General features: G+C 42.6%; 1 protein-coding gene across 11 annotated transcripts; it reads left to right on the plus strand.

The window, feature by feature from the left end:
- Positions 1–1,979: 1,979 nt before the first annotated feature.
- Positions 1,980–43,736, plus strand: GPATCH2L (G-patch domain containing 2 like). Of its 11 annotated transcripts, none has more exons than XR_009818882.1 (11): positions 1,987–2,057; positions 2,519–2,839; positions 2,949–3,619; positions 9,699–9,763; positions 12,987–13,163; positions 13,560–13,639; positions 15,662–15,729; positions 16,538–16,577; positions 18,619–18,704; positions 19,890–20,006; positions 27,800–27,861. XR_009818882.1 is itself a non-coding variant. In XM_061997669.1 (11 exons), exons 3-11 carry the CDS (start codon positions 2,961–2,963, stop codon positions 32,956–32,958), a joined length of 1,440 nt encoding a protein of 479 aa, XP_061853653.1. In that variant the 5' UTR covers positions 1,987–2,057; positions 2,519–2,839; positions 2,949–2,960; the 3' UTR covers positions 32,959–43,736. The 11 variants fall into 11 exon arrangements, 10 of the variants coding, with proteins under 10 accessions (XP_061853656.1, XP_061853653.1, XP_061853655.1 ...); XM_061997669.1 differs by lacking the exon at positions 19,890–20,006 and adding an exon at positions 32,786–43,736 and having other exon boundaries at positions 27,800–27,891; XM_061997671.1 differs by lacking the exon at positions 19,890–20,006 and adding an exon at positions 32,786–43,736 and having other exon boundaries at positions 2,952–3,619; positions 27,800–27,891.
- The last annotated feature ends 27,628 nt before the right edge of the window (positions 43,737–71,364 follow it).

Genomic DNA, 71,364 nt, shown 5'->3' on the forward strand with positions numbered 1-71,364 from the left:
CCAAGGACATGGGATGAAGCTGCATGCAGGCAAGGATTCAAAATTTACGGTCATTGGCCCATGTCAGAGTGAACCTTGTAAGAGAGGACAGAAATACTCTAAACTTCTCAAAACCAGATTACATAATTCTCCAACTCCTATTCAGTTTTTTTATTTTTCCCTGGACACATCAATGTTACTTTGCTGCACTATTTTAGTTCTTGAGAGTTTTGCTATTGCAAAAGCAGCTTGACTCTGTCTTTTGCTTTTGCCCTATCCCTCTCCCAGAACTGTTTTCTTTACTCCGGCCAAATGTTGCCAATGTCTGTTGAAATCTCAAGTACTGAAAATGGCAAAAAACTTGGATGGGTGAAGTACAATTTATTTGTTTCACCAGTTGTGAAACACTTTGTTGACCAACAGAAAAGGCAGAGAACTAGTTAGGAAAACAAAGGGAAAAGAAGATAAAATCAGAGTGGGCATCTGCTGCCATTTCCCCAGGACATCTGAACATGGGATTTCTTGTACACAATTGTTCATCTGGTTTGTTATCCTGCCTGGATAGCCAGCCAGTACTGAATGCTTGAAATTAAGGGGTAAGCAGCTCTGAAGCGAATGTTTACAAAATAACCTTTCTATCAGGGGAGCTTCTCTCTAACCCAGACATTTTGTAGTTGTTTTATATCCTGAAGCATGAAAAAGGATTGCAGCGGTGAAATGGGATTAGATTTTAGGAGGGATTGACTCGAAGATCTGAGAATAAAAAGAAAATTCCGGTATTGGAAATTGGAAACTGTCAGGGAAAACAAAATACTGAAGGCAAGTAGGCTGAGTTACTACCACAGAAAGAGTTAAAAAGATAAAAAGAATTTTACAGAGAAACTGATGCACAGAAAATAACTTAAATGAAGTCAGCTATTTAAATGGGATAAAAGTGATCTGTCTAATGACTCTTTTTCTTCTTTTAATGTTTCTTTTCCAAGGAAATTTCTCAGAGAAGTAAAAGGTAATGAAAATGTTAACATGACAGCTCAGACCGACATAAAGGACTAGTTAGAGAAACAGCGTGTAGAAAGCTCAGTGAAGTGAAACAACGACTGTCCTGCTGGGGTGTAGGAATCAACTGTGAACACAAGATTTGGTTAGTTTTGAAGTATCTTGACAAACTAGGGAGGGTGCCAGAGGACTGAAGAAAAAGCAAGCACTGTACCAGTCTTCTGGGGGACAGCAGGGAGGAGACAGTAATCTTGGCAATTATCTCCCTTTCAGAGTAACTTCTGTTCCCGGTGACATGATGGAATAAATAGAGGCAAAAAAAGTAGAAATACAAAGGAAAAGAGATCTGTGAGCAATAAGCAGCAGCATGTAGAGCTCACGTCACACAAACCTGATTAGATTGAATTTACAAAATTAGTGATGATAATGCCATGAGCGTTAATGTAACTGCACTTCAGCAAAGCCTTTGGTATGCTGTCTCATAAAATGTCACTTGAAAAATGATGTAGTGTTGGGTTGCATATGAACGCAGCTACCCGCGTTAAAACCACCACCAACAGCATGAAAGATAAGAAATCAAAGGGAACACGAAGCACAATTAGACAGCGTCGGTGTCACACCTGGCTGTACCCAGGTGGCAGGAAAAGAGGTGCATGGCTTAAGGAGAGTAACGCTGTGAGGTTTAATTTAGGAGACGCCTACTTTCCATCCCGATACACACAATTAGCGTGCCAGCAGTGAAATGGAGGAGTTCGGGTATCGAGTTTGCTGGCTGCCTGTCAAATAAAAAACAACAACCAAGAGTGAGCATATGGCAAGGGCTGCGCCGGCAGCTGGGAAATGATCTGTAATGGCGTAAACCGACGGAGAAGCCGTCAACGGGCCCACAAGCCCTCCGCTCGGAGCGAGGGGCGGGGCTGGCGGCGGAGGGCGGCGGCGCAGCGGCCCCACGGCCGCGCCATCCCCGCTCCCCCCCGCTCCCCGCCGCCAGCCCCGCCCCTCAGGCGCGGGGGCGGGAAGGAAGTGGCCCGGGAAGGCCGGAAGCGCCGGTGACGAGGGGTTGGAGGAGCGGGCGCTGGCCGGTGAGTGGAGTCGGGGTGAGGGCCCGTGAGGGGGGCGGTGAGGGGCAGGGCTTCCCGGTGGGTTGTCCGTAAGTAGCCACTGTTGTTTTCTCTTAGAGGAGGGGGAGGTGGTGTGGCCTGGTGTCTTGAGAGAGCTGGGACTAAGAGAAGCGGCCTGCGGCAGCAGGTGCTTTGCCGGTATGGAGGTGCGGGTGGTTTTGAGCCCGGGAGAAGGTGTGGGGAGAGAAATCCCACATCTGTAAGGCAAGGCTTGAGGTTGGGAGGAAGGTGGTGCGGTGAGGGCTTTGGGATTGGCGCACTGACAGCCCTGAGGTGGAAGGGATGGGATTTTTTTGGCAGTGGGAGTTGAGGCTCGGTCTCATATACCCTGTTCTAAAGCGCAGAGTCCTGCGTGCCTTGTTTTGCTGTTGACGTGATGCTGGCTTGCAAACTGTCTGTTTCACTGTCTGTTTTCCTCTCAGCTTTGCTGCTTGTCTACTTTTTGGAAGACTCGATCTGTTTGCTGAGCAGACTGACCCTTCTCTATGGCTTACCGACACCAGGTAGCGAACTGGTTGCCGGCTGTCCTGCCCTTAAGATGTATAACAAAGCAGGTTGCTTCAACGAAGAAGGTGCAGCCTTAAGGCCTTTTCTGACACAGAGCACTTGACACAACAGCTGTGTTAGCAAGTTCTCTGCTACCATGGGTAGAAGAGGAATTTAACCCTTGCAAAAGGAAAAAGCGAGTAGTAGCCCAAGGAGCAGCAGTTGTCCTGCATTTGGTTCTCCTAGGCAACTCCAAAGTAAGTGTGTAACTTGATTCATGCTATGAAGGCCATAGCACATTGTAGTCTAATGAAGTGTTAGTAGCAGCATTTACATCTGATGCTAATTGTTTGTTGTAATTTTTAGTAGCCACTGCCAATGGATGAACTGGTGCATGACTTGGCCTCAGCCTTAGAACAGACTTCAGAACAAACCAAGCTGGATGAGCTATGGGAAGAGATGGCCCTAAGCCCCCGGCAGCAGCGGCGTCAGCTTCGCAAGAGACGAGGTCGTAAGCGACGCTCAGACTTCACGCACCAGGCAGAGCATGCCTGCTGCTACAGTGAGGCCTCAGAGTCAAGCTTGGACGAAGCTGTCAAGGATTGTCGCGAGGTGCTGACAGCCAATTTCAGTGACTCTGATGACACGGCAGTGGTCAAACGACATCCAGCTCTCAGTGCCACTCTGAGGAGTAAGCAACACTCGTGGCATGAGTCAGACTCCTTTACAGAGAATGCGCCCTGTCGACCTCTCAGGCGCCGACGGAAAGTCAAACGTGTGACATCAGAGGTAGCTGCCAGTCTGCAGCAAAAGCTCAGGGTGTCAGAGTGGAACTGTGAGAAGGGATGCAGGTTCAAGTTAGCCAAGAAACAACGTCTTTCACGTTGGAAAGAAAATGCCCCTTGGACATCATCCAGTCATGGCCTTCGTGAGTCAGGAGAGAACAGGCCCTTCCTCAGCAAAGGAGGAAGGAAGGAGCGGATGGAATGTGAAGCCGATGAACAGAAACAGGGCTCAGATGAAAACATGTCGGAATGGTGAGATCTTGGTTTCTTCCCTGTGCTAGTCGGATGCCTGACTTGCTTGCGGCTGCTTGTGTATCCTGTGCCTTCCTTTCAGAAGCTCTTATCAAAATTGTGCAGTGCTGTTCTCTTTTTGAAGACAAGAAATATCTCGACTACTTGTAAACTGTAGATTTTTCCAAAGTCACTCCTGTCAATGCTGTATTGATGACCCAAAATGCTTCCTTGAGAAGTTGGCAAGCTGATATGTTTCTGGTTTCTGTTACACAAGGGGCCCTCTGAAATGTCCGTGGCCCTGCAGCTATGAAGTGACATGCCTGTGGTTTGGAGAGTAAATCCACAGATTGCACTTGTGTGATTGATATGAACCGATACCAATTTCTTGTTTTCAGAATTTACCATAAGTAGTAGTAGAGAGTAGGTCTGTGGTCATGACCACTAGCCCTCTGTGCAGGTACTGCGTGAACCTCAGTCAAAACATCTTTCTTCTTTCCTGTTCTGCATCTCTGCTCTGGCTCAGGAATAAGGTCCTGAAAGGCTAGCTATGGGGAAAATGTAATGAGATGAATTAAGAAGTTTGGGGAAAACATACATTACTGACAGGATAAGCCTGTGCAAACAGTGAAATCTGTCATGTCTTCACATCCAGTTGTGGAGAACTTTGATGAGCTTGTGGCAGAATCTTATTCAAGAGGTGAAAATGAGAAGTGTAAATGTTACGGCCTGAGTTTGTGTGTCGTTCTTGGGAAGTTCTCCCCTTGAATGTAATTTTTTTTTCCTCTCCATAGAAGGTTTGGGATTATAAAACTGCTTCTATACAAAGAGATTTCTTTAGATTAGAAAAGAAACAACTGCTGAGAATCGAATGAGAATCTTAATGAATAACATACAGAAAGTGAATACTGTTGTTTACTCGCTAATTATTGTGTAAGAAGAAGACATTGAGGAAACATTTAAACCAAAAAGTGTTCTTTTTTCACAAAATATGAGGTTTGGAGGTCTACTGTGAGAGATTTTGGAGGTAAAAAAATTTAAGTATACCCAAAAGGAGGATGTGGAGCATAGATCTGTCAAGCACTGTTAAGCATTACAGCCCAGGTAGAAGATCTGGCTCAGAAAGTCCTTAAGCTGCTGACTGCTAGAAGCTGGAGGAGTTATACAGAGGAAACACTTGATCTATATTTGTCACATTCTTGTATTCTTTCCTCAAGCACCTACTGTAATAGGCACTATTGGAATACAGTGGATTTAGAAAGTATAATTGTTTGACCAGGTATAATTGATCGTATGTTAAGGTTTGTTTAAGTGTTCTGGCTGTCAAACTCCTGCAGTTTGTCAGACTGGACAGGTGGCACTTGGTTATTGAGGGCTTTGTGTGGATCATTGCTGGAAGTGCAAACTTCTCAGTAGTATTTTCAGGGAAGGCTCTGCAAAGTACAGGTTGTAATATGTCCTTGCTGTCCTGATACAGGGGACCACTATTGCATTTTTACAGTCAGTGTGGTTTCTAACTGTTAAAGGGTGGAAGTAGCGAAAAAGTGTCTGCTGAAAGAGTGGGTCGCAAAGTGGGCCTTTTGAAGAGGTTAGTGGATGCTTTTTTGCTGCTAGTTGTTAAAAGTACTTGTGTCTTTTCAGAGCTGGTAGTCTGGGAAGGTGAATGTGCTGAGTAGCCCTTGAATATTGCATGTCAGTGGTGATGGACTGAGGGATACCTTTACGTGATGTGGCAGTGATGGACAATGTTCCTTGAGGGTTTTTTTTCCACCAGTCAGAGCCTGTTCCATCATGTCAGTCTGAACTTAAACCAGCAGACTTTCATCCAGCCTTGATTTGTGCCAGCCTTTGAAAGAGTAATAAACAGCTTTGTCTGGGCTATTACTTGAGGACCGTGCTGGGAGATCGCTTTGTTCTGTTCTGATTGTCTCTTGCTCTCAAACTAATTATTGTGCAAGTATCTGCATCAAATGACATTTACCATCTGTTGCTAAATCCTTGGGATTCTCTTTGGAAAGCCAGCGGTTGGAATATTTGACCTCTGGCACCACATGTGTGATCTATGCTATGACTCACTAGGGAGAGACAAAGTTGGAGAGAGAAATCCATACAACCCTCTTCACTGCAATTGAAGATCATGCTTTGGTCTCTGCTGCTCTAAATATAGCACTCTGCTGCTGGCAGAGTGAAACTGTCTGTGCTTACCTTGCTTTCACTGTGCTCTAGCTGTTTTTTTCTGGTACTGTAAGAGTACTTTGTACAGATGTGTAGCAAGGGCATATCCTGAGTAAGGGAGAAGTAAATTGGATGCCTAGGAGAGAGGGAATGGTATGGTTGTCATCACAAACCGATGGGAGGGACAGGAACTGATAATGGCTATGGGGAACTGAAAGCAGTTCGTAGTGATCTCGTGGTTTACAAAACACTTTGACAAGGGATTAGTTCCATGGCTGTTCAGTCCTCTAGCAGTCGGGAGCATCACAAAACTAATGTGTTTTTAGGTAAACTAAACTGTGTGTTCAAAAGTGATTTAGGTTTGTTTTCACCTTCTTTTTCCTCCCACTGACACATGTTTTTATTTTTTTATGTGGCAATGAGTCTCTGTAAATGCTAAAATACCCAGCATTTTCTCTGCTTTATAGAAGACTTCTTATCAGTAGGTAAACTCTCATTCACTGAGAAAGCTATGGATATGGATCCTTAGTGAGGAGGTAGTTTTTATGGTTTGCTTGTGGGACTGTGCCCAGTCTTTTTCCTGGAGGAAGATGTGCTGTAGGGTTGTGATTCAAAGTGTGCATGAAATTAAGCCTTGGAAATTGTTTGCCAAACATGGGAAGAGATGAACACAAACTGACGGAAGGATGTACAGGAACATGATGAGGGAATGATGATGGTTCTAAATTGGGTAATGACATAATTCAAAGCCTGATGTAGAAATGATTGTGGAAACAACAGAGGAAGCAAGTGGTCTTAGTTTAAGTACTCATTTGTATATTTGTGCAAAGGTGACAATTAACTGCTAAGACTGTTAGAAGTCACATGCTACTCTGTCCATTAATGTTTTGAGATTCCCCACAGCTATAATAAAGCAAAGGCAAATTATATATTGAGTGCTGAAGTTCCTTCTCTTGTTGGCCTAAGCTGGGTACTCCCAGAATGATCTGGGTTTGACTTGAGGCCAGCACAAACCAGAGTACCAGAGCTGTCTGAAAAGTCACTGAATGATGTGCTTACTAGTGAGAGATGTGCATTTTGTCTAATCTCTTCTCTGAATGTGACTTTTTCAAACCGGGGATTGTACTGACCCATGAATGCCATGTGACTTCACTGATTGATGCTGATATATTTGTTGTGGTTTAACTGGGATAGGCAGCTAAGCCCCACACAACTGCTTGCTCACTCACCTGCTGTGGAATAAGGGAGAGAATTGGAAGAGTAAAAGTGAGAAAACTTGTGGGTTGAGAGATAAAATCACTTCAATAGGTAATGCAAAAGCTACATGTGCGAGCAAAGCAAACCAAGGAAATCGTTCCCAATGGGCATGCAGGTGTTCAGCCATCTCCAGCAAAGCTGGGCTCCATCATGTGTAATGGTTCTTTGGAACAAATGCCATAACTCTACATGTTCCCCCTTCCTCCTTTTTGCCCAAGCTTTCATTGCTGAATTGGACTCCTATGGAATATCACTCTGGTCAGCTGGGGTCAACTCTCCTGACTGTGTCTCCTCCCAGCTCGTTGTGCCCCTCCAACCCACTCGCTGGAAGGGCAGGATGAGAAGCAGAAAAGGTGTTGGTGCTGTGTAAGCACTGCTCAGCAGAAACTAAAACACTTCTGTGTTTTGGTCACAAATCTAAAATGTAGCAGCAGAGGAAAAATTAACTCTATCCCAGCCAAAACCAGTACAGTATTTTGAGGTGGGAGTGTAACCAGTGCTCATTCTGAGTGCACAATACAGTCACTTTACCTTTGGAAGAGAGCTGTTTTGATGGCAGCCTGCAGTGGCAGTCAAGAACCTGGATAAGCTGATGAATTGGAAGCCAGTCTCTCTGTAAAGAAAAAAATTCCTCTCTTGGAAGGCAAGTGACAAAGACAGAGTGTTCAGCTTCCCCTCCTTCTCCAGCCCAGCCTGACCTTCTGCAGCCCCTCGGTGCCTCTTGTTTTCTTATTTTTATAGAAAATCAATATCCCTCTTGACACAAACAATAGCTCAGGCGGAAGAATAAATGGGGGAAACCTGAGATCTCTGTCCATCACCTCTCACTTTAACTCCTCCAAACTATTTAATTATAAGCATGCTTTGCTCCAGGTGTTTGCGACAGTGAAATTGCTAAATGAGGACCATTTTAACCAAAGATTGGGTGATCAATAACACTCTATAGCAGTAGCTTGTCGGATCAATAGCATTCATTATTTCATGGTTAAGGTAAGTAGCCTCCTTTGCAAGTGGAGGTCATTAATCAGTGGTTACTGGACCTGCAGAAAGGCTTGTGTAGGAGTCTAGTGTGTACAGCCCTGAAGTGTAAAACGGATGGTGAAGAGGGTGAGATCTGTGAACATTTGTTCTGGTAAAGCACTGGCAGTGGTATGTATCTATTAAGGAACTGAAGAGCTCTCAGTGCAGCAGAGTGCTTCAAGTACAGTTAATATGATCTGGAATCTTGACAATGCTTTTTCCTTTCTGAGGCACCTTTCCTCTGAACGTGCTAAAACCATTATGAAGCAGTTGCTCAGTCCTTGCATCTCCAGCTTGTGATGACTATTAATCCAGGCTTTCAAAAGGGAAAGCAGACATGCTAAGAGATTTGCCCAGGGTCATATAATGAGCTGGTAGGAGAGCTAGGGATGAAATGAATGACTCCTGGTTCTCAGTCCTTGGCCTTAATTGCTGTGTTGTATATGTGGGAGGGTGAATGGATGGCCAAACTTTGTAATGGGTTGATTTGAAATTTGATATTAATTTGCATACTGAAATGTGTACAGATTGTTCATCCTTTAAGTTTAAATGACCTTTATAAATGAAGATGCAGAGTTTGTAGATATCCAGCATGATGAGTTGATTTGGCTATGCTTTAGAGTACGTGTTCTAAGATCAATAATATGCTTACAAAATGAGATTTTATTATGTGCTTGCAGTTCTTTGAGGTGACACACCTTATGGTCCCTCATCTTTCAGCCTTTTGAATTGAGAAGTCTCCAGTTGATCACTGGTGTCTAGTATGATCCAGTTTTCCTGGAAAAGAGTGACCCAGCGTGCCCTGATCAGAGATTGATTCTAGTGCTGGGGTGGGCAGTAAGTAGTTTCTGCTTGTTCTGATATCTCTTGACTAAATCAGAGGAAATATTGCCTGAAGTGTCCAAGGATTGATTAAGTATAAGCATTAAAGCCATCAGATGCAAGGGACTGACCTGAGCATATATTTCTGCTACAAATATTAATCCAGCGTTACAGTCAATTAACAGCTTTCTACACATTAATTTGTAGTTTAATTCTTTGATTCAAGAATGAAGTCTCCTGTAACTGCTTCAGCGTATGCAAAGTGTGCTATAATGAGGTTGCATTCAGCAGCAGCAAGTCATGCTGTGCTATTTAGCTAAAGAGTTGTGAATGTACCTGCTGCTCTTCCCACCAGGAGAAATAAATGTTTCCTTAGATTGAAGGCTGGTTTTATGCAACTGTGCGTTTCTGAGAAAAAAGAATCCCAAGTAGAAAACTTTAGAGGATTTTCAGCAGCTGAAAACCCTGACCTGAGGACAGAGTTTTAACTGCATTTAATTTCCTAGTTAGTGTTCCAGACAATATAATAGCTAGGTTATTAACTCTAGTACAGGAGGCAAATGCCATGGTATTAATTACTTTTTGATAACTTAGAACTCGACTAGATACAGGATTCTATTCTTTCTCAAGCGATGCACCATTGCTAGGTTTTAACAGAAAGCAATTATGTCCTATGCTAGAGCCTGCCATGTACCTGAAATGCAATTTTTGTGAGAGATGTAAAGCATATGGGGCTCAGAGAAGCTAGTAAAATGTAATAAAGTGGCTTTTGGTTTGTGTCTGCTGCAACTGAAACCACGGGGTTTTTTGTTTGTTTTTGTTCCAGTGAAACCAGCAGTGTATGCAGTAGCAGTGATACTGGCCTGTTTACCAATGATGAAGGTCGCCAAGGTAACAAGTGTCTTGTGATTTTCCTCATGTATTGCTGGCAAATTTCTATGACTTCCTTTACAAACAGAAAGGAAAGATCTGTACTTGGAGACACACAGGGAAGTATGGGAGAAAGACCAGTGGCTGGGAGGAACTAGAAGTTAAGAAATGAGCTAAAAAAATACTAAGAAATGGCTACAAAGATGTGATAACAGGACACTTTTTCTGCTGAAATATTTTCTATGTCAGATCCATAATATTTGGAATATAAGAAGCTATTATGCAAAGGCACAGAAATGTTAGAGGGATTTTAGACCTCTCCAGTAGACCTTATGTTTTGTTTCTGTAGGTGTTTTAATTCTTGCCTACATACCATTAGTCTCTGAGTCTGGTAGTTCTTTTCTCTATAGGCAGGAAGGGATGATATGAAAAAAAAAGCAGTTAGTACTGACATGTCACCTCATGGACAGCGCTGAGAAGAGAATAGTAATATGTGATAGATTTAGTTTCTTTGAATTTATAGTCCTCAGTAACTCTTGTGTGTTGAGCCTTTAATTTTCAACTTCTGTTGTAGAAATAGTTTCTTAGGGGGTTTGAGTGTAGAGTGTAATCTGCTTTTATTTATTGGTTACAGCACAGGTCTGTTTTTTGGGGGATATGGCAGAAGTAAGTGTGAAAGAGCTTGTAGTAGGCACGTAGGCACTCAAGACTATTATATTTGGAGCAGGTGGAATGTGATCCTAGAGACCTGTAATTCCACGCAGCTTCTGCTGGTGTATACTCTGAATCTGTCATATTACAGAAGCCGATTTGGATGAGATCTCTTCTGGGAATATATGAGTGCTAAAGGAAGTAGTGTCAGTAACTGAGCAGGAAATGGTGCTTCTACTAGCTTGTTACTGACCCAGGTATTGGTGTGTGAAGCAGCACAGTGACAGCAAATATGCTTACATGTTTTCTGATTAGACGTTAGGCTATGGGGCCAAACTGTTTTAGGTGACTATAATACTTTGTTTAAGAGTAGGATTTCAAATATCAGCTTTGACCTTTGCTACAAATACCTGTTTCCAACCTCCCAACATCAGAGTCAAATCTTTGGTCCTTTCTTTTTACTGATGACTGTTTTGGGAGAGCTGAAGTTAGTTAGCACTTGCATATCAGATGACGAAGGAGAGTGGTGACTGAAGTGTTGAATTTTTACTTTATCACCCGAGGCAAGATTGATGTAGACTGGATTGTGTATGTGTGTGTCTGTATGCCACCAGGATTCCTAAAATCCAAAAGCATGTAGAATACACTACTTCAATTAATTAAACTCAATTACAGCCATTCCTGTCTAGGTACTGGAAGAGATTTGACATCCAAGTCATCAAGCCTCTGTTTGTTCAAACAGTTGATACTAAAATACCTTTCTGGCCAAGAAATTTTAGCTTACAATTACATTAAAAAGAGTTAAAAAATGATGTTGCACTTTTGGGTTAAATAATAAACATCACCCTTTCCCTTTTTTGGAGCAATTTTTAGTCATAAAGCAAATAATAAACAGCTCTCCAGTGAGGTAGAGAGGGTACAGAACTTTTTTTTTTTTTGGTCACATCATCTTAGAAGTAGTTTTCAAGAACAATTCCAAACAGAATAATAGGAAACTGAAAATAGCAGTGTACTTAAATGTTTATGTGATGCAGTATTTGTATTGTTGTTAATTTAATAGGTTATCTTTGCATTTCCAACTACCAGTGCACTTTTGTGAGCAGAGAAAGGTCCTACTTTATAACTTTATCATAAGGCTTTTTTTTCCTTTAAATGCATTAAGATCTCTTAAGGTGCAAGTTACTGTGGTATTAGCATATGCTCCTGATTGATAAAGTTTGTCTTGTGAAAGTAGTGATTTGAGTTATGACAGTGCATTATGCTTATAGATCCTAAACTGCAGGGATATTTTTGTACAATGTATGATCACCTAGAAGAATTATCCAACATTAGTTAGTTTTAATTTACTATAAGAGATGTAGGGATATTTGTATTTTCAAATGTTTTTGTCACAAGCATGCAAGGTGAACTGATGTATCACAGGCATAAAAAGTGATGCTGGAGCTTCAGGATGAAGTGCTCTTGCTGTCCTACTTGTTGCTGATTGGGCTTGGTTTTGGCTGTTACTTCTGTTGTGTGCAAGATTGCAGCATTCTTACTAGGCTGAGGTGGTTTTCTTGGCTTTTTTATTTGTTTGTTTTTTGGTCTGGCAAGATGTATGGGAAGGCATAAAGGGTTTCAGTCAGGAGTAGTGCAGCTTGGTGAGTAGAGTAAGTGGGAATACTTGAGTTGGGACATACAGTAGGCAAATGAGAGTTTTCCCTAAGTCAAATGTGGTAGTTTTTACTTTGAAATACCTTGAATTACATGGGACTGTTCTTTATCTGAGCTCCTAAGAACCTAAGTGTGTCAAGTTCTTTGCCCTCTTCCTGTTTTTTCTTACGCTGCTCACATGCTCTCAGGGAATTTCTGGCCAGACAATTTTACTATGAATGGTATCTGATGCAGTTCAGTTTTAGATTGCAGCTACATTAATTGCAGTGACCCTGCTTTATGGAGACTTTGGTCATGACTTTTGTTGCTGCTGCTCTAGTTTTGCAGAGGGTTTGTAGTTCTGACAGATTCTAATAAATATTGATTGAGACAGACTCACAGCACGGTTAGTACTTACACTCAGAGTGACCATTTCTAGTAGTTGTGTGCTTTTCCCTTACGTGCTCTACTAGGAGACACTAGGGATCTTTCTCATCAGTGAGCATGCTCTGTTGCTTACTGTATGAGCCTGGTCTTCTCCTGTTGTGAAGTCTGTCCTATGACAGCCTCCAATGTGTGCCAAATGATTGGCCTCTGCCTCTGTCACAGTAATTACTCCAGAGAAAGTGTTCTGCATAAGACATCACAAAACATTAAACTAAAGTTGATGAGATGCAATCGCAACAGAGTGCTAAATCTGCCCTAGGCAGGTCTATAAAGAGAGCTTTGTTCTATGGGGAAATTCTGTAGACTGAGGAGCTGGATACTTTAAAGCATTTATCGAGGCCCCATAGTTACTGCAGATCATTGAAACAGAATACAAATACAAGGCTGTTAAGGAAGCAATTCTTAATGAGTCTTCAGCTGTTTCACATCCAGAAATGCCTACCTGTAGTGTTTTGTGGGACTGTCACGAGGCACATTAATGTTAATTGTGGCTAATTCCATCCTAATTCTTTAGGAGATGATGAGCAAAGTGATTGGTTTTACGAAGGAGAATGTGTTCCAGGATTCACTGTCCCCAACCTTCTTCCCAAGTGGGGAGCTGACCACCGATCTGAAGTGGAGCGGATTGACTCAGGCCTGGACAAGTTCTCAGATACCACGTTCCTTCTGCCTTCACGGCCGGCTCAGAGAGGTGAGGTCCACATGGAATGCCATGTGTTTGAAAGCTTTTGATGTAATGGCAAGAGCAGATTTTGCTTGTAGGTGCTGCAGTGTACTCTGATAGTGGTGACTTGTGTTTTTTTGTGGTCCAGTTAAAAATAGCTGCACTACTGGAGGGGATACTAAAATACTCATACTAGCTGCCCATATTCTTAAGTCTTCTGGTTTTATACTAGGATTTTTGTTTGATTTGTGAATAAATTGGCCTTTTGCAAATTAATAAGATGAATAAATCTACCTTTTGCAGATTGAGAAACCTGACACAAAGGATCTGGTCTGACCATTGAACTAATTGTTTTTCCTGGTGGTTTTGTCAGGAAGAATCTTCTGTATTTATTGCTCATGTTTTTCTGTGTTTGATTTTCAGGGTTTCATGCTCGCTTGAATCGCCTTCCAGGAGCTGCTGCCCGTTGTCTCCGAAAAGGTCGAAGGAAGCTTGTTGGCAAGGTATTCCCTTTTGCGAGGTAACAGTGTTGTATTTCCAGTGCTTACCAGTCCTGAAGGTCTGTTCTAAAATATTACCTGAATTGTTTTCTGTAGAAAGAGACCCTGTATGGTTTTTGTTTCATGTATTGTTTGATTTGTTTTAACTGCATTGACTGTCAGAAGTTGATTGACTAAGTGGATTTTAAGGCAGGTTTGGAGAGGCCAAGGCAGATGATCAGTGCTAAAAGCAGTATGAAAGGAGGTCTGAAGACGAATGACAGGTGGCACAAATACCAAGAAGATTTAGGCAGGATGTAGGGGAAGATGATTATGGCATGGGACCTATGCATGCTCATAATCTGAGACTACAAAGGCAGAGAGGTGACCCAAAGGTGAAGGAAGGCCAAATCTTAGATAGGGAAGCAGATTCATATGAATAACAGCAAAGGAAGGTGACTTTAGCAGTTGCATTTTTAGCAGGGAGACAGAATAATATAAGGTTATATGGTGTAATGCAAAATTACCCAAAGCCATTTGACTAGGTTATTACATGTAGGACAAACAACAAACAAAGTATTATTCCATTTTCTGAAGGAGTGAGAAACACTTTGCAGATACCTGTCTAAAAGAGGAAGGGGTACATCTCACTGGGTCTGGATCTTGAAGTATTGAGTACTGCTGTCTGTCATTAAAAGGTATTTCTGAGCAGGAAGGTGTTGGTAGTGTTTGACTTTTATGGGGTCGTGCTCTGTGCTTTTAAAAATAATAGCGTATGTTCTGAGCTGACTGGCTTTACAGAGTCTGTTTGAAAGGTGTGTTAGAGGGGTCTGGAGTCTAGAAGAGTGTGACTACTCCTGTTGGTTCAGTCACACTTGAAAGACCTTTGTTTACCCCCTCTTTCTTCCACTCACCTTTCTTGGTTGTACCAGTGTTTAAAATGCGAATCCTCAGCTGGAAAGAGAAGGGCTTTGGGTAGGGTTCCTCAGGCCACCTGCAAGTGGCTGAGCCTGTTGGCAGCACCTCTAATGATCCAAATGAGAAGGATAATATTTACTTGTTTAATTCATCTTCATCACCTTAAAGGGATCTTTGTCATTTGCAGCGGAGGTCACTGCTCCCCCTTCCCCATCTCTCTCTAAATTGTAATCATAAATAATGAGTTTCATTCAGAGCTCCCCGCCAGCGAGCTGCTAATTACCAAAAGTACGGCTTGTAATTTACACAGTAATAAACCGTAAATTTAAACATTACGGCACTTTAAGTTAATAATTTTGCTGCTGTAACAAATAGCCCATCTTTCACCCCTGCTGCTACAACTCCCCCCAAACTTGGAGTGCGTTTTGCCTGTGTACCTAGCACAAACAAATCTTACCCGTGAAAGCATTTTTACCCGCCTCTTCAGATGCTTACTGCAAAGTATATTTCTTTCTTGGAGGTAGTTGTTATGCAGATATGAACAGCTGGTGCTTCAGGCTGTGTGGTGCCACCATCAAGCACATACATACGGCAGTGTCTTGCAGGGAGAAACATGGTCCCAGAGCAAGTCTTTTCTCCTAGCATCTATCTTTTCTTTAGCTGCTAGAGGTCCTGCTCTTGAATTGCTGCTTTCAAAAAAGGCAGAAACTTCATGCATACTCCTTGTTTCATTCACCTGTGCTTGGTGAATCCCCATTGTTAAGGAGACAAGTGTCGTGTCCTGTCCTGTCATGTTCCTGGCCCAACTGACCCTAGCAACCTGGAAATAAGCCCTTCTGTGCCATTTCCCCTGTTCTTAACTGCATCTTTTTGCTGCATACTGTTGTGGTTTAACCCCAGCTAACAACTAAACACCACATAGCTGAATGATTTTCTGCCACTCTGATTAGTTAAATCAGCTCAATTGAGATTCTAAAAGGAAAGGGTGAATATGTTTAGCTGAGAGTGGGCTGGGAAGGAAAGTATGTGGACCAGGGGAGTATGATCTGTTCTTACTGGCAGCAGCAAAGTTTTATGTCCACTCACTGTGTGAGAGTCTGCAACCTTTTACCTGTCTTTGTGTTTCAGGAGACCTCCATGAGCACTCTGGGCACCGAGAGGCTAGGTCATATTGTTAGTGATCCATGCCAGAAAGAGTAAGGCCCTTAACAGCTGTTGTGTAGAATTGTGGGAGGGAAGAACTATAGGGTCTGCTTCCTTACTGGGACTGAAGGGAATGAAGAACTGGGTGGTAACTGAAGCAGGAAGCAACCTGTGGAATGGGTGACAGCCATATACCAATGGCTTCTTGGTTTTCTTATTTGCCATTTGTAGTTACTGACATCCTTTTTGTTCATAAGGCTGCCTTAGTGTGTGAGCACTGCTCAAGTGCCCTGTTGGTTAGAGTCAGCTTACTTTTTTTCTCCCCTCCCTGACAACATGCCGTTGCAATAACGTCTGATGAACTACAACACTATGAGAAGGCTGCATCCTATATGTTAGTTTTTTGAAAAGCTTCTCTGTGGAGCCATGTTATGGGCACGTACCCAGACTCCAGAAATGATGCTGACACAGCAGCTGTGATATTGCTTTCTCTTGCTTTGTTTTATCTCCTGCCCCAACTACTGTATTTGCATTGTGGTCAGCACCTGAAATAGTCATGATGCCTATCCTTTAACATCCCATGCCATTCTAGTTGGGCAATGGATAGGTAAGGATGGCACCTCTTGACTGTAGTGCAGCGGGTCCAGCCTTCACCAACTGTTGGTGTCCATTTTTCTCCTTGTATCTGAAGTCTGTTGTTTTTAATATGAGTCTTGCTGATGTTTAATCTTTCTCCTTCTTCCATCTCTGTTCTTCCCTTTCCCTTGTCTCCTTACCCCCAACCCTCCTTTTTTTTACCGCCGTGTTCATTCCTTCTTTGGCGTTGCTCCCACCTGTCCTTCCAACACTGCCTCCTTCCAGTTTTTGGTTGCCATCCATGGGGAAGAGAGATCGCAACCAGGTAAGCTGACTCTGCTCTACCTTTTTTATTGGTTTCCGTCTCTCTAGAAAGAATAAAGTGCCAGCTTCTGATTTCTCACACACTGTGACCTGTGCACATGAGGTAAGGCAGCCCTGTCCCTTTCCATTTTATTAACTGACATCATCTGGGCTTTGAACACAACCCATGTCTCAGGCATTGTATTCTGTATTTAAACTGAATCGCTCAGGAGCTTCTTTTGTTTATATCCCTGTTTCCAGTTAGTGTAGACCTTCCTTTCTGACAGTGAGTGGGAGGGAAAATGCCTCTTGTCAGGAGGAGCTTTGACCTCTCAAAATTCCATAAGAACTGGAACATTTTTCTCTTCTTAAATGCTTTGTTTTTCCTTCTTTAGCTTGTCTACCTGGTAGTCTTATTAACAGGAGAAGGGGAAAAAATGGTGAGCTGGTTGTATTGAAATAGCAGCTGAAATATATAAGAGTTGATAAGCAGAAGAAATAGGCATTCTTGGAACTAAAACTCTTATATGTTACTTTTATATTTCCAGTAAGTCTTTCATAGCTTCAGTACTAGGAGACTCTTTTACTTAAGATGCAAGAGCTTGGATTCTTAATAGCAGAAAGCAAAAAGAATCTTCTATTTGAGCAGTTGTGTTGTACCAGTGCTCCTAGCCATGCACACTCCCTTCTGTTCCTTTATGAGTTGGTATTTGATTGGTGAGCAGTAGGACTGAAATTTGTTCTACTCTTCAGGTGACTAAAAATAGGTACATGGCAAGAAATAATTTGCAGGCCTTTCTGCAGTTGTGTATGACTCATTAGTGAGAACATTTCACATACTTCTTTTATATTACTAAAGATAAGAATGGTAACTACATAAACTTTAAAATGACCGAAATAAATGAACTTGAATCAGCTGCAGAGGATTACTGGTGATAGTCCTGTGCTGTGCAGCGACAGGGTTACTTCACTGACAGGAAACTAACAGTCCAGCTTAAGGAGGAGCTTGCTGGTAGCAGCTGCTTTGATGTACATTGTCCGTTTTATTTCTCAGAAAGGTTGAAGGCAAAGGCCTAGGACTGTGTTTTAGAGTTGCAGGTAGCTTTTGTAACGTGTCATGCTACAACTGTGGATTATGAATTTGTCTGTATTTAAAAATACGTCAGTAATCCTAGTAATACAAGAAAATATTCTGGAGATCGGTGTAGCACTTTGCAAAGCAGATGGAAATGAATTTCCTGCTTGTGGTGAGAATTATAAATAAAGAGGAGTTTGTGAATGGAAGTGTAATGCAAATACCCCAGAAAATCTACCAGTCTAAACCTTAAAACAGAAGTTTGCATATTAAGCGAAGATTACTGCACACATTGATTGACTAGATTATTCCATTTCTGTCTTTACCTTAAGAGTTGTGTCTTCTACAAACAAGCTGTCTTGCACAGGTTTCATGCTTTCAAGATTTTTCTAGTGTATGTCTCACATTAAGTTGGTCTGACCATGAAGTGTTTTAAACAGTCTACAAAAGCTTGTGAAGTGAGTTGGGAGTGGGAAGAGCAGCTCACTTGCTGTGGAATGAATTGGGAGCTCATTGTGAACTGAACCTGGTGGACCCAATTCTTCTAGAGTCCATTTCAGTTATACAGATGGCCACACAGAGTGTTGGAACTACTCTATGGGAAGTTTTGTGCTTGCACCTTTCATGACTGACTTTTCTCTCTACAACATGAAGGTGAACAGGAGGCTTCCCAAAAGGGAGGCAGACTTTTTGCTCATGGTATGCAGCAGTAAAGCACTTGGAGTATGCTCTTTAGTCAACTAGCATTTTGGATAATGTGAGTTGAAAGAAGAGTGTGATTACAAGGCTGGCTGTTGTGAGAAGATGGTTATGAGATTTGCTGCTGCACCCTGTGCTAGCCTTTTTTCTGAAATGAGTCTCAGCCCTTCCTATGTCAGAAAGGACTCTGTACAGTAAATAAACAACTACAGGGAATAGGTCTGAGCAGCTGTATCTGGAGTCTATTTCTGTTAACGCTTTGCTTAAATAGAATCTCTTGACTTTCCAGTTCAATCCATTATCTCCTCTGTACTCTCTGGATGTGCTTGCTGATGCTTCCCACCGAAGATGCTCACCAGCACACTGCACTGCCAGGTAACTCCCTTGCTCTACTCTGTTGGGGTTGTCTCATTTCCCTCCCCTGGTTATCTTCAGTAGTACTGCGTGGTCTGAACAATGACCACAGACCTGGAAGTTAACATACTTTTCACTATGAGGCTTGTGTTCAAATGTAGCATAAAACACAGTGATACAGATTATTTGAGTCTCAATACAAGAAAGCTGGAGAGGGACTTTTTTATAATGGCCTATGCTGATAGGATAAGGGGTACTGGCTTCAAACTGAAGGTGGCTAGATTTAGATGAGATAATAGGAAGAAGTTTTTCTCTGTGAGGATGGTGAGGCACTAGACCAGGTCACCCAACAGGTTGTGGGTGCTCCATCCCTGGAAGTGTTCAAGGCCAGGTTGAATGGGGCTTGGAGCAACCTGGTCTAGTGGAAAGTGTCCCTGCCCATGGCAGAGGAGGTGGAACTGAATGATCTTTAAGGTCTCTTCCAACCCAAACCATTCTATGAAGGCACTAAGTGCTTAGAATATATGAATCAGTGTATGACAGACAGGTAGAACATACTGTGCTATTTAGAAATAAATGTGATCTGTTCTGGATTACGTAGTGAATTGTGACAAGTCTGTCGTATAGGTACAAATGGGCATAGTATTGTTGCCCACAATTAACATCAGAACAAGATGAGAGGGAAGATGCTGACAAAGTCATGTGGGTGACATACTGAGGCATTTTGATATCCTGAGTGCCTAAAATAGACTTGAGAACTCACCTGAGATGACCTCTAATGGCTTACTATCTCTTTATCCAATGCTGTAGCTGAAATGTAGATCTAGTCTAGCCAAATGTTGAGGTATATTTGAGTTTGCATAGTTGGGGTTAATATGCTATTCGGGCATCTTCTGCTGACTAATCCTAAGTTGAATTCAAGTATTGGCCTTGGAGATGACTCCTGTTTTTGTGCTGCAGGTGACTATCTAAAGATAAGTTGCCCTTGATCACTTTCCCAGTGCGAGGAGACAAAGCCTTGCTTGGGACACAGTTCCATGTGTGTGTTTGTACAAAGGACCAAATCTGAAGGAAAAGTCTGGTCTTTCAGCTTCATGGCTTTCTTTCCCTTGTTAATTAGCAAATAGAGCATGAAAAATGTACTGAGGTTGTGTATGTCTGAAAGAAAGCTTGGCACCAATCCAGCAAAACCTCTCCTCCCTCTAGCTTCTGCAGGGAATTTTGTGATGTCGTACCATGACCTCATGCTGCTGTAGCCAGCATACTAAAGCTGGAAAGGCGGAGGGAGGAAGAGAGCAGCTCCTAAACATTCAACTGGATGAAGTAAGAAGAATTAGTAAGATTGGGCATCAATAAATTGGGTCCTTTCAGTGCTTTTCTCCTATTCTGGGGATATTTTGTGCCCATGAAGCAAGAAGATTGATTGATCTCTCCATTTACAACTAGGATAACCTTTCTGGTGACTCAAGTATGTTATACATAATGCTCTACAAAAGTTTGTCTTCCAGAAGGGAAAGCTAGACAGATCATGGTCACAAATTCAAACAGGGCAAAGTATCTACCTTTGTGATAACCAGTGAAGGCCTTTTCCTAAGCCACTGGTTATGGCAAGGGATTTCTAAACTTGGAGGGATCATGTGGTCTTGTTTTTTGCTGAATATGTAGTCTAGTTAACCAATTAATATCTGCTTGGTTCCTTCCTTTAAGAAACAGGTAGCTGATGTCGTGACAAAACATAATTGCCTATGAATTGTTACTGAATGCTGTCAGTTTTCCCATCCCAGAGACAGCTATGTTTTCAAATGCCTGTGTTTTGAGGAAGTAGTTTCTATTTTAGTGTGAAATGTACTCAAGAATCTTTATAGGAGAAATAAATATGGAAAGAATGAAAGTGTTACACAGCCCCAGGTACGTGGCAGGGATAGAACTCATTGGTGCAAGGTGTTTCCTTTACATAAAGATGCTGCCAAGAGCACAGAAGGAAATTGTTCCTTCACAAATATGTTTCCTTGACAATAACTATTCTTTACAGTGAAGAGCCAAGGCTGTATTTTCTTATGATAGGTTTGGATGATCTCTGTTAGCACTGTTCAGCCATTGCCCCAGTTACCATATTCTTTTGATGTGGGTGGAGTCAGTTCCAGTAGTTTGTGCTTCAGTAAGCTCCTAACAGCTTGCATCTCATCCTGGAGAAACTCTACTCATGAATTTGTGAGAATGGTGTATGTGTGAGAAGCTAATCACCTGAGAATTATATGAAATGTATTGCAGAACAAGCTGTCTTCATGGTGTGGATATCCAGCCTGGTGCCCACCGTGTCTCACAGAATTACCTCCCTCTGCCTAATTTCTGATATCATGAACATGTGCAATGGAATGTGGTTACCAGGTGGAGTCTTTTCTCTCCCATGGAAATGTTTCCTTTGATTCAGTGGTGGATTTTGATGCAGTTCATCTGGAAGACTAGTAACCCAGTGCTTCGCTTAAGCAGAGCTGAAGGCCAGAATACTGAGCACAGCTGAGGATGTTCAAGAAAGGCTTTTCAGTGTCAAGGAGGAGGTTCTATGTGAAGAGTTCCTTGGGAAGTCTTATTTCAAAAGCTGTATAAATTGTACACTACCAAGATTACCTTTCTTGGTCTGTGATGAGATTTCATTCAAAGCATATGCACAGCAGTGGGAATTTCACACCTATCGTTAGAAGCAGTTTTGTGTGTATGGTGACTGTTATCATTAGTGGTATAATTTTATTTTGTGAAGTGAGGAGAGTTTTCTGCTTTCTTGCAGTCCTCCCGAGGGATGGCTGGTGTATTAATTTGCTGTATTGCCTCCTGGCTGTTCCCAGGCTGTTTTTCCTCTTCATCATGGAATTTTTAATGGCCCTGCTGCCTCTCGGGAGGCATGCAAGGAAGAGTACCTCAGGGATCTCTTCCTTTTTTCACATGCCTATAATTACTCTCCTTTAAGAGCACAAAGCATTTGCTAATCATGTCTTGTCTGTTACAGTTTTGGCTTCATGATGCAGGCTGTTAAAAGCAAGCAAGTAGATACTTGCGTGGCCAAACCAAGTGATCTGTCCCCTCTATCCCTTCTGCCCATTTGCCTCTCTGGAAGAAACAAGTGATCTGAACAAAATTTTCTTTATGCACTCTTTCTACTAAAGAGGACTTTGTACAGGCTGAAGCAGAATATTGTAGTAAATTTTGGTTATTCAGTGGTTCTGTCAGCAGGAAGATGGTGGTTGGTTGGTGGACTGTTATCCCTTGAGGCAAGGTAAGAGTTTCAGAAGAGCCCAGAGCCAATGTTTCTGTCAATTTGAGTTTGAGTAGCAGGTAGAAGAGAGGAAGGTAGAAGATAAATTGCCTTTAATGCCATTTATTGTTTGCCTAGCTTTGAAAATAGGGTTATGGGTGAAAACTCAATTAAATATTCCCGCTGGAGGTCGTAGGAAAAGTGGACCTCAGATAGCAAGTAGAATTTTGAAGCTGGAGATTTGAAGAATTATGTTGGAGAGACCTCTGAACAGTTCAGATGAATCGAAGAAAATTGCTTTGCATGTATTCTCAGTTAATATTAACCATAAGCCTAGAGTTTAATTTGGTTTAGAAGCAAGTCTCTCATCTTGCCTGTAACACAGGATAAAAATCTAAAGGAGTGAGTGATCATCTCCTAGTAAACTGCCAGTTGCTCCATACCCTGGATTTGGTGATGCTGCTAGAGTGAAAAGGCTTGAATGTCTCTAATTCTAGTTTCAGCTCTAGAAATACGCTTATCAAAGTAAATTTTGCTCTTACTCTATGTATGCAAAGATGCTGACATTCCTGCCTCTTAACCAAGCACGTGGAAGTACAGGGATCACCCACAAAGTCAAGCCTTTCCTGAGGCAGCTGAAGGAGTCAGCCGGTGGACACAGTTTCATGCTTTCCCATTTGACCAGGACAGGATTCCACACAACCCAACCACACATATTTCTGGATTTGTCTTTATGAATCTTTACACAATTGTCTTTGTGTAGCTTTAGGCATCTTTCTCCTTACTTTTTTTTAAACTCTTTTTCCATTTAGCTAGAGCACTTTCATGTCTGCCTTTGCTAAAGCCTGGCTGATATTCCAGTTGGGGATATAACTGAATTCTTCTGACAGGCATGCAATGAACAGTAGCTATCAACCTAGTGTCACATGCAATTGTCTGGGGCCTAATGCTCCTGTTTTGGTGAATCCTAATGCCCTGGAGTGAAAAATAAATTCCCATTGGCTTCAGAATTTTATGTATTTGCTCCTGCTTTTTTTTGCCTGTAAACATGTTGCCGTTATCAAATCTGTGTACTCGGCAGGTCTGGAGAAGATCAGGACTCTTTCTGGTGTAGATACCATGTGATTCAGTATGAAAATAGAGAATGCAATATAAGGGATCACATCATCTCTGCTTGGAATGCTTCCATGGAAAACTAGAAGAAAACGTGTTCACTTGCATTTGCCACACACAGACTTTTAGGGATGGAGTTGCTATGCCACTTCCATGGGAAACTGCTGCTGCTACGTTCAGACCTATGAGATTCAGATGATTTAAGAAGTGAGCTGACCAATTAGTGATTTTGAAAATGTCTGAAAACGTGCTCTAGAAGCTCTTCCATAAAACTGCAGTGCAGAGGAGAAGCTGCTGTGCACAGGAAATACCTGCAGTGTGATGTGATAGCAAGAACCACTTGCATCCATGGGAGTTTTCCATGCAGTGGGCAACTTGTATTTATTTACACGTGTTACATGCAGATCAGACATTGGTGCCCAGATGGCTCTATAGTCAAAGAGAAGGAAGAACTCTGATTTTACTGTTAGTTTTGTGAAGCCACCATCAACTGCCTCAGGTAACACCTCAGGGCTTAGAGAGAGAGCCTTTTATTTGGCCTGCATTTCCTGGGAATATAGCATCACAACAGCAACAGCTGGGCTGTGTGGAGTTTTAATAGCGGTATCCTTGTTAGAAGGCTGTCTTTTTTGAATGTTTACTTTAACACAAGGATAATAATATCCCTTGTTTGTATGACTGTAAATTAATGGCTCCAAGTGCTTTGCTTCCTCTAAGGCTGGGGTTAGAATAAAGGTTGGCAGCAGAGAAACTGAACGGTGTGAGATCACAGTGAGGAGCATATACCCCTAAGTGAACGATGTGCCTCCTGCCTCTAAGAAGGCCACAGATTTTCACAGTTACCTCTGTAGGATATTTGCAGACACTTCTATTGTGAGTTTGAGGTCATTTTTGCCCTGAATTTTGAGAGAATGAACGTCTCTTTACAATCTCCCACTTCACAGATAGTGGAGATTTCAGGAGCCTCATGCTGTTCACTAAGGTACTTTGTGGGCTGGTGTCTGCTTGTGCTTTGCATTGTCTCCCACAGATGGTACTGCCAGTCTTAACTTTCCATTGAAGCTCTGTGGTAGATGTAAATTAGTGCAAAGCGACCCTGTAGTCCAGCATGTGGTCGCCTTCAACTGTAGAAGTGAGATGGGAGTCTGGTGTATGCAGTTAGAGTTCATTTTAAAAAGACATAACTAAAGTCATAGAACAATTATGTGGAAAAGAAATTGCTTCAACACATTAGAGACAGTAGTGAGTGTCAGATTTCTGCATAGCAAAGCCCGTGTTTTCTCCAGCCTGACCTGTGTGCAGAGTCAGGTACTCTGCATATTCCTGGAAAATTCCTTTAACTTGTGATTTATTTTTTTGTTTTTAAATCATTGCTATCAGAAAGACACCATAGACTATTTTCATATAAAACCAATTCTTATATATACATGTAACTTTTCTTTCACTAAGTCCTGGCAGTGAGAGGCTGCAGCGTGAATTGGATATATTGCAGCCATCAGTGTGGCTGCACTTTGGATGCTGCTTTGTCTTTCCAGGTGTATTCTACTTTGTCTCTTCCGAGGTTAGAATTTCAGTCCTTTCTGGACTGTAAACTAAGTTTTCACATTATTCTCTAGTCACAGATCAAACTGTACCTGAGCACTGAGATGTCACTTTTTCTAATGATCGAACAGCCGTAGTCCAAAAGTAACCAAGCAATTATTTTCTCATTACTATTTGTGCAACATTCAAGAAAATGTAGAAGCCTAGCAGAAGAAATGGAAAGCCAATAAGGACAGAGTAAGTACAATTCCATTTCTTAGTTTAGGCTCAGTTATTTCTTCTCACAAATCTCTTCCTTTCAGACTTCTTCACAGAGGGGCTTGTGACAGTGCACGAACGTGCATTTTCTGTCAGCCTTTCAGTCCTGTTCTAGTTTACTCCAGAGTCATTTTTAAACTGTGCAGAAGAGTTGTTAAAATTCATATTTTTGGCAGAAAAATTAATTCATGGTTGCAGCCTGTCACTGAGACTTTAACAATTTATAGTTCAACCTGTCCACTACAATGTTGTGTGCTGCACACATGCATGACCTGACTTTCCTAGTGGTGGTGCTTCTAGGAGTCTGCTGTTAAACTGGATTTCACCAATACTGTTCTCTTACCAGTATAGCACCTGTATATGAGCTAGTGATTAAAAATTGAGATTGAAAAGTGTGGTATCTACCAAAAAAAAAAAAAGCATATTTCATAAATGATACCTCAACCACCCTTTCTCTCCGTGTCTTAATGAGGACTATCATCCCTGTGTGCATTGTTCTCCTCCCCTCTCTCCCAAGGTACCGACCACCTAGAGATTCCCTGTATGCAGATTTATGGTGCCTGTAAAGTGCACCAACCACTTGAAACTGACACTTTTACCACCAGGTCAGTCAGAGACATTGTGTAATCAATAGGTTCCTGATTTACTAACTGAAGTGTGGGTAATCAATAAGGGATAAACCTGAATGAAATACGTGTTATGGAGACAATTTATGATCTCTGAGTCTTTGTGTGTTAGAGGCAGAGCTGCTAGATAACAGTATCGTTGCTGTTAGTCTCCTGCTGGAGAATGATTTGCCTTTACTTCCACTTATAAGAAGGGAATTTGATATTCTCGTGCTCTGTTTTAATTTTTCTTTTGTTTTTAAACCTCCTGTGTAGTCATAAGGCAAGGGTAGATGTAGTCTGAGCTTGGAGCCGAGAGGCAGGAGCTCTTACTCAAAATTCAACTGTACGATTTGAGAATTGGAAGAATTGCATAGAGTCTTTTGGAAATCATAGTGCATCTTTCTTTCCTAGTCTGTAGTGCTGGATCAGCTGGCTAAGGTTGGTATAAGTTCAGAAAATAAAAAAGGAAACATTATTATTATTATGTTGAGTTATTATTATTATATAAAATGAGTTGGTTCATTATATATACTTATGTAGTCATCTAGTAAGTAGTTTAATACTATGTCACTGATGCAAAATAAAAACCTGAAGTTCCACTTGGTTGAGACTATAGATGTTTCAGAATACCTGGTAGACCTGTGCTGAAATACTCTATAGCCACTGTAATGGTCATGTAAAAATCAGTTTTTAGTGTATGTGAAGCCCCTTAGAGATTAGTCACTTGTGTGTACAAACACAAGATTTGCCTGTGGAATCGATAAGTGTGCTGGTATTTTCAAAAGCCCTTAGTTCATGTTTTCTGCATACAGTTCTATGTCTGATTGTATTAATATGCATTCCCAGATTTGAAAAATTGGCTGTCAGTGTAGCTTAGCACAATTTAAAAACTTTTGAAACTCTTCTTTAATGTCAGATTTAGATGACAGATCTTGTAGAGTTTTTGTAGACTTCTCGTAGAACTTCTGAGTTTTAGTTGAGGAGACAGAAGGATAAATATTTCTTATTTTGTGGTTGCACAGTAGCATTCAAACAATTTATAGTCTTGGCTAGTGTAGGAAATTTTTTGTGCTCTGTACAACATACAACAGTTACAACAGCATACTTTGGTTTGCCTAAATTCAGTGTCTAAAACTGTATATATTATAAAGACTGCTTCTTTTTTTTAATAGATTTTGTCATGGAATTTGGAGCCACGCACTTTTCCTTTTATTATCTGTAAGATCTCAGTACTTGATAAATGTGTTTGTTAAACTTTCAGGATTTTTTAAATTTAAATCAAATCACAAGCTTAAAGACACAGAAGCTTTTCATCACTCAATTGTCAAAATTTGTATGATTCCAGTCCTTACACCATGTGAGCACCTCACAATCCTTAATGGGTTTTATTTGCACTGTAATTCTGCATTTTGCACATCAGATCTGGTGCAGAGACTGACCAAAGAGCTTGCTAAAGAAACTCTGTTACCTCAGACAAAGTAGGGATTAGAAGCCAACGTCATTGCTAAATTATGCATTTTTATTCATCATGGATTGTATTTGAGGAAGTTCTCTGGTCTGCTGCCAAGACCGTCTTTTCTGAATTAGACTTCTCCCTGTGTTTAGAACTTGGAGGAGTGCTCAGTTCAAGTCACTACCAATAATGCAGATTTCTTAATTGGCAAATGGTTAAGCTGAAGTGGTCATCAGTAGGCTTCTGACTTAATAGTTGATATGACTGAGATGATGTATTTCAGCCAGTTTACAGGTGCAGCGAGACTGTATTGCCATAAGACAGAGTCAGCTGTTTTCACAGCACTTTGATAGGGAAATCGTAATTTTGAAAAGGCATTAGACAGTTTTGCATTCGTAACTTCATGAACTGGCTGCTGTAGTGGAAACAATATGGGTGGATATTTGGAATATAGGTACATTTAAGATGAATCTACGGTACTAAATAGGTTGCAGAATAATTTCTGAATAAGGAAACCAATACCACACAATTCCATTAAAGAGCGGTCATGCAGACATTTGGTATCTTGTATGGTAGAACATGTCTTGTCACTGCTTGATTGCATCTTTACTTATGCAAAGAGTTATTTTAAAGTTAATACACAACCAGATCCTTTAAAGGCTAAGAAATAATTATTCTTCTGAGCAGTTCATGGACATGAGCTCTTAAAAGAAATGGGAGCGTAATGGTGTGTTAACAAAGAATGTCAGCAAAACCTCTCTGAGAAGCTTTGGATTTTGCTGCATACTACTGAAGAAGCTGATGAGAAGATTTGAGTTGGAGGGTTATTGGCTAGAGTCTTACAGGAACATTGTGCTGGAACAGAGTTTAATTTGTTTTAATTTCTCTATAGGCAAGCAAATGTACACCTGGGACAGCTATGTTCAAGGGACATCAAGAGGAAACGAAAGCCAGCTGCAGCCTCCATGTCCAGCCCAACGTTAGGTAATGGATTTATCTATGAGTCAGTATTTCTAAAGTCTTGTCCCTCTTGAGCAAAGTCACAATCGTGAAAAATAGCATTATCTTGATTTGAAACCAATGAAACGTGTGTGTGAGAGAACATACTGTGTTTTTTGCATAGCATCAGAAGCTGTCTGCTAAACAAATCCTTGATGATGCAGCTGTGGTAAGTTAATATCATTTATAGTACTTCACTGTGCAGTGAGTATTAATCTATCTCTTAGGCAGTACATGGTGATCAGTATATACAGTGTGTTCCTTCAGTGTTGGGCTGACATTAGCTGGTGGCTCTGTTGCCCTTTTTCAGGGTGTTTCCAGACACTTTTGCAGGGGCTGAAATCTGGTAGTTTTTGTATCATCACTGGGTGTGACTGCCTGTTCCCTGGGAGTTGTCTTACTCTTGTGGATGAAACAGTCACCTTTTTCTTTTTGCTCCTGGGATGTAGTGCTTAAAATGCTGATTCATTTTCATGTGGTGTGTTTCTGACAAGTGATTGATTACACATCAGCATCTGAAAAAGTTTTAATCTGCAGAATGCACCCTGCCCCCTCTTGAAATATTTTGCTTACTATCAAGTAACCCATATTCCTCCAACTGGTTTATTAAAAAACTATTGATGGAATCCATTAACAAGGTGGTGGGTAAGGTGATGGGGAAAATGGTGATGTGAAAACAGCAGGAAAGGCCAAAGTAGCTGGTGATGAATGAGAAGAATGAAGTTTGCATTTCTTCCTTGTTCTGATGGATAGACAATGGAATAATAAAATAGGGAAAAGTTGTGCTGGCAATCCTCAGATCCAGATTATAGACCATCCAAAAGGTTCTGTATTGAAAAAGAAAAGAACATTAAATTAATAATCTGTTGCTCAGTAATCATGACATCCATTACTGACTATTTAGGATACTCTTTCCCGGTGTTTGAGTGTTCCATGCTAGGATATTCAAACTTATGTAGTGAAAGGGTTAGTAAAATCACGTACGTGTAGCCACAGAATTTTAGTTCTGGGAAACTAGTTTTTCTTGGTATGAATGCAAGTGTCTCACTGTCCTGTTTCCTGTCCACCGATTTACTGGTCACAGTGCATTCTGTACTGCATTACTGGTCAACTTCTACAGGGAGAACTTCTATTTCTATGACTACGTTTTGAAATATGTAAATTATTCTTGCCTGGCTAAGAAAACTGTATTGAATGGTTTTTGAGGAGTTGAATCTGCATCTGGAGTGGAACTCAGCACTGAAAACTAGCACTGAGGTTTGAAAGGCTGGATTATTTAAGGGTGAGAGAGAGAAGTACTGCAAAGTCTTAATGATCAGAAATGATAAAGATCTCTTCCTTAGACCCTACTTGGAAATATCCTCTGCAAAGTTAACAACTATGGACAGGGTTTGCTACAGTTTATGGTTGGGTAGCTGAAGCTTTATCCTGACTGACTTTGTACAGCAGTATCTCAGTTGCAGCTGGAGCATGTAATTTGGAAACTTCTGAAATATGGTATTATTTCTGTCAAAGGTGATCTGACTGCAATTGCTAATGTCTAAGTAAATACATATGATTACTCTGCAATGACATGGAATTAACTGAAAACTCCTGTGCTTGCAGACATTGATGAGATAGAGAACGATTTTTCTCCCTTGCTGTATATCTACTTGCTCCTACACAAATGTCTTATACTGGGGTTCCCCAGTAGTTAAGAAATAGCAGCATCATTATATTCTCACAAAGGAGATTTTTTATGTTTGTGGTGTTTTACTTCTGCATCAAATGAAACACAGGTGAATCAGAGCATGGGCCTGTGTGTCACTGCAGGCATAGAGTGCTGGATTTCTTCACCTTTAAATAGCGCCCTAGCTGAGTCCAACTGCTCTCGTCTCACTTGTTGACCAGGTCCTGCTTCAGTGATCTCCTTTTTTTGCAACCCGAGTGCCCCATGGAGGTGAAGGACACAGCCTGAGCTGGCTCCATCAGTCAGCAGAACAAATGGGCTTGCTCTGCTGAACATCGGGCCATCTCGGATTCCACCTCTTTTATAGAGATGAGTGATGAAGAGGGACTCGTTCCGCTTTGCCGCTGTATTAATACACATCAGGGGCCAGCTCCCGGCACTAAATCACGCTGCTGCATACATCTGTTATCGGACTCCTCACCAGTGTGATGAACAAGACTGCAGATAGAGGCTTCCTCGTGTCATTCTTTATAGGATTTTCCTAAAAGAATAAATAGCTCAAATCTCTGCCAACACTCTCCCCTGTCATTGTGATGAATTTAGCTTCTTTCTTAAACATGCAGCTACAAATCTTCCCCTGTCGCCTCACACCCCGCCTCCCCACCATCCACAGAAAGTTTTAAGTTGAATTTGGTTGAAATCAGAAGATGCTAATAAAAGGAACATGAGATCTGAATGCTGTCTTCCTTCTAGCTACAGGAATGAGAGAAGGCAGCTAGAGATAGGTTTATTGGGAAGCCAAGCAAACTAAGTTTATGCCATGTCTTCTCACGTGCTTTCATGAGTGTGTGTATTTATGGATTTTGGTAAAAACATCTTTTCTCAGAGACAAACATCAAAACTCATGCATTCCTGTGGCAGAAGTGGCTAGGTCTCTGGTGTATTGTTATAGCATTAAACTTCTGATATGAGTCCTGCCCTTTGAGGCTAACTGGCCTAAGTAACCGAGACATAAATGAGACATAACTGAGACAACTGTTAAAGAATAGCATTTTGAAAAAAAGGCCTGACTGTTGAGAGCAGCAAAAAGTGGACAGAAAATTCTGAATTCATTTGCACTTCAGGAAGTGACTTGTTATCAAAATTAAGTTGGGCAAATTTATGTAAATGTTGAGCGGGGCTGGAAATGAAAATTAGTGCTTTCCACACTACAGTATTGAGCACTGTGTGAGCCCTAAGTCATGAGGTAAGAACAGGTAACCAAATAAGAGCAAAAGTTTGGCTGGTGTAGTTTGGCAGTAGAATATGGAAATACGGAGGAAGTAAGAGCTTACATCCAACTCAGTGCCTAGAGAGGAATAAAGTCTGTACTGATAAAGGTCTTTCAAACTTCCAGTGATCTGAGACTTAGGGGCTTCAAAAGCTAGGGATGCTGTCCTTGTGTTAAGTTACTTTCCATTGCAGTGCAATAGATTTGGAATAATGTCCTCAGTGGCACAGTAGAGCTTGTATGAGAAATACTATATAAAATGTTATTCTCATGGTAGTTATTATGTAGTTTGAAGGGGATCTGATGAAGATTCTAATGTCTGTCTTCTGTTTGTCAGAATATTGTACATGAGTGTTCTTAATGTTTATATAGTCCAGACCCCTATATGTGTGGCAGTGCACATGCTAACTGACATACTATTCAGTATTACAGTGAGTTGGGTAAAAATCTGTATAAATAGATTTTTGTCTGCCTTGGCATGTATTCACACTTAGAAATTATTATTTTTTACAAGCTAAAATGTGCCAGTTACCAGCCTCTGAAGCTGCTTACCAGAGAATAGTCTGATGAGTAGGAGCAATTTGGTGAATTTTCCCTCTCCTATTTCTTGCTAATGTATTCACTCTTTGCCATGGTGTGATGGTACCCAGCAGCAAGAAGCCTGTTTCAGTCCTTGGGTTTTTTTTTCTTTTTCATGAGCAAAGAGTGGGGAGGCTGCTAGCAAGGGGCCCAGAGTGTGGAATTGGTAGTGATGATTACTTTAAGGACTTTGACTTACCTTTTTTTGTGTGTTTCATATGACCTTCAGACAGAGGAAGTTGGTGGGCTAGAGGTAAAATATGCACTGTACCGTTATCAGCAATGTTGTTGTGGTTGTATGGCAATGACTCACTGTTTTGGATGTACAGAAGCAGGATTGGTTTTAGGTTTCAGATCTACTGAGTGTGGAACCTCAAGCATTGAACCAGCTGTTTATTTAAGCTTCAAAGCAATCAGTCCTCTAGTTGAGGCTTGTTACGACTTCTTTATCCTTCATCCACTACAGAGTGGCAGATGCAACTTGTTCATATGGTTTTATTACAGCTATTATCTGTTGTGAGACTACAATGAAAAAGAGATGTGTTTTGTACTGAAGCAGTTCCTTGTTCAAAAAAATTCTGGTTGTCCCAAAGACTGCCGTGGCAACTATTCTTCTTTATCCTACCCTGTTTTGTGAGCACTGAGTCATTCAGGATACTGACAATGGGAGTAAACTCTCATATCACTAGGTTTATGATCGCCCTTCTGGCAATTTGAGTGGCTGCTGGGTTGAGCTGTGGATCTGCAAATCTCTCTTGCTAATCACAGCTTGTCCCATTTTGAAGCAGTGGTTGTATTGAGCAAATAAGAATGGATTCCAACTTAGATTGGCAATTAGCTTCTTGTTCTAATATGCTGATATTGGATATTTGTAGAGGTTCATGGTACTGCCTTTACTGGGTAAGGAGGATAGGTATATTTTAGTTTTAACTGAGATTTGCAACCTAAAATTTTCCAAGCCTTCAGAGACCTTTGAAACTTTACAGAGTTAATTGAATCTTTGTGAAGAGATCAAAGTATCTTCAGATGAGTGATTATGAATTGATTCCGTTTAAATATGGGACAGCTAAAGCTCTTAATTTTCCACAGGAACTTTGGCTAATGGAACTAGTTAGTGGGCTGGGAACTTGGAGTTCTGAATGTGGGAATCATTAGGGGCAAAGGTGTTAATACTGTTGAGAACCTGTATTTGAAAGGAATTTGCCAGGAGGACTTCTAGGAACTCAATGAATAAAACCTTCATAAAATAAATGATATAAATGAGGTGTTTGCCATGAAGTCACTTGTTCTAACCTTTTTTTTTATTGCCTTTTCCTACTCTCTTCCTCTGTTCCCCCCGTTCCTGCACTTTTATATTCCAGCAACTTTATCTGTCCACGTGGATGCAGCAGAGGCAGAGCTACCAGCAACACCATCCCTGAGATCCCAGAACTCTGAGTGGGCGGGGAAAACACCAGCAGCTGAGAAAGCTACCACGGTTGCCTCCAGTAACTTTTTTAAAATGCCACCAGAGAAGAGTCCTGGATACAGCTAAAGGAAGCATTGCTCCTATAAAAGCTTACTGGATTTTGAAGTGTTTGACCTTGGTGTTTGGCAGTAGTGGTATCTTCAGTGTTGGTGCGTGATGTGTGCCATCACCCAGACTGACCTGCGTGCCCCACATACTTAAGTCATGTTTGTGAATATATGTTTAAAAAAGTAATCAGTGTTGGAACTGCAGTGGCTTTTAAAAATGTTCTTGCTATTGCTGTATTTAGTATGCATTTGTCTCTTCCTCTGATGCCAGCTCATATGTGCTGAGTCATGTACAGATTCTTTTGGGTTTTCTGATCTCTGTTCACCCCCTGGACGTGTTACTTGTTTGTGCATTTGGTGGTTTTGGGGACTTTTGCAAAGTCCCACTAATGCTCAGGGAGGCAAAAGTCTCCCCCTGCTTTCTTCCAGGCCAGGAGGATTTCTTGGCTGGGAAATAAGAAGAGAATGCAAACAAGTTGAAACGTGGAACCTGAATTCTGTATTAGCAGAATGTTTTTCAGGCCATGTGCTAATGGACTTGAATGATGTTGCTTCTAGCAAAGCAAATACGATGTTTGTCCATTCAGAAATTGCCATTGGCTCACTGGCAGCATGGTCAATTAGAGTTTTTCCCTCTCCCTTGTTCTGAATGTCTTTAGTCTTGCTTATGTATCGTATGTTCTTTCCTAAATCTCCTGCTGGGTAAGGATTTGGACATAAATGTGCAAGCTGGTGTCCTGAAAAGGAACCTAGGCCCTTCAATATCCATGGAGTATGGTAGAGGATATACAAGCCCTCCACTTCTCAGTGTGTAAATTAAAAAATGACTGTTAGCATTTCTAAAGAATGCTTGCCCTTGAAGTTAATGTGCCATTGAACAAAAAAAGCCATTTAAAGTATCACCTGAGTTTGGAGTGTTCTGGATATTGACCGCTTCTGTCTCAGGTTTTCCCTCCCAGCAAAAAGTATTGTCTGCTCAATCTACTGGAGGTGACTCCACCTGCTGATGGTTCTAATTCACACTGCAGCATACACAGGAAAGATCCTCTTCTCTTCTCTTAATAGGACTTCTACTTGATCCCCTCTTGCCTTCTGTGTTGCAGAATATATGGATACTGATTTTTTTGCCTCTCTTTCCTTGAATTCTTGATCACAGTCTACTGAGTTTTCTTGAATTACCCTGTCTGGAGCTTATTTTGGTCTATGTTTTTAGAATACATACCTGCATAGCACCTATCAAGAAACAGGTGGCCTCATGGCTTCTGAAGTCCATTAGAATCGGGATATATTGATATGCATAGAAGTCTTTTTGCTTTCCTCACTGGGTGGAGTTTTCAGACAGGGCTGTTTAAGCTTGTAAAATTCATCTTGACTGTGGAGGTGCAGTTAGCACTCTTAAGTAAATTAAAAAAAGCATGTTTTTAGTGGTTTTGCAGCGTTCTGCTTTCCCTAGTAAATCAAGTATCTGAGGGACAGATTTGATTGTGAGGATACAAAGTGGTGATTTATATTAAACTCTGTATTAAAATGTTAAATGGTCATAACATACACAAAACAGAAATTGAATGACTTACTAAATCATGATTGACAAATACAGTTATTCTACAGACACACTGTCCGTGTCTGATCCCCTAATACCTTCTTATTCTTGGGGAGACATCCAAATTGGATTTACATTTTGCAGCTCAAGCAGACTGTCAGGTCTGTCATTATAAATCCCTGTCAAAACCTCCCTTTTCCCTGACTTTTTTTCCTTCCCCCTCCCTTTTCATTCTCCCCCCGCCCTCTTTTTCCTTCCTTCCCCCCCAGGTACATTTTAGAACAAATTGGAACAGGGAAAGCCTTTTTCCCTTGCTGAAGTACAACTGAGGTCAGTTTGGATTATGAGACAAGCTGTAAGGGTTTTGTGTAGAGAGGTAGTGTTCCTCTGTCAAAGTAGTCATTGCATGGTCCTATTCTGTTCTTTTGAGCAATAATGCATAGGAGGTAGCACAAGAAGTCCCAGCACTGTGATCTAGAATGTATGAAGGGAGGACAAACCTTAAGAGTAGTGGCTTGACTATCTAGTTCTCATGAACGCTGTAAAGGGGAAAGATAGTCACGTTTTCCTGACTATCTGATCCTGAACCTGCTGATCAATTTTTGGACTGGAAGCCTTGTAGCCTGACTTGCAGGATGTTTCAGTGACAGGTGGTGGTTCCCTAAAAGAGCATTTGTGCAATTGAGTGTTTTTAATCTCATTATGTTGGCATAATATTGTCATTTGTGTTCTCCTTTTTAATAGAATTTCTGACACATCTTGCTGAACTCCCAGCATTGTTCAGAGTACTTCTGTTTCTTCTACAGTGGCAGGACAGTTTCAAAATTTTTGAGAGGTGTCTGAGATGTAGGGAAACAACAGCTTTCATCTTGCTCATTGCGGAGAGGAGATGGAGGGGTGCCAGACTTCACATGATTATTCTCTGAGGGGAGGGAAAGATAATTTATCAGATTTTCATATCAAAGTCTGTAGCACTGTTCATCTGGTTAAGCCCCTACTTCAGGCTGGAAGCTCCTAGGAGGTCTTCCTTGCCTTGAAAGGTTAAATGTCTCTGTGGCAGTATTGCACAGTCAGTGGCAGGCCTTGGTAAGCCACGCTTCCTGCCGTGGCAATTTTCTGAAAGTGCCATTAGACTCAAGGTGTTGCAGCTGCCCTGTCTTTGTTATTGCTGGGTTAGAATCCATTTGCAGGTCAGTCATGCTGTCAACCAGATTTGATTCTCCTGAGTGGTAGACAAGCTTAAATTAATCATTTATCTTGTTACTCCAGGGTATTTATCAAAATTTATCTTCAGACTTGAGCAGTTTGAAACAGATTTGAATATGTGCAGGATTCTTAGATGAATGAAGTAGGTGCATTGTTTTGTCTCTTCCTCCAAGGCAGATTCGTTAGCCCTCACACTGTACTCACTGCTCAGTGAAGGACACGGTACTTCAGGTATGGATTGATTGAGTAGAAAGGAATAATAATGTGCCTTGATTTGGTAGCTGTGCTTCTACTAAGGCGGTACAATAAGTTATTATTGCTGCAGAGATTATACAGTGCTATCATATTCCACTCTTGTCCACCAGGACTACCCAATCTTTTTCCAGGCTCATCATTGCTCCAGTTGTCTTCTCTCCTTGTCCTTAAGGGAGACTTCAACTTCCCACACATCAGCTGGGAATATCATACTGCTGAGGCAAGCAAGTCTGGGCAGTTCGAGAATTTTTTGTCACAAGTACTCAGCGAGTCAGCTGGGAAGGTTGAATTCCTAGGCTTGTTCTTTGTGACTAGAGGAGGGAATGCAATGGTAAGTGGCTCTTGGCCATAGGGCTTGCCAAATGGCCAAGTTAAAAATTTGTGATGTAACGAGAAGACAGTCAGCAGAGTTGCTACCCTGGATTTCAAGAGAGTTAGCTATTCAGTGAGCTATTTAGCCATATTCCCTGGGAATCGGCTTTTGAGGGTGTTGAGGTCTATGAGCGCTGGTTGGTTTTTAAGAAGCATCATTTAAAAACAGTAGAGCAGGGAGTCCCTCAGTGTTGAAAGTCAAACAAAACAAGTTTGGTTGAACAGGGAACTCCTCTTGGAACTCAGGAGGAAAAAGACATTGTATGACCTCTGGAAGCAAGGTCAGGCTTTGCAGGAATATTTACAGAGCTGGCCAGTGTTGTCGAACAATAAGAAAGGCTTTTTGAAGTACATGAATAACAAGAGGAAGTCTAAGGAATCCATTGGGCCAATACTTGTTGAAGATGGTCACTTGACAAATCAATATGAAGAGAAAGTGGAGGTATTCAATGTTTTTTGTGTTTTTTTTTCCCTCGATCTCTATTTAATAATATTGATAGATGTTGGGCTGCTCAGTCCTCTCTCGAGAGACTTGGAGGACTCTGGCTGTGGGAACAGTGACTCTGTGTACACTGAAATTTTAAGATATCAGCTGTATCAGTTGAGTGTAAATCCATGAGGCTGTATGGGATTCGTCCCAGAGTACTGAAGGAGCTAATGGATGTTACAGCAGGACCCGCTCTCAGTCATCTACTGAAGGTCCTGGGAGTCTGGGAAGGTCCTTGCTGACTGGAAGCTGGACAATGTTATTCCAATTTGCAAGAAAGGCATGAGGGAAGACTCAAGAAACTACGGACCTGTTAGTCTAACCTCAGTACCTGGAAAAATTATGAAGAAAATCATAGAGGGTGTCTGGTGACTGGTCAGCAGCGGTGTTCATCAGGGTTCAGTTCTAGGGGCAGTTCTGTTCAATATTTTTATCGATGATTGGATGCAGGAGCTGAATGCACCATTAGCAAGTTTGCTGATGATAGTAAACTGCAAGGTGCTGTTGACCCTCTCAAGGGTCAAGAGGCCTTGCAGAGAGATCTAGATAGATTGGAGCACTGGGCTATGATTAATGGGATGAAATTTAACAAGAATAAGTGCTGGAATCTGCATCTGTGATGGAGTAATGGATGGATACAAGAAAAAATTGGGAGAGGAGTGTGGAGAGCAGCCCTGCAGAAAGGGATCTGGGGGTGCAGGCTCAATAGGAGTCAGCAGTGTGGCAGGAAGCCAGAAGGGCAACTTACACCCTGGGGAGCACCAAACGCTATATAACCAACTGGTCAGAAGATCCTGCTGTATTCAATGTTGGTGCAGCCTCAGCTTCAGTATTGTGGACAGTTCTAGGCCTTGTAGTTTAAGGAATGTGAAGATGCATGAATGCGTGTCCAGAGGAGGGCAACGAAACTGGTGAAAAGTCTGGGAGGCAAGTGCTGTGGGGAGTGCTGAGGACTTTGGGGTTGTGTAATGTCAAGAAAAGTAGTCTGAGAAGTGACCTCATTGCTCTCTACAGCTTCCTGAAGAGCGAAAGTGGAGATGGAGATGCTGGTCTCTTCTCCCTGGTATCCAGTGAGAAGGACACATAGGAGTGGTTCAAAGCTGTGCCAAGAGAGGTTCAGACTTGACATTAGGAAACACTTTTGTGCAGAGAGGGTGGTCAAACACTGAAGCAGGTTTCCTACGGAGGACACAAGTCTGTCCACATTTAAGAGACATTTGTACAATATCCTTAACTGTGTACTTTATAATATACTCTTGGTCAGCCCTGTAATGGTCAGGAAGATGGACTAGATGGTTGCTGTAGGTCCCTCCCAAATGAACTACTCTATTAATAAATATCATTATCTGTCTTTTATATGAAGATCATATCTGTCTTTTCATTCCTTCAACATGCCATGGTCCCTCTGGGTGGTACTCCCACCCTCCAGCATATAATTGTCTGCCCTTCCGAACATGCTGTTATTCCTGGTCTTGTTGAGAGTATGTTCTGTCTTTTTCCACCAATCACTAATGATCACTGAATAGTATTGATCTCAGTATTGTCTTCTGAGGCTTGTTTTTTATAACTGGCTCTCACCCAGTTTTGAAACCATTGATCATAATTCTTGTAGCCTGACAGTTCAGCCAGGCTCTTGCTGACCTTCCTTACTGGATGGCATCCAGTCGGTAGATTTTTCTTGGCTATAAGGATGCTATGAGGGACTGCATTGTGGCTCACTGAAGTCAATGCAAACAGCATCAGCTGCCCTGGATACATCCCCAGAGCCTGTCATTTCATCATGGAAGGCAGTCAGGTTTGTAGGCCTGATTTTTTCCTATAATCTGTCTGCCTATACCTAGTTATCTTCTTGTCCTTTGGGTATCTGGAAATTACTTTCAGAATGTGCTCCATAAGGCTACAGGGGACCAAGGTAGAGGGGACCAGGCTGTCATTCCTCAGATCCTTTCTCCTGTCTTTTTAGAAAGTTGACATCTGTACCCCTTCCTGTCACTCATGCAGTTGCTGCGATTTTTTTAGTAGTTGACAGAGACCAGTCTTACAGTGATGTACTTTTGCAAACATTGCTGTACTTATGTACAGGGATGGACAGACATTCTGTGAAAAGAGAAATGGAGAGCTGGGAGGAGCATATTTACTAGTTGTCCTTAGCACACTTCCAGGAGCTCTAATGAGGCTTGGTTTGATAGTTATTGGAGAAGTGCAAATTAAAAGAATGACATTTCTGACCTGATGGATTTATGATTTTAAGGTAAGATACAGTAAAGAGTGGAGAAGGCAACAAAACATTAGGTGGAGAGAAACTCTTAAGAGGCTGGGACTAGTGCTACTGAATGATAGATTAGCTTCATGATTGTGGTGTGCAGAGGTGTGTCTTGCCAGCGGTACTGGATAATGACATTGAGTCAGTTAGAGCCATCCTTCCAGCTGTAGGAGCTCCTGCTCTTAGTGTGTACATGTTGCAGAGACCTGCTCAGTGGGCAGAGGGTGACATTAGGAAGAACTTTTTCACTGAGAGGGTTATTAAGCATTGGAACAGGCTGCCCAGCGAGGTGGTGAGACACTCAAAAGATGCATAGATGAGGTGCTGAGGGATGTGTTTTAGTATAGTCATGGGCTTGGCCATGTGAGGTTGGTGGTTGCACTCTATGATCTTAAAGGTCTTTTTCATAGAATCGTAACAGCTGGAAATTGGGAGGAAGGGCAGCAAGAGGGGTGATGGAGTGCCTTTTTTGTTGTAACCCCTTCTGCACTGAAGAAAGACGATGCTACAAAAAAACATTGTGTGTCTGGATATCGAAAAAGAATTATGTACAGTGGATAAGAACTTTGACTAGAGTACCAGTTTTGTATCCAGAGAACATTTCAGTGCAGCAAAAAAAAGTGAAGGATGCCATTAGTCATTTGTTGAGAAAATGTGTTCTAATAGTCTGCTAGGACACTATCAAAAGAGGACAAATTCCTGTTCTCATTGTGGTACTGCATTACTGTGTCTTTATCCTCTGCATTGTATTCCATTTTGTGTTTTGTGCTTGAGACATTCTGCTTTTGTACTAACAAAGATGGGGAAAATACAGAAAGCCTCTTAAGGCATAAAGCAAGAGGGGTCACTTGCTATACAGAAGGCAAGACAAGATTATCTTAGGCCGTTAGCTTTTACCCATTACAAAGACTGAACTTGGCAGAGATCATAATGTCTTAATTATACCAGAGGATATCATTCTTAGAAATAAACTGTGCCATAGTCAAGTGCAGGGAGACTAAACTGTCAGCAGGCATGGCTGGCCCTGCTTCAGGTGACATAGACACTTACATTGTGGAGCCAGAGGGAACCTTCAGTATCCTTCTCAACTTCAGTGGGGGTGCATGCCTTCCCAGTTGCAAACCTGGCTGTTAGTGTGACTCCAATGAGACATGTAAAGATGGGTTAACTGGCACACCAGGAAAATAGAAACCTTGTACTAGCTCAAAGAAATGGTAAGAGTAGAAAGTGGGCTGGCACAGCCTGTTTTATCAGAGCAACATATGAAATATATATACCTGTAGATGATAATCACAGAAGGTATTGCTGAGCCCCGTATGTATGACCTAGAATAGTCATTGTCTTAAAACAGAGCTGACAGTATTATGAGAATGGCCAAGGTTTTGCTAAGCCACCCTCTTTTCTTTGTAAACTGAAGGAAATGAGATGAACATCACAAAAAAGGCTGCACTGGGTTAGATTAAAGGGCTTGGTAGTCTGTCTCTCACAGTGATTGGGTTTAGATGCCCAGGGGGTACTGTAAGGATGAAGTGGTTATATAGTGATACTTTCCTTTCGTGTTCTCTTAACCCAGTATCCTGTCTCAAAAACTTTCTTCAAGGCTAGAGAAAACTTTTTTGTTCTTTCTGGCAATAGTATTTATCCTGCAACTGGATTTAACCATATTTTGAGAGGGACGTGTAGTCTGACTTTAGCTCATCTTTCTTGGTAAAAAGTTTTCTTATTAATTACCCTCTTGATATGGAAATTGCATCTTCTCTTAAAATATTCTTTTCCTAATACCAACATCCTGACATTGTTTCTTGCTATGCTTTTTTCAGCTATGTTGAAAAGTCCTATTCTTCCTTTTCAACTAGTCTGCTTTGTCATGCACAACTACTCAGTCAATGAGTGCTATGTAATCCACTAACCCATATAAGTCATTTTTCATAAGCTTCACACTGCAAACCTTGTCATTTAACCTTTAATTATGCTCCTGCATGAATATCCACTGTATTCCATATCCATCTGAATTCAGTTCTAGCGTCTACACTCCATTCTTTACAGAAGCAGAAACACTTGCTGCCCTATTGCTCTTCAGCCTTCATATAGATCCAAATGCTGTGCTAGCCCTTGCTGCCCAAGCATTGCTATAGCAGCACTGTTAAAGTGAGATTCAGGCCGTTGATCTACAGTTCTTACTAATGCTTTTCAATGCACAAGATACTAGAAAGTAGGAATAATTCTTTTGGTTTTTAATTCCAAAATGCATTGCATTTTTTTTAGCAATGTTACAGTGCAATTTTGGACTGACACTTTTTATAACTGGGAATACTTTGGAGCTCAGTCTTTTTAGTTTTATCAGGAGAGGATCTCGGGCGTCTTGCCTGTGTGGTAGAAAGTCCTTTATGGAAATGGAAATACTAGGTAATAAAGTATCTTGTGCAGATGGGCATAAAAATTAACTTGAAGCTAAAGCCAAATGAATTCAAGTTAGGAATAGGATGTGAGCTTTTAACTGTGAGGACAAAGGACGTTGGAACAAAGTATTGTGGTAAGCAGTAGCTTCTGTGTATCTTCAGGCTTCAATTTGCAGAGCAGCTTTGTAGAAGGAATGTTACAGCCAAATCTAAGCCATTGAAATAAATACAGAGGCATCTAAAATACATTGAATGGTCAGTTTTATAGTGAAGGTCAGTCTACACAAAATCATAGTTGCTTCTGCTTTAGAACCCCAGAGAGGACAGAAAACTTTTTTTCTACAGTGTAGAAATCTCTTCAGAAACGGTTGATGTTTTGGCACAAATAGGGAAAAGTCGTAATGTTTATGGTGTTTCATGATGTTATCAAAAGATTGTCATGAAATTTGTGCAGGAAAGTGAGGTGAAAAAAATATATCTGTGCCAACTGAAATGAAGCATTATTCCTGCATGCTGGTTTATTTGTGAGCAGTGTAACAACAAATGAGTGTGCAACCTTCACAACCTCCACCATCACTCAGCATCCTTGGTGAGGATTCCCCCATTCTTGCTGTACTGGAAGCTGTCCTGGGGCAGCGTTCCTTGTGTACATGCTCAGCTTCAGCAGCTCTGTCTCAGTTCATTGGCTCAGCTGTGTGAACTGCCTCCACATTGCACTGAAATTAGAAACAAATGAGGGACAGTATTGATGGGCTTATTACCTTGATAGGCTACTTGCCAAAAAGATATACCTTTGTTAATAACTATAGTAGTTACTTATGCTTTTCTCTCTCATGGCATATAAGATGCCTCCTTGTAGAAGTACCCTTTTGGTAGTGTATACCCTTCACTGTAAGGAGCAGATGGTAGGTTTCCTCAAGTGGAAGAGCTCTTCAGAACTCACCTGAGATAATGTGACTGGAGAAAGCAATTTTCTGGTAATGTGTACTCTAACATTAGGAAGCAATGATTTCTTGAGCTTTTTCAGCTTTAAAGTACACTACGCTGCACCTTTGTTTCAAAATACCGTTAATGGAATAGTGCCACATTTGAATTGTTGCTTCAAATCTCAAGTCCTTCACACGGTGTTAATGTCCTGTGCTAGCATTTGTTGCCCACATTGGTGCATGCTAGACCCCGTTGCTGGAAGCTCTTCTGTGAGCGCCAGGAACGGAGGCTGGCCTGGCCTAAGCACACACCCTGGACACTGCTGAAGCCATTGAATTTCCTCTCAAGTTTGGCAATACCAGGCAGTTAGCCAAAACTACCATCAGTTGCATGGTAGCTTCCTCCTTCTGTCCCAGAGGGCTTACCTAGAGGTAGTTCACAAACAAGTCTACTCAAAATCTTTGAAGAGCCACGTTATGCATGTTCCAAGTGTTTTATGAGGTTGTAAGATTTAACTGTTGATAGGGATTGGACTCTGGGTTCTTAGGACTGTGTTTTGGGGCTAACATGTAAATAAGGAAAATTCTTGCTTGTATTCCTTTATCTTAAACATGATGTGTATTCTCTGAATGAGGCTCTTGCACAATCTTTGTTCTGGTTACAGAAACTGGAAATAAAATCAATATACAAGAGAAGTGTTTTATCTGATATAAAGCAAGCTGAGTTGAGTGTGGGAGAAGAGAAGTTTCACTGACATCTAACTAGATTTACAGTATTGGAATGTCCATTAATCTACACGTTCCTTGACCATTTCCTTTAAGTTTAAACTGTAACCTGAAGGTCTATAGGGAGTTGCTATGCTTTTCTTCCTTTGAATTGCACACTTGAGTGAAGGATTTGAGATAATGTATCATGTCCATTCTTCAGTTTTCACAATGATTTTGTTTCTCAGTTTGTCATGATGTGAGCTGTGGAATTTGAAACAATTCCAGAGTTTCTTAAACAGCCTTTCACTTCCAAGCCACTGCTTCATATCTGCCCAGTCCCAGAAGAGGTTTCATGTAAATGAGCAGGTCAGTTTCCCTTGATAGTTTAATGGATATCTATTCAGTTTGCCAACACTAGCATCCTTTTAAGGTAAATTGGCATCATTCTTTTTTTTTCCCATGAGAGCAGTGGCTTCAAAGATCAAATGAGCAGTGCACTTTTTTGCATGTATTTGTGTCGCAATATGGACAGCTATACACACTTATGGAAGGAACAAAACAGGACTCCCTCTACATTAACTGTTCCAAGGAATAAATGGGGAAAAATTACATCCCAATTTGATTGAATGCTTGTGAACAAAAAGATCAAGATCCTTTGGAAATGGCTTCAAGTTCTCAACACTAGATGGGGGTGATGGTGGTGGTGGGAGGAGTGGTGATGTCCAATTTTTAAAAGCAATGATTTTCCTCTCTCATTTGCAAGCTGCACCTGTGAGAATTGGGAAGTGTTGCTGATGAAACATGCTGATTTTTATTGAGAGCAAAGAGAAAAGAGCTCTTAACAATAGCTTCTCTTATGGGAAGTGCCCACATTTGTTGAACATGGTCAACTATGGATAGCAGTAAAAAATGTCAGATGTCGAAAAAACATTTTGAGTTGGTTCAGTCTCCCACCTACTTCCTTTTTTTTTTTTTCTGAGTAATGAAACACAATTGAAGGTATTTCTATTTAAAAACAAACAAACCAACCTATTTCTATTAAAAAAAACATGAATGGTTCTTGTTCACACATCCTTAACTTTACACCCAAGGGTTCAGTTTGAATAGTTGGTGGTAACAGGGCTGACTCTGGTGGTTTTAATCTATTTTGATGCTTTTTCAGACCGTGCTCGTTTCATACTTTTCCATCTTAGAGAATCAACTGAAACTACAAGTGAATCTAAGTAGACTTGCTACATACTAATGGAGGATTTCTCATATCTAAACAAAGGGTATTTCAAGTGTGGGAGTAAAAGATTTGTTGTCTACTGCAGTAAAGCATTTTTCCAGTAACAGCAGATACTTGTTAATATTTTTTTTTAAATGCAGCACAGTATAGAGTTTTAAAATACTAAATGATGTTAACTTCATTTATTTGTAGTGGGGAAGCAACAGGGAGTTATCTACAGATGAGAACAAGAGCAGATCTTAGGAGCCGCTGCCATGAGGCAGATGGAACATATGGGATTTGCAAAACACACTTTTAAAATTGCATCAAGTTGGAGAAATCTGACTTTGGTAACTGTTGCAACTTCTTCCTCACAGACTGCCTACAGGGGCAGTAATGGCAAAGCAGTGGTTCTGCTAAACTAATGTCAGCTCTGACGCTGACCTTTTCTGGTGATTTGGTCACCAGCTTCCTGAGAGGTTCACTAACATTGCCTTAGGACTCCTCTTCATCCTGCCTCACCACATGATTTGCTAGTGCTTGGACTCACCCAGCCCTGCACCATGGCAAAATATGCATTCCCATTTTGAGAAAGCCAGAGCTGAAGACGTTGTTAATACTGAGCGTTGTATGGTGAGTAAAAGAAATCCTGTGTTTTCTTTCCTGTCTGACCAGTGTTGCCATGAAAGGAGCCAGTATAAACAAGAGCAGCAAGGGGAGCTTTCCTGAGTGGGAATGAGGAGTATGGGGTCTGTTTCCCAGGAGAGGGAAGTGAGTCTGTGAGGTGCAGCCCATTGCCCTGCCCTCAAGCGGTTGGGGCTGCCACAGGGCTACCCCAGGGCAGGTGGCATTTCCCATCCTGGCCACACTAGGAGGCTGCAAGACACAGGCTTCCTGTGTTTAAATAAATATGTAAACATTTAAACAACGACCTTCTATAGCCCTACTCCCAATAAAAAAGACAAAAAACTGGGAGATTTGTGCTCCCGTGACAAACAAAGTGTCAGTTCAAGCAGCCAGTGTTGCTGTAGTTGGTGCCCTTCTGCACAGTACAAGGCAGTCAAGCAGTTGCATGATTTGTTGTTGGGTTTGATGTTTGTGTGTCCTGTTCCATTCCTCTCTGCCCCTTCACACTAGGTTCCTACCTTAGTGTAGGAAGATTGAGACTGAATATGCAGCTGCTTGGATTTGGTTGTTTTTTTCCCTTCATTTAGGCTGACTTCAAGCTTTATTTACTACACAGCATCCAGACTCCACTCCGAAGTGGGAACAAGTAATTTTCTTGTTAGCGTCTTCAGGGTCCCTCCTGCTATGGCAGCTTTTAATGAATTTGTGTGCTGAGAATTTGGATGTTAGTGTCATCTTTATTTTATATAGAGTTTGAATCAGAATGACTGAAGCAAAAAGTAAGAGCTATCTCTGAATCTGAGGGGCCCAAGATGAGATACCAGGACACTGGCAATTTGGAGTGCTTTTGTTGCCTTTTGTAGGTTTAAATCACATTTCCTATGAAGTTCCACAGCAGCTAGGCGTGCCCAGCGCTTCTGCAGATCCAGACACAATTGTTGATGAGGTGAGGAGCACTGTCTTAATTGCTGATGCCTCCCTCTGGCTTCTCAAGATATCAGGGATGGCAGCAGGCAAGTGTCTCTCTAGGGCTGGTGGTCAGTTGCTTTTATCACGAGAACTCTGCCTTGAAAATTTCCTACTTTGTCTTTTCTGTCTTCAGCAGCAAATGAGTCAGACCCAGTCTCCTTCAGTTCTTGACTCTCAGCACTCCAGAGGTTTGTGTCCTGTGCTCTGGATGAAGCTGGAATCTCATAGAAAATAAACTGTGTGATGATTTGAATTGGCGTTATTGTAATGTGCATGCGCAGAGGCACAAATTGGAATGGCAGTTCGCTTTACACTGAGACTTCCTTAGAGGGTATTTAACTTCCCCAAATATGCTTTGTCTCTGGGAATATCTGTGACCCCTGGACTTCAAAGGAATTGAAAGTTGAAGAGCAGCCTGAGTCAGAGGATCTGCTGTGAATAGCTTGTCTACTGCAACTCAAGAAAAAGCAATAGGTAGGTGAAAAGTTGCTCTTGCACTGCTATTTCAAGTGCTGTCCTCTGCTTCTCTTCCCTAAACTCCAAAGTCATGACTGTCCAGGGCAGAAACGTGACTGTTATTTAGCAAATGATAGAGTGCCTGTTAAAGCCTCATTCAGCAGAATTTAAAATATCAGAAATCTTTGTATATTTTATGAAGAATGCTCTCGGGTCAAAGACCCTCTCTGGAACCAGAATCAATCACCTGACTGAACTGTATCAGAAAGAAAGGAAAAGTAGGACTAAAAAAATGGTACTACTGTTTTTATTATCCTATGTCTTGTTTTGTTCTCCCCGTTGACTCTCAGGCCTAGGACTTCTAGACAAATTAGTGCATCTTTTTAAAAAAAACCCACAACCAACTAGACTTGTGTTGTTTGGCAGGCTGTTTGCAGCTGAATACCCAATTTCTGATGTAAACAACTGGCATCAACCCAAAAGATGCAAAGCAGAATGCTTGCATTTCTATGAATACCTTCTTGAGATTGGGTAGGTAATTGCAGGTGTGGTATCTTTATCCTTGCAATAAGGTGTTGTGAATAACATCATTCTTTGCTCCACATTGCACTTTTACACCTGTGCTAAATGAGCATTTTCTGAGCAAAGTGCACTGTTTGCTCAATGGAAGCATAAAAGATGACACATGGTATGTTGCTGTACACCTAATCTTCTCTCTGCTAATTGCTGTGGATAAAGCGATGATTGTGCACTAACACATGACTCAGAAACAGCTTTGCTGCATGCCATACCTTTCTTTCCAGTAAGCTACATCCCACCCATTTGTTTACTTAAATGTTTGCTTGTTTACTTAAATGTAACTGTATATTTGTTCCTGGGAAGGACTCTCTTATCATTCTGCAAGTACCCTGAGTGTTTAGGATATGGATGAGTAGACTTCTACTGCTTGTCACTGAACTAGTGGTAATTGAAAATTGGAATACAGTGTTCCCTGGAGAGTTTGTCTGTCATGGAGCTCAAGAGGTTAATATGTAGTTATGTGATGATACTATAATTTTATATGCATCTGCAGATATTGGTAATAGACATTAAAGTGGGCATTTACATCCTTATTATGGGTCAGTACTTGATGTCATAATAAAAAAGTCACATCAGAAAAGTACAGGATAAAAATCTGATTATGCACCTTTTGGAGTGTAAATGGCTTTAAAATTCAAATTGTCACCTGATGGGAGGATCAGGAAAGAGTCAGAACAAGGGCAAAGGGGCAAAGCTGTGAGACACGAGGGGCAGCGTAAAGGAGGAAAAAGAGACAGGCTGGACTAGGTCTTTGCTTGGACAGTTTATATCCATACAAATACCATATCCTATTACTTTGGCACTTCATGTCATCTCATTAACCATAAGCTTGAGTGAAAGGTGGACTTTGTGCTAGGATGTGAAGGTCAATAGACTCCAAATCTTCTGTCCTTCCCCAGAGTTCACATCTGCTCAGGGTTGTCAGGGCTAAAACATCACGTGGGTTAATTCAGGGTGTTCATTTGGAAGATAACAAACACCACCAGAGATAATAAAGTCTCCAAGACAAGGCAACAGCTGAAACTCACTCATGAGGTTGTCCTAAGTAACTATGCAAGTAACTGCAACTACTGGCCCCAGAGCCTGAGAGGAGCGGATACTGGGGGAGTTGAGTGTCTGAATCTTGAAGGGCTGTGTAGGCTAAAACCAACTGAGAAGTACAGTGAGGACTAGACCAGCATATAGGGTGGACTGCATATGCAGCTGGATAGACTGAGACAGTAAGTTCAGCTGCAATGCACTCAAAGGGTTTCCAACATCACCTTGAGTGTCCGTGGGAGCTGAAACCCGATATCACGTATCAACTTTTTTAAGCCAAATACATCATAGAGCACTCCATAAAGTCTTTGCAGTTGACTGAAATTTTAGGGCTGTTATTTTCTTTGTTAGAAATATGATGTGCAAAGCCACAAGGTGAAGTAAAAATGTCTGCTGGAAAGGGAAGCCACCTGCTTCTGTCTCCACCTGTCTCCCCATGCCTGGCTGTAAGCTCCTGCAGCTTACCGTTCAGTCCTTGGGCTCTTTGTCCATCGGTCACATCAGTCCCCTTAACTGAAGAAAAAGGACTTGATTTCTGCTGGTTTAGTCAGTTGATTTGATTTTTTCCTCACACAGTCAATTCTGTGTGAGGAGTGCTAGAGGCAGGTCAAAGCATGAGAGGAGGACTGGGGCTGAGGAAATGGAGGGGCTGGGAAGAAGTCCTGGGACATAACGTTTTGAATGAGGGAGACTCACCCAAGGCTTTAGCTTTGGCCCAATTACTTACACATCAGCAGCCACCACTCCATGTTCAGGGATTCAACAGCTCATAGGAACTCCCCACAGTCTAAGGCCACAGGAGGTGCTTCAGGGTGCTGTTGCCTTGCAAAGAATTGTGAGCTCCTCTTCTCCCAGGTGCTCCTTAGGGGTTTTGACACCATCTCTAGATGAGGTGAAAAGTGACTTTTCCTATTATGTAACTGTATATGCTTCCTAAAAAGGGATTATGACTGGAAGCAACTTGCCTTCTCTAGAGAACTCAAAGTGTCTTTCACGTGGATCTCTTCTCTTTAGGAGTCTGATTTGTTTCTCTGCATGGAGTAACGAATCATAGGAGAAGATGATGGGAAATACTTAATATCTCTGCACCTTGTTGTGTGTGATGAGAACCAGCCTTTCTGGTGAATGAGAATGTTAGTAAAAAGCCACCTCTCCTTGCTTTCAGTAGAAGTAATGAAACATTGAGGCCAACAAACAGCGTACTCCACAGCCTTCTGGGCTGACAGGTGAGGCAATTTTCTCAGGAAAGCAAGAGGCATGGAGAGAATTTAAAACTTTTTGAGGGTTATAGGGCAAATCTGTGGCAGGCCCAAAAGACTTTTGAAATTGCCTCTCTAAATGCCTTACATTTTTACGTCCTTGCACTAGTGAGGTACAACTAGAACCCCAAAAGGCTGTCTGTCCATGCAGTGGATCAGTTAGACACTGAGTGGGCTGATGGCAGTGAGATACTGAGCAAGAGTCCATTCAGCCATTAATGGATCCTGGTTTGTGAATGGCCACGTCTCCTGGCTCAGATGGCTTTTGGCTGCTGAGAGAACAGGAATGGAGAACTCCATCCCCTTGTACACAATTAGTGTTTGTTATTAAATGCTGACAGTGTGTTCTCTCTTCTCATGTCTCTGGTCTTTGTTTATGCACTGGATGTTGGCGCAGGCTTCTGTGCTGTAATGTCTTGCATTAACTGCTGTTGAAAGGAGTCCAAGAAGCACTGTGCTTTGAGGAGGACAGGAAGGTGGCTTGGCACCAGAAGAGCGGGAGCAATTCTGAGGGAAGGATGAAAATGGGTTTGGTTAAGTGAGGGGCTGGCAAGGAGCAAGCAGCAATGAGTCCATGTACATCTCTGCTCTCAAATATGATGCCAGACACTGTGATGAGAATGAGGAACTAGGCTAGGAGGTAGAGCTGATGGCAGGAAGGTGAGATAGCCTTGCAAATCATTTGGTGGAAGGTGATTTTAGCAGATGTGGCATCTTCAAGTGGATAGGCTGTGCTTGAGGTAGGAAACATGGAACCTAGAGGATGACACTACAGTTGCTGTAGATCACCAATGGATAGGTACACATAGAGAAGTGATAACCAAACTCAAGCTGTCTGTGGAGGAGAAAGACATTAGAAGTAGAGAGAATGGAGGGGAAAAAAAAAGTGTGTTATATCTGGTCTTCCAGCTGATTTAAAAGGCATCAGTAGGTGTGAGGGACAAAAGACTGACACCAGTACTTCCATGGGGAAGAGGAGACATTCCAGTGTGCAGAGTTTACACAGCACCTAGACGGTCTGAGATACAACATCTGGGCTAAATACTAAGGCAGGTGCAATGACTGCCTCTCTTCATGATAGTGGAGCAGTGTGTGGCACACTAAGCAGTCTGAGTTGGCCATTTTGGAGGTCAGGTCTTTCACCTGTTTGTGTGATGAGAACTTGAAGTTTGTCTCAGAAGAGGAAGTGCCAAGAGCTACACAGGACATATAGTTTGGTTATGAAAGGGTGACACTTTAAGAGCTCTTTGTCTCCTGCAGCCTACCTGATCAGAATGGCTGCAAGAGGTTATTTTAAGATCAGAAGTAAATCCAAAGTGAGAGGATTTTTCATTCTCTAAGACTTGGATACCACCTCTTCCACTCCTCTACTGCTCCTGTCCTTTCTTCAATAAGGGGATGAAAGATTAAGTAGGAATAAACAATGCAGGTTCTTGGTGTGCTACTGAACTAAAAGGTTTGTCACGTTTCATCATGCAGTGGGAATGGACAGGAAGGGTGTTATGAGGCCAGGTTTGCCTTTGTTGTATGTATTCACTATGTCAGCCTGTGGCTCAACTGGTCACAGACTGTATTTGCTCAGACTGTCTTTGCTCATCTGAGCCACATTCCCAAAATACAAGTGGTTTTGTCTACTGCACAAACTAGAGCCTTGATGTTCACTGGTCAGCAGGAGTGAAGTGAGATGAGTAGCACTGTCATCGTTATTTATTCATCACTGGGGACTGCTGTGTGTAACTGCCTCTCTGTGTGTTGTCATTTCATCCTGTGAACATTTTGCAAATTTCTCTCCAGAGTATCTTTGACAGCACAACTGACTACCACTAGTTATTTCAAACATTTTGGATACGTGGCTCTGTTAATCCAGAGCTCATTTGTTGGAGCAAATTGAGGTCCTCATTACATGAAAGATACCTTTCTCCAATCACTGCTCATCTAGCTCAATTGGAGTGAGTGTCTTTTCCAGTATCTTAGCCTTTCTTGGTCTTCTCATCCCTCTGATGCTGCTCTGCCACTGCTTCTCCTCCATAGCCCACATTCAGGTGTGGCTGTTTAAAAGCAATCTCTGTCAACATTTGTCATTAATCTGTTTCCATTTTTATTTATAAAAGAAAGAGAGAGAGTGAGAACAGAACAGCAGCAGTAGCAGGGCAATTGCAGATGAATAATGAAAGGATTCATCACAGCCATACCAGGATATATATATTTTTTGCAGCCAAGCGAGACGGATTCCCATCACAGCTCGGGGACTCGTTCCACACAACCACTCATCTTTCATGCTGGGGGGAAGGGAAAGGTGGAGACAGTATCATTATGGATGTAACAGGGCTCTGAAGTGACTAGTCAAGGTTGCTGCTTCAGTCACGAGGAATCTGCTTACAGGAATTTTCTCCCCAGCAGGTGCTAGTGCCTGGTGAAGTGGCTGCCTTCCACAGCAGGCTGCTGCTGGCCAAGGGGAGGCTCAGGCTTTGCTAAGCAGTCAAATCACTAAAGAAGGACGAGATGGCCAAGTGAGAATTCCACAGGAGTAACAAACCTGTCTCAGAAGGAACAGCGGACACACTGGGCAATGTGAGGCTCACTCTCATCTTTTTGTCTCCTGAGTCCACCCTCAAGATCACTGTCATATCAACAAACAAACAACTCTCACCTTGCCCTGCCCCATCTAGCTTTACAAATCCATCTGTGCTCAACAGAACTTGTCATTGTCCACTGTTAGTAGGTAAAGGGAATGAAAATTTGTCGGAGAGGGAATGCTGAAGGATTGTGGAGTCCCCAAAGTGTCCGTGAAGCCAAAAGAGAAAGAACTGCCATTGAAAAAGGAGAGAAAAAGAAAAGAAGAAGAAATAAACCCACCTTAAATTTAGGCCTAGTCGATCAAGATATGCATTCAAATCCTAAAAGGTCTCCGTCTTCTCCTGTCGACCAGGTCCAGGGGAGTCAGACCACACACATCCTCTGAGGGCGATGCTAATACTTCAGTACTGTTTGAGCTCTGCATGCCCCTGTGCACGCACATGTAGTGGTTATGTTCCTCCACAGCTGAAGAGAGAGTCTGACTCTCCAGCCCTCATGTGCTTGTGGGGAGATGATCCAGGCAACAGGTGCTGTTGGCTGCCAAGGCAGTGGTGGGCTATGATGTGCAATTCAGAGACACAGAACTGCGATTACTCCCTAATCTACTCCTGGGGTTTGAAGGCAGATGCTAAATCAGAGCATTTCCTGTATTAAATCCTTCCTCCTCTCTGTTGAAGTGTTAAGTGCCCCTGGAGGCGATCCCAGTTGGATGGGAGGGTGCAGTCCAGTGCCGCAGCTGAAGTGATCCTTGAAAGAGTAAGATATGTTGCTTTGTTGGGCTCTTACAGCTGCCACCTTGGCAGGAGGGAAAAGAACCGTGATCTTTTCTATTCCAGACCCTTCTGGTGCTCTGTATAAAATTGTAGCCTTGCCAGCAGTAGACCTTTTTCTCCAGCTACTCCTCCGCTTCCCTCTTGTATCCAGGGAAAGCAATGCCATGCTCAGAAGCCTAGATAGATTCAGTCTGTGTTTTTACTATCCATCTTACAACATATATCTCCCTTTGGGAGACCATTTGTTCCATTTCCCCATCTCCTGGCTGAGGACTATGACAGGTCATTAGGAACTGGGTGTTATTCAGTTTGTTTATATGATCCATCTCCATTTACATTTCCTACTAGTTCTCCATGCCCATCCCTAGATAAGGACCCTTGGTTGCTCAGTATAGAGGCAAGTTTTCTGTTGAATATGAAAACCACCATGTATTCAGGAAGTACAACAGGAGGAAGCTCCTATACAAGGTGCTTGCTTATTCCAAAAAAGAGCTTCATCTGTGATAGATCTTATCATCAAACAACTGCATTAGTTGTTCCTTACAGGACCTGTGGTTAATAGCTTCTTACCTTTTTCCTGGAGGAATTTTCTTTTATGTTCCCATAGCATCAGGTCCCTGAAGGTGGTTTTCCTTCCATAGAGACAAAACACTGTTAATGCAATAGTCACCTCCTGACCTTGCTCGGATGTAGCCAAGTGCTTGGACATTGAGATAAAAAAAAGCCCCAACCAGCTTACTTGCACCTGTAGTGTACGCCTACAAAACTGGGTTGAACGTGCAGATGAGATGAGAATCTTCAGCAGTTCTGAAAATGCTGCGTGCCTCCTGTTTTTTCTCAGTGACTTTATGGATTACTGAAGGAAAACTTGCTTTGCCATAGCCAGGGAGATTGCCTTGCTTCTAACTGATGCTTTCCAAATAGATATAAACCCCTCCAATCACCTCTGTCCCAGTGATACTTTCACTGAATTATTTGGCTTCAAGTGATCTTTTTAGTGGTTCTATGCAGCAACTAATTTAAGGCCTTCATTAGTTTGTCTCCATGTCTAATTTGTCTAGTCTCCTTCTCTTCCAAACACTCTCAACTAAACCAGGAGCTACTCAAATTGTAGTTTTCTGTTACTTTACAGATGTGGTGGTTGTCCTTGTACTCTGTTGTAGGTCGCAGTTTCTAGGCCTTGCTGTGTACCCAGTCACGTGGGCAGTAGAACTGCGTCACAAGATTAAATATTAAAGACGATGACTGATTCTTTGTCATAGGGTATCACTGAGATATTTTGTATTTAAAGAACAAAGGTAGACGTACTTTAGCCTTGGAACAGTGTGTAAAATATTGTAACCAAGAAAATCATCGCTCTTGCTGGAGGCTTGTGATGCAGGAGCCTACAGTCTTTTACTGGAGCCGTCTCCTCCCAGCCATATAGACCCTTGTCAATTGGAAATATTTAACACCCTGTTAGTTTCTGATGTGTTCTTTAATATATCGGTGATCTCAGTGTTCCCTGAGAGGCCTCCAATTATGAGGATATAACCAGGTGCAGGTTTGCATAACCTGCTTTGAAATGCTTCGCTCCATCTGATGCATACTTGGGTTATTTTAGAGTTGTACTGCACAGTGTCCAGTGAGTGGTAGCTGAAGAGCTTTAAACTGCTCCAGCAAGTGTCATGTGAAGAAAGGTCACTGAGTGGCCTTATGGAAAATAGTATTTCTGTCTGGGAAATGTAGGAAGTGTTCTTTCAGCAAGGCAGTCCATGGACAACAGTGACACACTGAGCAACTTCTGTAGCCTGTGGGATCATTGTAAACTCAGTCTTTCCTTGCTTTCTGTACTACTATAGTCCCAAGAAGATTCTTGTCAATACTAAAGTCCAGCTGACCCTGAGGCTTTATAGACATTGAATAGGAGCATTTAACATGCAGAGAATGTACTGTCCAGAGAAAGATGTGGGCATAGGTCACAAGTAGTAAAGGAGAGGAAGGGCAGGATGATACATCATCTGTGATGACATCAGTGTGAAATAAAATGACAAAAAAGAGAGACTGCTGAACAGTTGATTGCTGAATTAATTGTCCTTAATTTTCAGAACCCTCACCAGGGCATCTCAGGATACCAGCTACAGCACATTGAAGGGCAACAGGGAAGATACACGTATGAAGGCATGTGTAGGCACGAAGAAGAGGAACCAAGATAAGAGGTGGACGTGTTTGGAATAGAGATGTAGCTGTGGAGCAGAGCCCACACTTTGGAGATGTTATCGGAGAAATATGATTGGATTGAAGACTGAGCAAATTTTTGTTCCTTCTATCTTACCCCATTGTCCACCTTCTTTGCATTTTTTTCATTTCAAAAGCCAGACTGCCTTGCTGACAGTGTGCATGCATTCAGTACTGTGTGCTGTACTAAAGCAGTGGGCACCCGCTAGAGAATGGCATCTGCCTGTCCCCATGCTTCCTCCCTTGTGCTCTGTTTTTTTCAATGAAGGAAGCACAAGGAGAGACCCAGAGTCAGCACAGATGCACTTCTGATTTGGAGCCTGAGTCGAGGAGAGATTTGTCTGGTAACAGTGGCATGGTGGTAACTTGTCCTGCTTTCTGCTGTTCCCATGCTCTAAAGCTATGCTTTCCAGAGGAGGATTCATTTCTCTAAGAGCAATCTAAGAGGCCAAACTATGACCTATGGGGAACAGTATCTTTTGGGCCAATACTACCAAGTGGCAGCAGTTCAGCAGTGTCTTCCTTGGACAGGTCAGTCCCCCTCAGATCCCCTCAGGCTGCTCTCCAGTGACTCCTTCTCGTGTCTGATGGCATGAAAGCAAAGCGGATCTTCCCTTGCCAATTCCCGCAGCAGTGAGAATAATTGAGTTGTAATGATTTCAGTCTGTTTCTGCTATACAGTTCTGGGTAAGGACTTAATGGCAGTGGTAGAATCAGAGGCATAGAGCCACTGAGTCTTACTTTGCGTGGGTCTAAAATGTTGCAAAACAATTAATGAGCTGATTCAGCTTAATAGCTGCTGTGGCCTATGGGCTCAGCTGAGCTAGGGCAGAGACTTTGTGTTCTCAGGAAGCATTTGAACTCAAGGAGCCTCTTAAGGTCTGGCATATGGTCCAGGCCCTCCACAAAGTGACTGTCCTGTATTTTGTTCAAAAGCAGATGTCCAGGTGCAGAACCAGCTATTTCAGATAAGATATCAAAAACAATGACAACTTTTCTAATACTTTCAACCTGAATACACAACACCAAAGCAATATTAGCACCTCAATTTGCAAAGTGGGAGTAAAGACCAAAAGCTCTTTGCTCCCAATTGCTATTAATAGAGGTTACTCTCCTTCATTACTTTTTTCCTCTTGTAAATCACTGTATAGAGGATAATTCAGTGGCAGAGTTCTGGGTGTCTAATCAGAAGCTAAGGCATGACTGGGACAGTGAGGCTGGATCATCCCAGTACAAGATGAAGACTTACTTAAAGGTGCCTGTAATGTTTCCCTTCTGAGAAGAGGGAGAGTTTTGTCCTTTGTATTTAGAATTTTTCAGGAGTGCTGAATTTGCGTTGAAATTGCAGGAAACAAAGGTGTCTTCTACAAGCTCAACTGAGTCTTACCAAATACTCCAACTTTTGGAAATACGGCTGGTCTCTTGCTGATCTGTACTCAGAACCAGAGGCTGCAATAAGGATGCGTAAACAGGGTGTCTCAATGTGTTACCTGTCAGTCCCTGTATTTCCATGTTTGCCTCAGGGGCATGGTGAAGAGAGCAAGTGAGCTGGGCTGCTTAGTTTGACCTTGCTTTTCAGGTTTTCCCCCTGTTGCTGTTTGGTTTGTTTTGGTTTTTTTTTTTCTCTTTGCACGTGCCTCTAATTGATCTTGAAAAGAAGGGACAGTTAAAGAAGACGTTAAGGTGAAATGAAGCCATAACTGTGACTGGAGACTTTTATTAAGTGTGGCAAAGTTCCCTGGGCTGCGTAGAAATTGTTTATTGATTTTGGTATGGCTGGGTGCTCCGGAGTAATCGCCCGCAGAACCGCTAGAGAGAGAGAGAGCAGAGAGGAGAGTGCTTTGCCAGGTCTCTGCTGCCTCCTGCCCCCAGCTGCCTGTGCTGGTGGTCTCCTCTTTAACCTGTAAATGAGCAGCCACAGCTGGTTAACTCTTGTTGCAGCCAGCTCCTGCAGCCCATGATGGGCTCTGCCCTGCTGCTCCATACATGGCTGGTGGAGGAATGTGGTAAGGGAGGACTTTGTAGCATGTATCATAAAAGCAAGAGTGGTTTGTTGAAGTCTAAAACTGCCCTCTGGCTCTTCCACCTGTTGGTTGTGACAGACAGAAAGCTATCTGTGAAGTCTGCAAGGCTGGTCATCTCTGAGTCTGCTTAACTATGGGGCAGATCAGTTTTGTGACAGGGCAGAAATGAATATGTTTACATTTCTCAGTCTGTGAGGGTTTGCCCCAGTGTCCCCTTTCTGTCCTCACGTGCCTTTCCCCTCTGTGCCAGAAATGCAGGATGGCTGTGTGCAGTGCACAGCCAGTGTGCCTCCTCTGTGCTAGTCTCTATGCCCAGGAAAACTGCAGCCCCTCTTTGTTTTTCCTTTGTTTTTTGTGACAACATTAGGGTGGCTTTACTGCTATAATTCAGTAAACCTCCCCATACAGAGATTTTTCATGTAGATGTTTTATTCTCCCTCTGTCATTCAGAGTGCTTATTTCCACCTTCTCATGGCACAGGATACTTTAATCTTCCTTCTACAGAAGACTTAAGAGGCCTGCAGTAGTGTGGTCATTAGGTGAATGATATTCAGATATAAGTCTGTGTGGTGAGGAAAAAGGACTTGCCCAGCTGTTATGGCCTCCTTAAAATCTGCTGAAGTTTAGTACAGGTGTCAGAAACTCTGTTAGAAGATGAAAAAACAAACTGGGTTCCTTCCTTAATCATCTAATCTGTAGATGAGAGTGGGAATATGAACCCAGGATGAAGGTAAGATCCTCTTTTGCATCACTGGGCAAAGTTTTCAGGTGATCATGTAGATGTTTTAAAGAAGCCTTTCTATTTTGCATGTGTATTAGTTTATCATTTAATTTTCTGAAGGGCACAATTTTAATGGAAGGCAAAAACTCTCTAAAATGTTGGCAATTTAACTCCTATAGAAAAGGTTTTGAAATGGGATAAAATGATAAAAATAAAAGTTTTCATAACAAAAATGCTGCAGGAATGTTAGTGGTAGGAACAGCAGGAGCAACTTCACTGTGATCTTTTTGATTTTATTTTTTTTAATCTCATAATGAAGTTAAACATCGTAACTTACTATGGAATAGGGACAATGAATTATGCTGATGTTGGCCCGTGTCTTTGGCTAGGAGCTGTGAATGCTGTAACAGGGTCTGCACTGGTAGCTCAAAGCATTTACTGTGTATGTGCATCACGTAAACTTCTGTAATGCTTAGTTGCTCAAATGAACCAAGATGACTGATTTACTTTCTGGGGGAAAAAAAAGAAAAAGAAAAGGTCCTTTAGTTAAAGCTGCAAAACCTGCTGCTCTGTGTCCTGGGTTCTTTCACTTCCTTCAGGTTCTTTCTTGTAACTGCTGTAGCTTACTGTTCCTGTTGCTTTTGTTGGAGGGTTTTGAACCCCCACCCTTAGGAAGAACTAGCTGGCTTTAAATTCCTCAGTCCTGCACCTCAGACTGAAGGAGTTATTTTTAACCTGCCGTGACCTCTGCCTGAGCAAGAATAAAATAGGCATTGGGCAGAATATGACACAAATCAATAGGTTATCCCAACAGATGTGATCTTTGGCACCGTTTTGCCTTGGACACTTGCTGCAGTAACAAAGATAAATGGTGATTTGTTAACATTGTGATCTAGGGACTAGGTGGCTCAGTGGATCGTGCGGTAGCCCCTGACCCTTGGGTCTCCAGGCTCTGAACATCAAGTTGAAAATCTCATTCTGCTAGTAGGAAGGGAAACCAGGTCCAAAAGGGTTGTCTGCTTTTGGTTCAGTGCTATTCACAGTGCTCCACAAAACAATCCAACAAGGACTAAATAGACAGCACCTCCTGGCAAAAAGGAGTATGAGAAATAGAGCAGGAACTGTAGTGATAGAGTGCTAGTGATCAGTCACTGTGGGCTAAGGCTTGCAGTGCTATATGGAGTGACACAGGAGCATTCAGAGCTACTTTGTCTCTTAGCCTACTTATCAAAGAGGACTTGCACTGTGGACGATTTGTGGTGGCTCTCAGTAAATAAGAAATTGGTTTTACGAAAGAGGCTTTCTTTTATTTTCTGGGACAGTTCTGCATGTCTTTTGACCCTTGATTGGTTACTGAGGGTAGTGGTGTGGAGTTTTGAGGGGTTATGGGGGAGTTGAGCTATTGGAAAAAGCAGATACAAATGGGATAGCTGTGAGCTAGTCATGTCTCCATTGACCTCGTGTGCTCTGTTCCATACCTCCACTGTGTCCTGTTGCAGGTCCTCTGTAGATAGTTGACAGTTCTCAAATGTGCACAGTTTGTCTTGTTTCAGCAGCCCATGATGGTGTAGTCTCCTCAGAGCAAAAATAAATTCCTGCAACAGGATTTCTTCCAGGACATCTACGAGGATTGGTAAACTGTGTTTGAAGGCAATTCCATGTGGTAACTAATCTTGTGTAAACAGACAAAAGCCTCAGTGAGTTCTTGTCTCCCTTGGCTGGTATAATTCCCCTTGCCATAGGGAGGCAGTACAGCAGTATCTCATTCTGAAGCTGAACCTGTCAACGTCAACTCTTTGGCTCTGGACCTCCTTGCAATTCTTCCTACAAAACTGGCACCTTGCTCTCAGATGCTTTACCATAGTGAGTATGTCCTCTCAGTTTTGAATAATAAAGGGAACAAAAAGCTTGTAAGGCAAGGAATCTAGTAACTGTCTTATTGATGGATGCATGATGCTTACATATTACCCTTAATCTTTCCCATCCTGTAGATCCAAGGGTTATATGAGAGCTCATGTTGTCCTGGGATGCCTGAGTCCATCTCTGTGACAGACCCCTGTAACATCAGTCCCACTTTGTACTTTGCATTGGGCTGTGCACTTCTGGGTTATAGAGGATGATGTGAGATGTCATTGAGAGGAGCCTCTTTCCACTGTTTTCCTCACTCACCCATCTGTACATTGTACCTGTACAAACAGTGAGTTGGAATTTCAATGGGCCACTGCAAGTTCTGCTAGTGTCGCTGTTTATGCTATCTTGCCATTGGCAATTGTTCTTGAATCTCAAATGAGGAGCCAGTTTTTAATCCATAAATTGCATAAATTTACCACTTGAGCTGAAGAATGTTGTCCTTCTTGTTCCTCTCCGTATGAGCAGATGATGGTAGGAAAGACTGGTTCCTGAACACTTTACCCAGTGACTTCCTTGCACCAGACTAAGGCATGTCTCTGTACCCTGCCCAGGTACCTCTGCTGGCTCATACTGTCCCAAACTCCTTATGGCACTTGTTTCTCCAGAGAAGTGGCTGCAGCCTGCTCATAACCAAGAACAGAGCTTGTGACCCTCAGTTCTATCCCTCTCCTTCTGTGGGGGAACACAAGTCTCTCTGCCATTCTTTCCTGTTAGTCTTTAGGCAGAGGTCTGTCTCTCCCCTGCAGCCCGGCCCAGAGCTTGTCCTAGCTCTGGGACATACAGAGCCGAGTGCCCTGGGCAGGCTGAGTGACAGCAGCCTGTCCAGCTCTCCATGCTCCGGCAGCCAACGTGTGCCTGCCATCAGGCTGCCGCTACCGCCGCCTGCACGCCCCCTGCTTCTTTCCTATCTACAGCGAGCATTTGGGGCTGAGCTTGTTGCGTGCACTGAACTGGGGCAGCAGAGTGGTTTGTGGGCCAGGAATGTGTTAGGACCTGCACACTGGGTGTGAACTGACACCTCAACTGGCTGTGGCTGCAGCCTCGCTATGGATGTCCAGGTATGCTGCACTAGCACTGCTGCCTTTACCTGTCAGGCCTGTCGTCCTGGTTAAAAAAAGAAAAAAAGAAAGAGCTGGAGAGAGAAGGTAGCAGCCTAACAAGACCTACTTTCTACTATATTTTTAGCCTCTGATTTTATTTTTCCCAGTATAATTTTGGATTAACTGTTTCATTGTTTTGTCCAGGCTGAGATCAGTTTTAACTGATCTAGAATTCCCTGACAACATCCCTTTTGTCTTTTTCGAAAGATGTGACTCTCATTAGCAGTGCTTCAGCCATTTCCTCAATTTCATGTTGTTGATTTTTAATTTTTTTTTTTTAAAAGATGGTAAGTGGCATCACTAGTGAGTTCTTTGGAGACTCTTCCAGTCATTCCAATGGGAAGGTTTTACCTTCAACAAGTATTTTTCGTGTTTCCCTTGATTACAAAGAACAGAAGCTCTCCTTCCTCATAAGATATATGGGATGAGCCATCCTCTGTTGTTTCTGTTTTAGAGAGAGTTGCTAGCTACAGATTTCTTCTATCTCTCCAACTATCTAGGCCTAAAGAAGGAAGAATGACATTCTTGTGGTTTTATGAGACAGCTCTTTGTGTGTATTACTGGGAAATGACAGTTTTTTTAAAGATCTGAAAACCGAGGGGCAATAAATTGCCCCAACTTCTTTGCAATGCAGCTCTGCTCAGAGCCCACTCTGGTTTGCTTCCATGGAAATAGATTTATGTGTTTGTTGTTACAAATTGTCCTTTAGAGGTTTTCTTCTGAAGGATTTGTATTCTTAAGATGAGACATACTGGAGAAGTTGGTACTTCTACAGCACATTGCATCCAGAGCACCCCACTGCCAGAGCAGGACCACCTAGAGTAGGTCACACAGGAACTCGTCCAGGTGGGTTTTGAATGTCTCCAGAGAAGGAGACTCCACAACCCATCTGGGCAGCCTGTTCCAGTGTTCCATCACCCTCACAGTGAAGAAGTTTTTCCTTATGTTTCTTTGGAACCTCTTATGTTCCAGCTTGTACCCATTGCCCCTTGTCCTATCATTGGACATGAGTGAGAACAGCCTGGCTCTATCCCCCTGACACCCACCCTTTACATATTTGTAAACAGTAATGAGGTCACTCCTCAGTCTCCTCCAAGCTGTCAGTGATACCTCTGAGAAGCCACAAGCCTTTCCTTCACTGGTACTAGAAAAAATGGCTGTACTTCGGTGGATCTGGCAGTGAGGAGGGTCAGGCCTTTACCTTGGAGTGCATGCAAGTAGCTGTTTTTCTGTCTCAGGGGACCTAGCCCACCTGTTCCATGGGTGGTGAGAAGAGCTGTTGTGCAGAGGCAGTAATTGCAGAGTTGGTGGGAAGTGGTAGCTAGGTCTTGTCATTTCTTGTGGTTTAGGCCTATCTAGGAACAAAGGACCAGGATCAGACAGAAGTAGCAAGGGTCTTTGGAATCCTCTAAGGACAAAGAGGGTTCACTTGCCACTTATGGTCCCAGGCAAAGCAGACAGCACTACTCAAGCTGGGGAATAAAACAAATTAAATGAATCCACCACCAGCTAAAAACATAAACCCCCAAAACATAACAAACAGAAAACATTAGAGTGGTACAATGATGAAGAGCACAACCAGCCCTTTAAGACCACCTTCTCCCCAGCCCTCCCCTCTTCCTGGGCTCGGAACCCTGATCCTGTTGTCTTTATCTCTTCCCTCTCAAACAGCTCAGGGGGGCAGGGAATGGGAGATTCAGTGAGTCCTGTCCTGATGCCTCCTACTGCTTGTCTCTCCTCAAGGCAGACAGACTCCTTGCTGGTCCTCCCTGCTCCAGCACAGGGTCCCTCACAGACTGGGCAGCCCTGCACAGGCCGCTCTGACGTGCGTTCATCCTGAGGACTGCAGCTCCTCTCCCCTCCTGCGTGTGTCTCTGCAGCCCGCAGGCTCCAGCATGGCCTGTGCCATGGCTGCCTCCTCACACAGTCCCCTGCCCTTCTGGGTGAACTCACCTGGAGCTGCTGGTAGCTCTCAGGCCTGACATTGCCCTCCATGGGTTGCAGGGTCTGTCCTTACAGTGCAAACGCTTGAGCCTGCTGATCATCTTACTCACCTTCCATTCAACTTGCAACAGTTTGTCAATCTCTCTCGTGTACCAGAGTCCCAAATCTGGGCAGCATATTCTGGACAGAGTTTGACAATAGCCAAGTGAAGTGGAATAACTACACCGCTTGACTATGGCGCTGTTAATGCAGCTCAGAGCACGGATGGCCATTTTTGCTGCCAGGGCATACTGCTAGCTCATATTCAGCTTACTACCTACCCAGTCCCCAGGCCCTCTTCAGCAGAGCTGATATCCAGGCAGGCAGTCCCTAGTACATACTGTCACAAAGGATCATTTCTTCTAATGTATAGGACTTTGCATTTGTCCTTGTTGTATTTCATAAGGTTCATGTTAGCCTAATTCCTGCAGTCTGTCTAGGCCATTCTTGATAGCAGCCCTGCTTTGAGCATGTCAACTGGTCTCCCCAGTTTGGTGTCAAGTGCAAACTTGGTAAGAATGTGCTTTGTTGCAGCCTCTAGGTCATTGCTGAAGATGTTAAACAGGAGAGATCCCAGGATGCACCTCTGCATTCATCTTGTTACTGGCCTTCAGGTAGTGTATAAATGTTGCCCTCTGAGCCTGATCATCCAATCAGTTTTTAACTTATCTGATAGTCCACTCATAATACTTTTATATCAAACTGAAGACATTCTGGGAAACCATGTTGAATGCTGTGCCAAAGTCAAGGTAAATGTCTTCCATACTTCTCCTCTTGTCCACAACTCTCATAATTTTTATCATAGAAAAGAATCAGGATGGTCAGGCATGATTTATCCTTGGAATATGCATGCTGGCTGTTCCCAAATCACCTTCTTTGTGCGCCCAAAATACGTTCTAAGAGGACTCACTACATCATTCTACCAAGGACACGGGTGAGGCTGACTGGCCCTAATTTATTGGATTTTGGACCTCTTTTGAAAATGGATCAGAAGGAAGTTATAAGTCAGAGAGAAACCCATAGTTTGTAAAGTCAGCTACTTTCAGCTACTTTTTCCTTAGTCAGCTCATGGATGGGGTGAGAGAGCTTTATGTCTGCTTCAGATTTGCTACCAAGGGATGAGAGAAGCCAGGAAGTATGGGCTAAGATGGAGGTTGGAGTGGAGGCAAGATCTCAGAGGTGGGGCTTAATCATCATGGAGATACTAGTAGACAAGTGGAATGGAACAAAGGGGCAAAGTAACTCATCTGCAGTGCTGAAGTGGAGAGGGCCTGTCATAGGAGGCAGGTCTTAGGAGAGCATAGTAGGATAGTAGCATAGTAGGAGAGCACATAGTGGATTTTCTCATGAGTTGGCCTTTGAGCAGTTGGACTGATGAAGCTGAGGATTTGCTGCTTGCTCCCTAATGACAGGCTTTACCTGAGTACATTTATTTCACAGAAATGAAGATCTCTGAGATATCTGATTCTGTGACCTTAAAGCCCTTTCCCTGCAACTACATGCTGTGTCACTCTGTCTCTCACTGAGGGAGATCTGCTTTCATACTTGGGCATCTGCCTTCATGTTGTCTGCCCTTGAGGAGGAAAATGAACCTCTACTCCAACCCCAGCAAGTGTCATGCATATTGGAAGGACATATTTGCCCTGTCCTCTCTCTTGAGAAAAGATCAGATAAAAATACTTTTTGCAAGCCTCAGAGAGAGCGAGCTAGAGCATTGGTCTTATTCCTCTCAAGATGTACCCGTTGGCACTGTGGTCAGTGATCCACAGGCAGCTTAAACGTGGCAGTTGTAATCAAGGCTGCAAAGTCTGTTGAGAGCTTTCTGTGTCTACTTCCTTCTTGCAAGAAGCCTAGAGAGATAATTCCCTTGTTGGCACACCAGGAAGAAGGGAGATAAGGCTGAGAGACAAGAAGAGGTGGCCATTGGGAGCACCTCTTTTGGTCTGATGCTGGCCTCAAGGCAAGCAGACAGGTTTCAGCCCAGTATCAGATGTTTTGTTTTTGTCAGCTCACCTGCAGTGGCCTCAGGTGAGAAGCAGCTCTACTGAGAAGACGTTCTATTCCTAGTGCTTTCACAGAGGGAAAGGGAGATTTCCATGTGCTCTGTCTTCTAAATGACAGTATTTTCGGTGAGAGGCTTTCCAGGTCAGAATGTGACCCTTACATCCATTGGCATGCCTGTATGTGGAAATGTGAGCACCTTCAGCTACTGCAGACACTTTGATGCAAATTCTTGAGCTCTTCAGCATATACCTGGGTTTCCCCTACCACTAGCTTTTGTGTAAGAGAACATCCACAGGAGAAATGCTTTCAGGGGAGGATGGAATTAAGGGATAGGGATGATGGAAGCATTGGGATTCTTGCAGTGGAGGTATCTTCTTGGAAACTGAGGTGGAAAAGAGAAAGAAATGACTGTAGCTCTTGAGAGCAGGTAATGACATCTGTAGATACAAGATGGAGAACAAACCAGATTGGGGAAGTGCTCTTGGCTTTCAGTTGCTGTTGCTTAATCACTCATGTTTTCTTTGTCTATTTCAAATGCGTCTGAGTACTGGTGAAGCATTTGATTCTCCTATATGAAATCCATTAGCAGTATGTGTTTATTCTCTAGATAGGGGGATGACTGGGAACTTAAAACCAGTAAAAATACGATGATGACTGTAAAATAATAATAGAAGCTTGAGACAGAAAGATGTGGTCTTCACCATTGAAAATTTGGTATTTAATGTCTTGAAATGGCCAATGAGGTGGGACAGGGATCAGCATTTAAACTGGTATGATTAATTATTTTCATTAGATATATAAAAGAGGTGGTAAACTGACCATTAATTAAATCTGCAAAGGATCCTAAACTGACTTGCAAAGGGATCTGAAATCAAAACCAAAAGACACAAAGGTCCCTGCTGCCAGGACATGTGCAAGTAAATAAAACTACATTGAACATATGTGGAGAGGAGACATGTAAAAGACAATAGTGCGAGAATGAGATGCAGCCATGTGAGGGTATTCATTTTGTGTCTGTAGGTTGGTAAGTTGCTGTCCATTGGAGGAACCTTAAGACTGTGTTCCTTGGAGAGAGAAATGAGGCTGACTCATTGTTTGTCAAAGTCAATGAAAAGCCTCCCAGAGGCTTCAATGAGTTTTAGTTGTAGCCTATAGACTGTATTTGAGTGCTGGTGAATGAGCTTAGTGGGATAGTGGTTAGAAGCACTGTGTGCACCCAGCTGAGTCAGCCGGGAATCTTTTGAATCAGGGGAGCCACGTTCTCTGTAAGGAGCTTCATCTTTAAGGTGTCAACAGGTCAATGTAGCTAAGCACAGTGTCAGAAGTGATCTGAACGGGGTGCAGGTATTGGAGCAGAAGGATTTTGCTGCAGTGCAGGAGCAGGAGAATAGCAAGGAAGAAAATGTGTGAAATCAATAACCAAATGCACTATAACCAACTTATTCTGGTCTTACCCAATGCTCTGCTGTCAACATCTTGAGAGATCTGCTCAAGCATAGCCTCCTGGTAAGCATCATCACCAGGGAAACTTCTGGTGGAGAAAAAGAGGAGCAGGGAAATAATGAAGTTGATGCTAGAGAGATGTCAATGTGAGTGAGTCAGGCTCATGCCCGGGAGTCCCAGGCTTTTGTTGTGACATTGCAGTCTCATTTTCTGTTTTGTTCATTTAGCACTGGAGAGTCAAAAAGGAGCAATAGGGCTCCTGGCGGTTAACATTCACCCTTTGTGCTCTTGGGGAATCTGCCTCATTGTCAGCCTAGACTGTTGGGACATTGCTGTAAGTTGTTCTTCCTTATGTCTCTGCTATTCCTGTTTTGCTGGGACACGTGGTAAACATGCCCCTACATCCCTTACCAGCTGTAGTTGACAGCTCTGGGCAGTGAGATGCTCTGAGAAGACCCTGAAAATCAATACCTATGTCTCTCACAGCTGGGGTCTGGAGAGCTGTGCTGCTTTGTGTGAGGGCTTTATAGTGAGCAGGGTCCTGGATATCCCCAGAGACACAGAGCACTGATGAAGTCTCTACACAGCCTTTGTAGTGCTTAGGTGAGGCTGGCAAAGGCTGAGGGGGAGTGAATGAACTTTCCTCAGGGCAAGTTGTACCATGCATTTCATTAATCTGGAGAGGTTCTGCTGTACCTATCCAATCCTCAGTGGCATGGGGAGAAGTGAGAAGGTTAAAGGGAACATATAGTAAAACTGTTTTGGAGGGTAGCATTTATTCTGACAGACTCAAGAACTACTTTTACAACAAGCTCTGAATGAGGTGTTGCTACTCAGTTCAGTCTGTGTTCAGACCAGCCATCAAATACTGGAGCTGACCAGTCCTGTGCTGTTACATCATGTGGGAGGATTTCAGCAGTAGTGGGTTGCCAGTCTGTAAAGGTCATGAAAGGATGAGGTGCAACTGGGAGATATAACAGGGAAAGGGATCTTATCATTTTTCCCTTTGATGGCTTTTTATACCCTGCAGTGCTTTCCAGCCTGACCTCCACAAGCTGGGTTCACATGGCCAGCACACTTGTTCTGCCTCTGAGTAACAAGGCAAATTTATCTTGCTGCAGTTTCTGGGGCCCACACCTATCTCCTCATCTAGAAAGACACAGGAGGGAGTCTGGAAAGAAGAAGGAGCAGAGGAGTTACACTGAAAGGAGCCATGCAGCACTCGAAATGGAGCTAGATGCAGTGACACGCAGAAGCACGGAAATTATAACACCATTCTGCACCAACTACCTCCCTGCTCCTGTGTCCTGTTTCCCAGAGTGACTGGGATTCCAGAAAAGGCAAGTTTGGGGGTAAGGTGTTTTTTTTTCTTTCTGTTAGTTTGAGGTTTGTTTCAGCCTCCAGTTTTGGATATTCTTTACCTTTTCTTTAAGAAAGGACCAGATGGTGGTGCACTGGCAAGCTGAAGGCACAGCTTTGTACAGTTCTTATCTCTTTCTGTAGGAACTTTAGATACAGAAACGGCTATTGTATCAGTGCACAAAGCCTAAAGACAAATCAGGCACTTAGGCCAAGGAGTTGCCACAGAATTTATCCATAAAACCTATGGGAGGCTCCCTCAGCTCACATCCAATCACTGATGTGGGATTGGGTGCACCATTGTTCTCTGATGTTCAGAGCTCTGTCGGTTTGAGTTTTAACTGAATCTCTTTTGTCAGGGTGATAATTTTATGGGAAGAGGTAGATTGTCCCAAACTACTATGAGGTTCTTGCGGCAAGTTTTGACTGCTGTTAGTGAGAGAATAGAGGAATGGAGAGTTTGTATAGGTCACATCATAACTCATATACCTATGTGATTCTGTTTCTAGCTCTGCTTAATCTTATCTTCAGTGCTACCTCGTAGGGGTAAGTCCCATGACTTAATGTGTCTTCATATATTCTATCTTCTCCAGACACTTTTCTCTCACAGCTTTGTACTCCTATTTCTGCTCTCTTCTGGAAGATATTTGTTCAGTGCTAACCCACTAGGGCAACTCTCTCTGAGGGCACAGTTCTCTGGGGCTCTTTATGGTAGTATATAAGGGAAGAAAAGGAGGGAGGGGAGAGATGCTTCCTGTAAGAGATTCCTCCAGCATACAGAGATAGTTGTACTGTAGAGCACAGAACATACCAACAACAATTCATAATAATTTTCACTTAGTATTTCCTTCCTGGTGTATCTGAATGAGTGAGGGTTTTTGTTTTTTACTCCTGCTATTGTTTTTTTCCTTATCACCACTGTAGAGTGAAAGGTCATTTCCAATGAACTATCTGTTTCCTCTATTCATTTGGAAATTCCAGCCCTATGGAAGTGCTGTCTGAAGGCAGTCTCTGCCTTTCCTGGCTTTGACTGACACTGGATTTCACCCGCAATTGTCTGCCTTTCTATCCAATTTTGTCACTCTGAAGTTCTTCTCACTCCACTTTTACCTTCAGCAGTTTAAAATGAGGCTGTCATCTGCAGTTTTCTACCACCTGTACTTCTCAGTTTCCAGGTCACTCATAATGTACCTCAGAAGTCCTAGCATGGACCCTGGTGAACTGAGCTTTTCATAGAATCGTTACAGTTGGAAAAGACCTTTAAGATCATTGAGTCTCACCTCACACTGCCAAGTCCATCATTAAACCATATCCCTCAGTACTTTATCTATGTGTCTTTTGAATATCTCCATGGATGGTGACTCCACCACCTCCCTGGGCAATGCTTAATAACCCTCTTGGTGAAAAAGTTATTTTTAATGTCCAATCTAAACCTGCTCAGGTGCAACTTGAACCTATTTCCTTGTCCTCTATCATGCATTACTAGACAGAAGAGATCAACCCCCACCTCACTACAGTTCCTCTTCAGGTAGCTGTAGAGAGTGATCGTATCTCCTCTCAGCCTCCTCTTCTCCAGGCTAAACATCCCCAGCTCCCTTAGCTGCTCCTCATCAGACTTGTTCTCTAAACCCTTCAACAGCTTTGTTGCCTGTCTCTGGACATGCTCCAGCACCTCCATATCTTTCTTGTAGTGAGGGGCCCTACTCTAGGTGGTCTTGCTCTGGCAGGGAAGTTGGACTAGATGATCTTTCAAGGTCCCTTCCAACCCCTAGGATTCTCTTGATTCTGTGTGGCCTCACCAGCACTGAGTACAAGGGGACAATCACTTCTTTGATCCTGCTGGTCACACCATTTTTGATACACATCTGGGCACACTGCTGACTCACATTCAGCCAGCTGTTGATTAACATCCCCAGGTCTTTTTCCACAGGACAGCTTTCCAGCCACTCTATCTCAAGCCTGTAGCATTGCCTGGGGTTGTTGTTCAAGTGCAGGACCCAGCACTTGGTCTTGTTGACCCTCATACAATTGGCCTTAGTCCATCGATCCAGCCTGTGTCCCTCTGAATGGCCTTTCTGTCCTCAAGCAGGTCTATACACCCACCTAGCTTCGTGTCATCTGTGAATTTACTGAGGGTGCACTCAATCCCCTCACTCAGATCATTGATAAAGATGTTAAACAGAACAGGCCCCAGCACCAAGCACCAGGAAACACCATTAGTGACTGGTCAATAACTGGATTTAACTACAACTCTCTGGACCTAGTCATCCAGACAGTTTTTAACCCATTGCAGAGTGGGTCCATCCAAGCTGTTGACCTGGTCTTGTGTGGAAGACTAGCTGTTCATTCTTTTCTAACATTTTCAGTTTACTCAGTTTCTCATCAGTGACAAAACTTTCAATCCACGGATGCTGGTTTTCCAAGAATGTCTCTGAAAAAAACCATTGCCTGGAGGTCCAGATTGTCAGCTGATTACCTTGCCAAGCTGTTTCAGAGGCAACTTGAAAGAAGTCCACTAAGCAAAGGCCCAATTCTTGTTCCAGAGTGAGAGAACTGGTTTAATTGGTAACTGTAAATTATTATTTATGCATAGTTTATATAGTTGTAATTAATGAAGCTCCTAACTGTAACTCCAGCTTGCACAGCTATAGGGATCCAGTGCCCGAGTGAGGGACTTGGGGATATCCCCTTCAGTGTGGCATTTTATTCTTCACTCACGTCCATCATGGGTAAGCTCAGTCTTTTGTAGTAGGGAGCCATCCAGGTGCTCACTGGGAAAGTTGTGACATACAGGAGGAGGCGTACTCTTCTCAAGCATCAGACCATGTTTAGCTTCCAGTCATGGGGAAGTCAAAGGCTACCGCAATCTCCACTTACTGAAAGTAGGAGATGACAATGGGTGATTACTGAAGATAATTGCCTTTGTGCTCTTTCTCCTTCAGGAGTCTCCTTTAGGCTAGTTTCTTACAGAGGAAAATGAGCACTGAGTTACTAAGAGGCTGATTTTGTGGAACATTTCCCCTCTGAGAAGTTATTGTAGAAATGAGGTTTCTCCAGGTCCTGTGAATGGGTGTATCCCATTGTCCAATGCTTAACTCTCCCCTTGTTCTGGCATTCCTGGTTCCCTGCAGTACCAAGCCTTACAATACTGCTGCTCTTCTCTGTTTGCTGGCATGTGCTTCCCAGGTGCTCATACTCTCCTGCTTCTGAGGCTGACCCTGTGATGACAGGGGCCTGGCTGCCTATCAAAGGCTCCATTTAGAGCTAGTCCAAGAGCAGACAGAAAGCTGTAGTGTTAGACCCCGAAATCTGACACAGTGTGGCTTGCCTGCTTTTCAGTGGGTCCTTGACAGCCTTTCAGCTCACATCTGTCAGCCCCCCTGCCAGGCACACAGGTTCACTTCCATCTTGGAAGAAGGGGAGAGAGAAGTGACATTTCACCATGTGTCGGGCACGCCGGGGGATGTAGGAAGATAAGGCAGGATCAGAGACGCAGCTGAAATCCCCAGCGGATATTGTGTTGCTGGCTGGATTGACAAGTTAAAAGTATTGCTGGGACGAGTCTCCCTGCTCCCAGAGGACTCTGCAGTGAGAACAGCACTCAGTCCTAATGAATCTTGGCCTACATTGGGACCAGCTCTGCCATAGCCTGGCATGAGGACATCCATGGGGAATTTCTTTCCAACTTTCAACAGGAGCTACCAATAGAACGGCTTTTTAAATAAATAAGTTCACTTAGCAAACAGCAACAGTAAATGAGCAGAAACACTGATGTGGCCAAGGATGAAATATTAGCATCTCCAAATCTGTTTAGTGAAGACAGCCCCTGGGCACTGGTTCAGGTCCTTGTGCTAGTGGGCTGTCTGCAAGGCAGTAAGCTAACTTACAGCCAAAACCTGTCAGCTTCTTCCTGGACCTCAGGAGGAAAAAACTTGTCTTAGTTGACAAACTCAGTCTGGTGTAAAAACATAATACCTTTGCCTTTCTTTCATGACAAAGTATTTCCAACACCTCAACTGGAA

Source organism: Colius striatus, chromosome 6, assembly GCF_028858725.1.
Source record: "Colius striatus isolate bColStr4 chromosome 6, bColStr4.1.hap1, whole genome shotgun sequence".
Lineage (NCBI taxonomy): Eukaryota > Metazoa > Chordata > Aves > Coliiformes > Coliidae > Colius > Colius striatus.

What these genes read in the sequence shown, in the direction of transcription:
- GPATCH2L (XM_061997672.1), top strand. Translation starts at nt 2,961, where the DNA reads ATGGATGAACTGGTGCATGACTTGGCCTCAGCCTTAGAACAGACTTCA. An exon ending in GATGAAAACATGTCGGAATG is followed by an intron (nt 3,620 to 9,698) that starts GTGAGATCTTGG and finishes TTTTTGTTCCAG; the next exon opens with TGAAACCAGCAGTGTATGCA. An exon ending in TTCACGGCCGGCTCAGAGAG is followed by an intron (nt 13,164 to 13,559) that starts GTGAGGTCCACA and finishes TTTGATTTTCAG; the next exon opens with GGTTTCATGCTCGCTTGAAT.